The 68,764-nt window shown below is 30.9% G+C and overlaps 10 protein-coding genes and 3 pseudogenes across 18 annotated transcripts in view; 8 read left to right on the top strand and 5 right to left on the bottom strand.

The window, feature by feature from the left end:
* LOC111311301 (protein DETOXIFICATION 27-like) overlaps window positions 1-1,296 on the top strand; it is a 3,552-nt pseudogene extending 2,256 nt beyond the window's left edge. The window contains exons 5-8 of the transcript XR_016345122.1: window positions 246-484; window positions 583-701; window positions 825-914; window positions 1,013-1,296. The product of XR_016345122.1 is annotated as a protein DETOXIFICATION 27-like (transcript). The remainder of the gene's footprint in view (window positions 1-245; window positions 485-582; window positions 702-824; window positions 915-1,012) is intronic.
* Window positions 1,297-4,558: 3,262 nt separating this feature from the next.
* LOC111311300 (putative clathrin assembly protein At4g40080 pseudogene) lies at window positions 4,559-5,819 on the bottom strand (annotated as a pseudogene). The gene has a single exon (XR_016345136.1). The product of XR_016345136.1 is annotated as a putative clathrin assembly protein At4g40080 pseudogene (transcript).
* Window positions 5,820-6,450: 631 nt separating this feature from the next.
* On the bottom strand, window positions 6,451-8,911 carry LOC111310794 (2-oxoglutarate-dependent dioxygenase 19-like). 2 transcript variants are annotated; one of them, XM_022910196.2, is made up of 4 exons: window positions 8,618-8,911; window positions 8,313-8,548; window positions 7,384-7,717; window positions 6,451-6,828 (listed from the first exon to the last, which is right to left on the bottom strand). In XM_022910196.2, the coding sequence occupies exons 1-4, from the start codon at window positions 8,837-8,839 to the stop codon at window positions 6,580-6,582; spliced, it is 1,041 nt and encodes a 346-aa protein (XP_022765931.1). In that variant the 5' UTR covers window positions 8,840-8,911; the 3' UTR covers window positions 6,451-6,579. The 2 variants fall into 2 exon arrangements, with proteins under 2 accessions (XP_022765931.1, XP_089621881.1); XM_089765755.1 differs by having other exon boundaries at window positions 8,313-8,911.
* A 7,227-nt stretch (window positions 8,912-16,138) lies between these two features.
* Window positions 16,139-17,975, bottom strand: LOC111312426 (RING-H2 finger protein ATL11 pseudogene; annotated as a pseudogene). The gene is made up of 2 exons (XR_016345120.1): window positions 17,854-17,975; window positions 16,139-17,681 (listed from the first exon to the last, which is right to left on the bottom strand). The product of XR_016345120.1 is annotated as an RING-H2 finger protein ATL11 pseudogene (transcript).
* A 9,539-nt stretch (window positions 17,976-27,514) lies between these two features.
* LOC111311299 (transcription factor bHLH96-like) lies at window positions 27,515-29,454 on the top strand. The gene is made up of 3 exons (XM_022910676.2): window positions 27,515-28,328; window positions 28,617-29,018; window positions 29,145-29,454. The coding sequence occupies exons 1-3, from the start codon at window positions 27,807-27,809 to the stop codon at window positions 29,235-29,237; spliced, it is 1,017 nt and encodes a 338-aa protein (XP_022766411.1). The 5' UTR covers window positions 27,515-27,806; the 3' UTR covers window positions 29,238-29,454.
* A 5,476-nt stretch (window positions 29,455-34,930) lies between these two features.
* On the bottom strand, window positions 34,931-36,913 carry LOC111311298 (RING-H2 finger protein ATL54-like). Its single transcript, XM_022910675.2, has one exon. It carries the CDS (start codon window positions 36,604-36,606, stop codon window positions 35,410-35,412), a length of 1,197 nt encoding a protein of 398 aa, XP_022766410.1. The 5' UTR covers window positions 36,607-36,913; the 3' UTR covers window positions 34,931-35,409.
* A 1,382-nt stretch (window positions 36,914-38,295) lies between these two features.
* On the top strand, window positions 38,296-40,141 carry LOC111311297 (uncharacterized). 3 transcript variants are annotated; one of them, XM_089765748.1, is made up of 5 exons: window positions 38,296-38,710; window positions 38,822-38,907; window positions 39,071-39,270; window positions 39,695-39,728; window positions 39,803-40,141. In XM_089765748.1, exons 1-4 carry the CDS (start codon window positions 38,445-38,447, stop codon window positions 39,719-39,721), a joined length of 579 nt encoding a protein of 192 aa, XP_089621874.1. In that variant the 5' UTR covers window positions 38,296-38,444; the 3' UTR covers window positions 39,722-39,728; window positions 39,803-40,141. The 3 variants fall into 3 exon arrangements, with proteins under 3 accessions (XP_089621874.1, XP_022766408.2, XP_022766409.2); XM_022910673.2 differs by lacking the exon at window positions 39,695-39,728 and having other exon boundaries at window positions 38,298-38,710; XM_022910674.2 differs by lacking the exon at window positions 39,695-39,728 and having other exon boundaries at window positions 38,299-38,710; window positions 38,825-38,907; window positions 39,803-40,139.
* A 1,544-nt stretch (window positions 40,142-41,685) lies between these two features.
* LOC111311296 (uncharacterized) lies at window positions 41,686-43,782 on the top strand. 3 transcript variants are annotated; one of them, XM_089765591.1, is made up of 6 exons: window positions 41,688-42,015; window positions 42,088-42,167; window positions 42,291-42,371; window positions 42,446-42,528; window positions 42,609-42,811; window positions 43,563-43,782. In XM_089765591.1, the coding sequence occupies exons 1-6, from the start codon at window positions 41,980-41,982 to the stop codon at window positions 43,641-43,643; spliced, it is 564 nt and encodes a 187-aa protein (XP_089621717.1). In that variant the 5' UTR covers window positions 41,688-41,979; the 3' UTR covers window positions 43,644-43,782. The 3 variants fall into 3 exon arrangements, with proteins under 3 accessions (XP_089621748.1, XP_089621717.1, XP_022766406.2); XM_089765622.1 differs by having other exon boundaries at window positions 41,686-42,167; window positions 42,269-42,371; XM_022910671.2 differs by having other exon boundaries at window positions 41,695-42,167.
* A 1,736-nt stretch (window positions 43,783-45,518) lies between these two features.
* LOC111311295 (uncharacterized) lies at window positions 45,519-47,927 on the top strand. Its single transcript, XM_089765747.1, has 6 exons — window positions 45,519-46,007; window positions 46,108-46,380; window positions 46,730-46,887; window positions 47,031-47,136; window positions 47,216-47,341; window positions 47,497-47,927. Exons 1-6 carry the CDS (start codon window positions 45,816-45,818, stop codon window positions 47,629-47,631), a joined length of 990 nt encoding a protein of 329 aa, XP_089621873.1. The 5' UTR covers window positions 45,519-45,815; the 3' UTR covers window positions 47,632-47,927.
* A 1,118-nt stretch (window positions 47,928-49,045) lies between these two features.
* LOC111311294 (28 kDa ribonucleoprotein, chloroplastic-like) lies at window positions 49,046-50,912 on the top strand. The gene is made up of 4 exons (XM_022910669.2): window positions 49,046-49,506; window positions 49,646-49,744; window positions 50,137-50,424; window positions 50,558-50,912. The coding sequence occupies exons 1-4, from the start codon at window positions 49,162-49,164 to the stop codon at window positions 50,693-50,695; spliced, it is 870 nt and encodes a 289-aa protein (XP_022766404.2). The 5' UTR covers window positions 49,046-49,161; the 3' UTR covers window positions 50,696-50,912.
* A 3,061-nt stretch (window positions 50,913-53,973) lies between these two features.
* LOC111311293 (blue copper protein-like) lies at window positions 53,974-55,144 on the top strand. The gene is made up of 2 exons (XM_022910668.2): window positions 53,974-54,375; window positions 54,518-55,144. The coding sequence occupies exons 1-2, from the start codon at window positions 54,210-54,212 to the stop codon at window positions 54,913-54,915; spliced, it is 564 nt and encodes a 187-aa protein (XP_022766403.1). The 5' UTR covers window positions 53,974-54,209; the 3' UTR covers window positions 54,916-55,144.
* Window positions 55,145-56,910: 1,766 nt separating this feature from the next.
* Window positions 56,911-57,635, top strand: LOC111311292 (blue copper protein-like). Its single transcript, XM_022910667.1, has 2 exons — window positions 56,911-57,088; window positions 57,266-57,635. The coding sequence occupies exons 1-2, from the start codon at window positions 56,911-56,913 to the stop codon at window positions 57,532-57,534; spliced, it is 447 nt and encodes a 148-aa protein (XP_022766402.1). The 3' UTR covers window positions 57,535-57,635.
* A 9,047-nt stretch (window positions 57,636-66,682) lies between these two features.
* Window positions 66,683-67,376, bottom strand: LOC149520557 (uncharacterized). The gene has a single exon (XM_089765724.1). The coding sequence runs from the start codon at window positions 67,289-67,291 to the stop codon at window positions 66,875-66,877; it is 417 nt and encodes a 138-aa protein (XP_089621850.1). The 5' UTR covers window positions 67,292-67,376; the 3' UTR covers window positions 66,683-66,874.
* Between the last annotated feature and the right edge of the window lie 1,388 nt (window positions 67,377-68,764).

Genomic DNA, 68,764 nt, shown 5'->3' with positions numbered 1-68,764 from the left:
TTTTGACTAGTTATGTTGTTAGAGATACGTACCAAAAACAAATTTGTCTTCTAAGAGATAGGGTTGCGCATCTCTTTCTGGGACAATATATTCTTCAGACATCATAATTTTTTGCAACTTCGAGTCACCGGCCACCATTTAACGTTTCCCTTCACTTGTTGTTACATTCTGAAATGTGTGAAATTGTCAAAATAGAAAGCATGCCCATAAAATGAAAAACTAATAATTCTGATTGAGATTGACAGAGTAAGGGTAGCAAATGAGCTTGGAGCAGGGAATGGGAAAGGTGCCAAATTTGCGACAAAGGTTTCTGTGGTGCAATCAACAATCATTGGACTTCTTTTCTGCATACTTATCTTTATACTTCGTGACAAGGTGGCCTTCATATTCACTTCCAGTCTTGATGTCCTTAATGAAGTTGATAAGCTTTCATACCTCTTAGGCATCACAATTCTCCTTAACAGTGTTCAGCCAGTTTTATCAGGTACATTATTTTTCAACCTAAAACTAGTCAATTGATTATTCAATTGATTTATCGATATAGTAAAATTTACGTACCGTTTCATTTCTTCACTGTTTCAGGAGTGGCAATTGGATCCGGATGGCAAGCAACTGTGGCGTACATAAACCTTGGTTGCTATTATATTATTGGACTTCCGCTGGGACTTTTGATGGGATGGGTTTTCCACTTGGGTGTTACGGTAAGGCTTAGTCCATCGTTCATTGGACTTGAATTCAAATTTTCACCATTTACAAGTACAAATATGCCTGTTCTGGTATGTCAATTTACATTGCCTGGAAATGTCTTGTGGTAAAATTACCAGGGTATTTGGGGTGGGATGATCTTTGGGGGGACTGCTGTTCAGACAGTGATTTTGGCCATATTCACAATGCGAAGTGACTGGGAAAAGGAGGTCAGAACTTCACGTATTCAACTCTTTTTATGTATTTATTTCATTTAAAGAGTGATATATTGCCTCATTTATTAGATTGTTGGGATTAATTGTCGCAGGCCGAAAAAGCTAAGCAGAGGGTACAGAGGTGGGGAACATGATCAACCCAGAGGACCAACATTTAAGGGAACCATAATTAACTAGCTGGAGTAGTCGGATAATGGCCAGATATGTTAGATGAATTTTGCACAGTTATCACTACACTACAACATTGTTGCAAAATGCTTTTCACTATCTTCCATAATGGATAATTATTCATTAATAACTAGAATGTCACCACCGGCGGACTTTTTTTATTCAATTTAAATCAGATTAAATAATATTTTTTTGTTTTGTGTTTTAATATACATATATTAATATTGAATAATTATATTTTATTAAGTATGAAATTTAAAAATATGAAATTTAAAAACTTTAAATTATATCCTCTTCAGATATTAAAAAAAAACTACGTATTAAACCCAGTTTCAAATAAAAAAGAAGAAAAATAAACATGAAACTATAAAGTATAACTTTTTTTTTTTTTAACTAAGGGATAAATTATTACTTATAAATGACAATAATTGAAGTCTATTATAATATTTTAATAAATGAAAAAAAATCTGGTAATAATTAAAGTCTTTTATAATATTTTAATAATGATATCAAGAGAAAAAATATTTATTAAAAAAATGATGAATTTTGAATTTATAAAAAAAATTATATTTACTATTTTATCTTTAGTTTAGTTAAGATCTCATAAAACTTCATTTTTCTCTACGGTTAAAATAATAAAATTAATTTTTTTTATTAATTTTAATATTTATGGTTTCCTTCTCAATAATAATTTTTTATAATATTAATTAATAAAAATTTTTAATAGAATTTCTTTTTTATAATTCTTCTTAAAATTTTTAGAAAACTAATTTAATGATATTAAAATCTAGTAAGTTATATAACTTATTAGATGTGCATATCCAATAAATTATTTAACTTATTGGATTTTTATATTTGATATAGGAGATTTAAAACAATGAGAAAGATAATTAAATAATTTAATTTAGAGATAATTTTGGAAAAAAAAAAAAAGAAAAAAGAAAAGATGCGGTGAGAAAAACTGGTGTGAAAGTAGAAGCTTTTTTTTTTTTTTTACCTCCAAAAAAACATTTATCTCCTGAGATTTGGTCAAAATTCAACTTGTCCCCCAATAGTTTAGAGAAAACCCTTTTACCCCCTATTCAAGTAACGCAGTTTAATAAACCGTGAGATGAAAGAAAATTTGTGGTATCGTTTATCAACATCAAGATGTGTAGGAGTTGAGCTATTTCTTGACGTGAGTGCAATTCAACAATAAGTTATATTCAAACCCAACATTTAGTTGATATTTCTACTTGTTTTTATCTCATTATATGTTTAGATTTTTGCATGCTTAGCTGTTGGGGGTTTTAGTTTAGCAGATACAAAATTGATGGAAGAAGTGAATATGCCATAGTTCTTCAAAATTTTTTATGTGATCATGTTTCTTATTTACATGAAATATAATAGTACTAAATCCTCCTAATTTCTTTTTGTTAAAGTAGAAATGGTGTTACACAAGCTTGTATTGAATTTCAAAGAAGTAGTATACACCATCCGGATGACACTGTTGAACCAGACACTTTCTCATACCTTGGCCTTCTGAGTATTATCTGTTCTGAACTAAATTCGATATCTATTTCATTGATTATTAAATGAATGATGATGACATTATTAGAATCTTTAGGTCATATGAGGAATTAAAAGTTATACCTATATTTGCAGATCATCACCCAATTCGGAAGACAATAATGTGGTTGAATTAGTTCCCAATAGTGGGGTGGACTTGATGGTGGCTGTGCTCTTGATAATGAGGGTGAAAGGGTTGGTGATGATGGTCAAGGGAAAGGTGATGGTCTGAAGAATGCATTTTCTGTTGATAAATGTGAGCAAGAGAAGTAGAAAGTCATCTGGTGAAAGTAAGGCCGAAGATAAAATGAAGGGAAAAAAAAGTCCAAGTGTAGATGACGCTAATTACAATGAGGGTGTAAGGTTTTCGGATGAGGATGATGATGATGATGATGATGATGATGATGATGATGATGATGAGTGACTATTGAGTGAGAATGACTGAGATGATGATAGTAATGAGAATGAAATGAATGAGCCAGGAGACAATGAGTTAATTGGTTGTGGCTCTGTTGATTCAAATGATTCCTTGGTCGCTGTTGTCTTCATTTTAGTTTTGATTGATTGAAATATAATGGGTCTATATCATTTTAATCAGAAAAAAGAAAAATAAATGGGATAAAATCTGTCAGCCACCAAAAAGAACGTCACTGTGATGCTTTTTTCTGAACATGATTGAGAACAATAACGGGAAAAACACATTAAATAATCCAAACTTCATTCAAATAAAGCAGCCCGAAAATGAAATATCCTTCCAAACTACCGTGACACTCAACAGTAAATTACTAATATTTCTGAAAACTTGAAATCTTGTCTATCCTAATTTGTATATTAGGATTGAAACTGCGCCTTTGATATTTATCACCAAATTTGATTGCTAATGCAATGTCAAATTGGTTCTGATAAGAAGATAGCAGCACCATGCCTGGTGATTTTCCATTCTGGATGCCTGTTTGGGAAGTCGATCAGTGCGGCAATGACCCACATAATGCTCTTGAAACGATACTGGACCCATAATATCAATGTAGTGAAAATCGCACTAATCGTCCTGGACTTCGACGGTTGTCCTTTTTGCTTCTATTATTCAGTACCGTTGTTTCTAATTAGAATTTCACTTGATAGATGTTAGGGATATTTTTTAGCATAAAAGGGTATTTTGATTATTTTTTTATTAAAGATTGTTAGCAAAATAATAATGAGTATTTTAAATTTTTAAATTAATTTCATATATTTAATATCACATCAATTCAATAGTGATTATAACTTATAAATTTTTTATCTTTCATATGTAAATATAAATATTTAGGTATAATTTTTCTATTCCACATTATTCATTTTTATTTATTTTTTTCTTCTCTTTCATATTGATTTTTAATTTAAACATTAAAATATAAATATAAAGAATATTTTTTATTTGTACCTTTAATTACTTTTTTTTTATAATTTTAAAATTTTATCTTTGAAGCTCGACAGTAACAATTTATTGGCTCAAATTAATATAGGCCTTAGGACTGCAAAGAAAAACAATGATATATTCAAGAACGGAAGGCACCCAAATATGCAAAATATTTACAAAAAATGATTAATCAATTTGAAACTGTTAAGAAATGATTAGATACACCATTTAAAGCAGGTAACGTTTATGGTTGAAGCTAAAACATAATTAGATGCTTAATAATCATTATCCAGTGGAATTGATAAACATCAAATATTTATATTACCTTTGTAAAATCCAAATTCGTTAGCAATAATCTTATTTAATGAGCTATTAGAACAGTTGGTCACACGCAAAAGCTGTGGGCCCTACTGTTTAAAATTTTTTATAATAAATATATAATAAAAAAGTAAAAAACTTTGAGGGGAGTAGAAAAAACAAAAGGCTTCAGGAGCCGACGCGTGATCAGTATAGTGTTCACCCTTGCGCAGTATTATATGTTAGATAGATATGTAAGTTCAATGCAAAATTCACAAGGACACGCGGCATACCTGATTTTGAAATACAATAATACCTGACATAAATTTTTTAATTATTAAAGCAAACAACACAAGGAATCCAATGGTGGGAAACCGGGGAAAGGTCTCGGTCAAAATCCCACCGGTCACCTCCCACGAGATGCCAACCCAAACAACTGGCTAAACCCAGTCAACTTGCTCTACTCGTCTCCATTTGTAATCAGTAACACTTTCCCCTCTGTCTTCTCTTTCGTCATTACCACAACCTTTGCCTTGGTCTCCTTAATCAAATCCCACAAATCATCATTTCTATTTCTATTCACCAACAGCCGAGATATTCTCTCCTTGCAATCCTCGAACCTGTTTAAAGAGTTTAGAAACTGAGTGCATTCACTGAAACTCAAACTCATCATTCTCACTCCGAGTTCCGAAACTCGGCGAGAGATTTCACGTTGGACTAATCTATAATCATCGCTAACCGATCTTACAACCTCGTACACCAAACTCTTCCGTTGAAGATAAAGTGATTCGGGTGCGTTACCTACTTGATCAGCGAAATCAACAAGAACATCAATCTCTTTAAGTAAATCTGAGTTCAAGAAACTTAAAATCTCGTCTTTTTTGTTACTGCGATCATTCTTGGCACGTGAAGAATGAAGGTGATAACCTAAAACCTTGGAAACCATCAAATTTTGTTCCAAGATTTCTGTGTACCATCGAACCCATGTTGACATTTCCCATGTTTCCGAATCCGAATCATCTCGAAACATCGATAAATTAAGAAAATTTCGACCCCCAAAATAAGGATAAGTTGAGAGCTGATCTTTCAAGATAAAAGACCCTTTCCCAATAATATTATGGGTTGTGTACAGACATTTCAGGGCAACCGAAGCATTACTCGTGCGATTTAGTCGGTCCATGAGAGCTTGGATACAAGCACATGCAGTGGCGCGTGATTCATGACCAAGGGCAAGAACGGCGGTGATCCGATGATCTGAAGGTGCTGCGGAGGAGTCATGGGTGGTGGCGCGTAGAATCACGCGACGAACAGATGATTTGCGGCGTTTTCTGGATAAGGTCGTTTTGATTAGCGACGCCTTATCTTTCAGAATTCCTAGCACGATTCTTAGCTTTTTACGATACCCCATGGAAATCAGAAAAATGATAAATGGCAAAGCACTAAAAATCTAGAGTGGAAGAAGAAAAACAGTTGGTTTCACAAAAAGGACGTTAATTCATTTCAAACTATAAATACTTCAAATAGACACGGTAAAACCCAAAGTATGATTAATCAAATGAAAAAATTTACACGTACAGGCGTTTATTTCGTCAACGTCCTACGCTTTGCTACTAAACTATTTGGCATTTGGCAGCAAATTATTTGTCAAATTTCGCTAAAAGGAAAGTCACTGGATGGAGCGGTGTCACCGTGTTCCAAGGAATTGACATTCATATAATACATAAAGTCTCTAATCAACACTTTGAAAAAAAAAAAAACGAAAATATGAGGAAAATTCCATTAAAACCTGTGTTTATAGTTATTAGTATAGCAATTAGGGGTAAGTCAATAGTTTAATGACGTAATTGTGGAGAAAATTGTTAGAAAAAAATAGCTGCTTGCGTTTTATTTTTCCTCCTTTGCCTACTACTTTGGATTATATGTATCGATATCATGTTGGGAAAAAAGATGGTAGCATCCATGCCATGATTCTCCTATCTTGTTCGCCGCCGCACAATTGAGTCAGAAATTTCAGTTTTAGACGCATTGTTTCAATCATCCATCCGTACTTCTTGTGTTAGAACAATTACCTATTGTAATTTCTTTCCATCATATATAATTCTTGTAATTTTATTTATCGGAACTATTTGGGAACAATTATCATGATTTTACTTGAGCAATATGGTCTTAACTTTTATTTTTTTATGAATAGAAATAAGGTACTTGAAATTGAGGAAACGATCAATAGGCCATAGCTACTATAGGATGAGATCATATTGAAAGACGGAGGTGATCCAAGCACGATTTTCCATTGAGAGTTTTACTTTGTTGAAGCTCCAAGTACTCCCTGTATTTGATTCCGAGATATGCTTGACCAACGTGATCCGCCACCAGCTCTGGTGCGGGGCTTACGACTGTGTCCAGTGGTGGTCCATGTGCTGTCCCTATGGATATCCTTGTTGCTTTATTATTCACCACAGCTCTATGCACCACACTTTTATACTTCCCGTTGGTCAGTATCTGAAATTGACATCCAAATACTCCATTATTAAACAACACCTAGATAACTATAAAACAACCTCTCAATACAAAAGTTCCCCAAAATTAGCCTATGAAGCCTTATTATTATTATTATAGCGGTAAGAATGTGATATTTGAAATCCCAGACTCAAGCTTCATTACGTGTAAATTTTATCAATTTTATGTTTGATTTATTCAAATATATATTTTTTAATGGGTTGATTTGTCTGTTTAAACGTTGATTTTATATATGGAATATTTACAATTATAATTTGTCCTTGTTCTAGTAACTTTTTCCAAATATTTTTAACAAAATTAGAAAAATATATATACACCTTTAGCATTTCTAGAAACTGTTCACATCGTCAAAATAAAATATAGTATATATAGTTTGTTTGAATTTTCCTTTCCCCAACTTAACTATGTCAGAAAGATTAAAAAAAAAAAAAAACTCAGAAGTTTCTCTGGCAGCAGTATTTACGTAGGGAAGCATATATATATATATATATATATATGTATATATGTATGTATGCATGCATGTATGTATGTATATACCTCCATATGATCTCCGGTGTTGACAAGAAAAGAGTTGGGAAGGGGATTGATAGGAATCCATTTGCCATTGTGCATTACTTGAAGGCCAACAAGCTCATTTTGCATAAGGATGGTGAGGAGTCCATGATCCGAGTGTGGGGGTAGACCCATTGAAAGCTCTGGCTGTGGACAAGGCGGGTACATATTTGCGACAAACAGCTGATGGGAGTACGAAGATTCTACTGCCATCTTCTCATTTATGTAGCTTTGTTCCAGTCCTAGGCTTTCAGATATACCTTTAAGAAGCTCACTGGCCATTTCTCGAGTTTTTTTGCAGTATTCTTGTAGAATCTTGCTGTTAATTACAACCAAGCAAAATCATCCCGTTTATTAAGAGTTACAACACAAAATATCTATCCGTTTAAAAGTTACACGGTTTATTAGTATTTCAAACTCTTTGAACCTGCCGATTAAACTGGTTGAACCGAAAATAGTAACCTCACGGGTTCAACCTCTGGTAGTGCTAGTACGAACTAGTGAATATTGTAGGATGTTCAATAAGCCAATAAGAGACGTACAATTCATGGGGAGTATGGCCGACAGTCCTCGGAAATTCAGAATCTAATTGTGAACTAGTATGATGGGTTTCACAAACGAAGGCTGGTGGATGCCAGTTAAAATTTACTAAATAACGCTTGCCAACAGTCTATTGATTTGATGTTGGTAAATTTCTGAATTCTTAATTTTAATAACGAGAATTTAAACTTTAAAAGCCTCAAATACCAAAATATAAATAATAATTCTATAATTTTTCAATAATTATAAAAAAAAAAAGGTTTATCACCAGTACTTATTTAAAGAGTTATGGTCATCCATGATCCATTTATGATTGGAGAATGGAAAGTAATTATTAATTAAGCATGCTCCAGACTTGTGAGTCTGTACTGTACCTGAAGCCTGAAGGCTTGTTAGGAGCATTGAAATGGGGATGAACGTGAACCTTGAGGTAATCCCTCCAAAGCAGTGCCTTATCCACCATAGGGTTGAAGCTGGTTCCACACCTTATCGGATCAAACAGCTTCTTTCCAGTGTACTGTCGCTTTTCCTCCCCTCTTAAATCAAAGAAACTTTCAGTTTCCCTTATCATTTCATCTCTCAATGTCTTTGGCACTTCATGATTTATTACCTGCAAATTAGTAATTAGATACCCCATATAGACTAAGACCTTTACTCGACAATAATAGAAAGGAATTACCATGAAGAATCCCCATTCCAGACATGCATTACCGAGTTCAGTAACGATTTTGGACCGTTGATGAGGATCAGGAGATGTGAGAAGGGAGAAGTCTATGGTGGGGATTGGTTCTGGTTCTTTGACCAATATGCAATGATCATCAGAGTCAGTATTTTTTAAGATATACTTGGAAGGAACAGAAGTGAGGCAACCTGATTCAACCAGTTCTTTCACAAAAAACATCTTTGAGAGTCTAAGTTAATATAGAAGCCTGAGAAGCTTATGCGTTTTGAGTTTCTTATTCGCTCCATTCGCCTTTCTTATATAGAGGAGGAATGGGAAAGAAGACTGGTAACTATACATGTGATTGATACGTACATAGAGTAGTGTGAGGGGCATTTCATGATTCAAACAGCAAAATAGATATTTCGTCTCAAAGTGTGAGTTTTCGATCAAACGAGGATAATTTTATTTTTTTCATCGAGCTGATGTGGGTCTTTGATAATTTGATTTGATATGACAATTCGATCATTTTAACTCGTCATATAAAAATATATGAAAATATTAATATATCACCTCTTAATTAAGTTATAGATTATTATATCAGATCGAACCATCAACATTAATCTTAATCTTACCACTTAAAGCTTGGATCACCTAAATCCGATATTTTCATCTCATAAATATAAAAAATTGAACCTTAATTTAAGTGTTGAAATACAAATATAAAAAAAAACTCTCACTTTTGCTATTAACTAACCTCTTACCTTTTGATTTCAAATTTTTGTTCATGTCAAAACAGCTCGTCACTAACAAGGAGTACCTCGTGGGGGTTACGGTTTTCCGTACAAATACATAGCCAAGATTTTAACTGAATTAATTGGATTAGTCACATTGAATTCTTTAGAACCCAAAAAAAGAAAAGAAAAGTGATCCTTAAGTATTTAATGTTCATGTTAAAGCAATTCTAGTAAGTTAGTAATATGGATGATATACATATATACTTTTTCGACAGTTTCTTTGTTTTAAGATCATCTATCAACTCAAATGTCATGGAGTTACTACATCTCTATCTCTTCCCCTTTTTCTTTGAATTTTTGCCGACTCTTAAATAATCCAACTCTTTAACTTTTGGTTTGCTAGAGAGTAAGAATGTAGAACTAGAAAATTTTCAAATAATTATAACGTGAGATATGTCTTAATTTTGATTTTTTTAAATTATTTTAGTGATTAATTAAAATTTTTAAATATTATTAAATTAATTAATTAAAAATTTATCAAATCACTTTACAAATCAAGATAAATACATATAATTTGATCAATCAAAATTCAAAGATATCCAAAATGCAATGAAATTCAGATGGATCCTAAAAAAAGTTAATATTATGAATTTTTTAATTATGATAAAATATTAAAAAAATTAATTTTACAAATAATTATCCTAAGCATAAATGTTAGTATTTCGTGTTTAGATAAGGTTTGGCTTGATAAATATTTTTACTTTTCACCTTTTTAACAAAAGAAAATGAATAAAAAAAAATTAAAGATAAATAAGAAAAAAAAAACATTTAACAAATGAAATTTAAGCTTAAACAATTTTTGTTTCAGATAAAAAAAATTATTAACGTTTTATATAAGTAATATCTAAGATGGAATATTATAAGTTTTATATGAAAATTATGTATTGCAACGTTTTATGCATGCAAATCATTGCATATTTACACGTCATTTTCATTTTCCAACATTAAGTGCAATTATTTTCTTCAGCCCCTGACGAAGATAAGAATAGTACAAGATAGTCTATTACCATTGGTCAATTTCTCCTATGGCAGTTAAGGGGGTACGGCGAAAAAAGAGGAACAAACAAAAAGCACCAACCACTGACCAGTGTCCAGTGACCACCAGTCGACCACTCAAAACGTTTGTTATTTATTCCAATAAAAAACAACGTGTATCACGAGACATGTTTTATTGCGAAGAAATTTTCATGAATTATGTGGTCACACCTATATGATAACCTTGCCTTAATATGAACTTAATCAAAATTATTAAAAAGAACTCAAACGTATACACGTCTATATAGTTAAAAATAACGAAAAAAATTTAAAATTTAATTAAACTAATTCATAATTTATATAATTACTTTTAAAAATTAATGTTCAACTAATTAAAAATTCACATTTCAACATTTATTATATTTTTTATCTTTAAATTATATTTTTTATAAAAAATTTTGAACAAAAAAAATTATCATTGAAAAAAGAAATTATTTTGATATTAATATTGAAATAAGAAATTATTCATAATATTCAATATTTTTTAAATTATAAATATAAATTATAATTATAATCAAATATTAAATTATAAAATAATCAAACAAATAAACTAACCATTAAATTATAATATAACAACATAAATTCAACATCTTTTTTTGATTTAAAATGCTCCCTAAATATCTATCGATTAAAACTCAAGAATAAGGAAAATCACCTAAATCATGGAATTATAAAAAATCACAAAAGCGTGATTTTTGTAAGAGATTTTTATGTGTGAAAATTTATTCAAATTTTATCAAAATGTTAAAAAAATTTTACACCGATGATTTATATTTATTCCTACGTGTAAAAACTAATAATAATGATAAATGTTATAAAATTTTCAATAAATCAAAATAAATAAGAACAATCATAGGATTCTAAAAAAAATTATAAACGAGTAATTTTTTAAAAAATAAAATAAAAATATTTTAATCTAAATTATTCCTGAATGATGAATAATTTATGATTTAAACTATTTTTTACAATAATAAATAATCTTCATGAAATTCTAAAGATTACAAACTAGTAATCATACGAAGAAATTTTTAAAAAATAAAATATTTTTAAATTTTACTAGAATGATAAAAAATTTAAAATAATTAAAAAAAGTTTAAAAAGCTTTTATCAATCCGATGAATGAACCTTTTCAATGAAATGAACGAGTTTCTTTAATACTTTTGAGGTGACAAAAATTTTTTAAGATTTTACCACAATAATTGAAAAGTCTTACAGAATTTTTAGATATTTAAATAATTAAATTAAATAAAAAAAACAAAAGACAATTTGATTAAAGATCAATTTAGTGCAACACAAAATTATTTGGTATTATTTTCGAATTGACATTATTGGAGTACTAATCTTTTCTCACATATAATCGTATTTTCGAACTTAACTCTTCAATGTAGACCCAAAATTATTTTTTTTAGGAAATCTTAACTGAATTTAAAATTTCTTTAAAAATAATAATTTTAACTTGGTGACCAATTATACCTCAACAAAAAAATATTAATGACAGCTCTTAATATATTACGTCTAGCGATCAAATTCTCAAATCGATATATTATAACAGAAAGAATAAAGAAGAAATAATAAAATATTTAAAAATATTAAATTACAAAAGTGTGAGACAAAAGGAGTTGATTTTACGCAAATTTTTTTCATTTCGTCTTACAATTTTTAAAAGCAAGTTTTAAGCTAATTATGAATTGATTTTTTTATTTAAAATATTTAACTTATGAATTTATTATAATTTTTTTATGATTTAATTAATAAATAAAATTTTGCAAATATTTAGATTTATGCATATTTTAATTTTAAAAGAAAAAAAAAAGAACGAAATGTTAAATTGAGTTTGTGATTAATTTTAATTATTTTTCATCAACCAAAATATATTTTATTAATAGATACAAAGAACATGTTTGCTCATCTCTTAATACAAAGTCTAAAGAGGGCCGGTCAAGAGATCCAACTAACAATACATATACAACCAAGCAAGGAAAAGAAAAGAACTTTTTATTCCCATTTTCGCTAAATGACTGAAAAAAAAAAAATTCAATTCTAAACATGAACAAACTCCATCATTCCTGTTACTCTCGTGAAGTTATCAATTTCAACTCTCGAGTTATGACCACTAATGTTGAATCTCGACGAGCCAAAAGAGTACCACCACTCAGCATCGCTTATCAAAGACTTTACAATAGCAATTTCTTCCACCCAAAATAGCGATCTCAATTTAATTAGAAAAAATATCTCCTCACCATCTCATTCCTACCATTCAATGACCGATTCATTCCTAGATAGCCATAAAGCCCGTAAGATTTAGCCACTCACTACTTGCCATCTTTCTTCACTATTCCACAAGACGGAGCCGTCTTTCTCACCTCGACGTATCAAATCAGCCACAGAACAACTCAACATCCATGTCAATCCTCCACCAACTTTAACACACAGCACCAAATCTTCCAAGAGAAGTAGCAAGTTACTGCTAAATGGCTAGTCCTTTACACCTATTACAAAAGCTTTTTCCACTTTCAAAGGCCAATCCTTTGTTTGCCCGGTGTTAAATTCTGACAGTCCAGTAAATTCACAGGCTTCTCGACAGGGACCATCTCTCTATTGTCTCATTCCCATGTTAGTTTGTCCCTTACATTTGTCCCCAACAAGACTCCACTAATTGTTGCTTCCTACAAGTTTGTGTCAATTCCGCTTCGTGTTCAAAAAGCTATATTCTGAATTGAATATTTCATGCACCAAAACTGCGATTGGCCATGTTGGCAACCTTGCACTCCTATATACCCCCAAAATTTGGTTAGTGGGAATACTTTCAACAACTCTACATACATTACCATGCAATACACCTGAAATTTTTTCTTATTAAATGAATAAAAAATTATTATTAAAAAATAAAGATTAAATTAATATCTAATAAATTATTAAAATACATATTTATTTATAAAATATACTTTTATCACTCAATTTACATATATTAGAATAAAAAATAAGTATTCTTAAATAAGATAAAACTTCCGTCATAAAGCGTCGGACAAGCTCTAGTGTAATATAATATTAAATTTGATTATTTGTTTTTTGTACAAGAAGGAGCATTTACGACTCAAATTAATCTTTTTTTTTTTAAATAAAACAAATTTTCATTGATTAAGAAATAGTAGATTTGACAATTTATTTATTCATGTCATATAAAAAAATTGTATTTGTATTATATTTTATATAAAAATTATATATCATAATTAATGTTGATATAAAAATATAATTTTTTATTTTAATTTTGTTAAAATTATTTATAAATTTTGTTAAAATTTTAAATCATGTTATTTTTATATATTTTATTTCGTATTATTTTTGTGTCATATCATAAATTAGATTATTAGATTTAAGAAATAGGACAATCAGAGTATTTCATACTCTTTTTTCTGAAATAAAACAAACTTTCATTGGTTAAGAAATAGGACAAATAAGTAGCAATTCCATCCTTGATGCATTCCTCAATCCAAGTTAATTCTTCTCGACCACTTCATAACTCCTTTGCCAACCTTTGAGCAGCCTCCTTTGCAGTCCTAATATGTGCTAGCATGCTTCAGCCTGAAAAGCCCTCCATTATTATCCTCTTAATATCCACCATGAGATTGCCTATCACTGAAAGATCTTGAGCTGCTGCCACCTTCAGATGATTAATAATCCCCAAAGCATCCCCTTCAAGGAAAATGTAATCAAAGCCCTTGCCCCTAGCAAATTCAACCACATTGGACAAAGCTCCCAGAACAACACCATCCTCAGCTCTGATCACAATACCAACTCCACCTAATGCGTCTTGGACCCCTATAGAGCTCCATCAAAATTTATCTTAACATTTGTGAAATTGATCTGGGCATGCATGTAGCTGAATAATAAGTCATATTTTATGATCATAACTTTGAATGAATGCAGTTAAATTGGACAATTCTTGTTATAGGTTTGTCTATAATGTATAGATTAATCATGTTTTTTACTCTAACGAAAACAAGGCATGTTTTCTTTTTATGAGCTAATATAGTTGGAGAATGTGATAAATTATCCATGGTTGAGCTTTGGCTAAGGTCCCTTCATGATTGCCTTCCTCGATTTTCTTTTTTTTTTTAAGTAAAAAAAATTCAAAGAAGATAGATTATTCAATTTTCAAATTAAAATAAGATGTGTTGTACACCACAATCTAACACAAGTTATTAGAAATAATGCATTTCAGATAATTCCAACAAATGGCCATGGCCAAAACTCAATTTTCATTCTACACAGAGATTTTAAATAATTTACATGCTAAACTTGCTAGAATCAAATGAAAAAAAAAAAAATCGGCTAATATCCAAAAATCTCTTGTTGCCCAACAACCAAAAAACTTTCTATATAAAAGCCCATTTAGGTTACAAGGAGTAGCCCATATATTTAGAACAGATCCCATCAAATTAGTTGGACTCAGGCTCAAACATGTACCGGGAGCTTTGGAGTTTCAAGTTTCAACAAATCTTTACTCCATACAAAATATTTTTTTTTTTTACTCTATCTATTTATTAATGAAAAGGGTTAGGAATATGGTGCATTAATAAAATAGAAAAAATAATGTTGTAAAAACCCTAAATCATAGATCTAATTTAATAAGTTATTTTCTTAAGAATTAAATTACAAAACACTAATAATATTATCTTTTATTATAAGCCTAACATGGAAAGTCCAAAAATAAGTTTTCAAGCTGGTAAATGATTAAAAATAATTTAGGTATTTATTCATTACACACAATTAAAGAAGTTAATTATTTAGATGGTCCCGTTTTAACCAAAAGAATAAGAGCAATTGAAAAAGTCGTATAGTTTTGGAAAATGTCATTCTCAACTCTCAATTATTTTATATAAGATTTCACATATGTTCAACTTATTTTAATGATTTAATAAGTGGCATGTTTTTATAAAAAGAAAAATCTCAATTATTTTTTACTTATGTATTTCCCATCAAATCAAGTAACTATAAAAAAATATTTAATATTTGAAATTATCAAATATTAAACTTTAATTAGTAAAATTAAAAATATGACATTCTACCTGCCAACATAAAAGTAAACATTAATCATGCACATCTTTCACCCCATTTTACTTATATGCTTTAAAATTATAAGCAAAAACTAGAAAGTGATTTTGTCCCCAAATTCCCTATCCACTTTCGGTGTATAAACTTTCACCTTTATCAAATCATTTAATCTACATATTTCAAATAAATAAATCACTTTTTCAAATCCTTTTAAACCTTTTTGGTGCTTACAGAAAACAAGCTGAATTTGTTGAGTTGTGTTATTATTTCCTCCGTCTCAAGATGTTGTCGTATATTAATTTTTATGAAATTTTTTAAAATTTTTTTTAAATTGATGTATTTAATATTAAATTTTAAAATTTTTTTATAAAATTAAAATTTCATGATTTTTAATATCAAAAAAAAAAAAAATTTTAAAATATAAAAAATAAGAATTTTAAATATTCAAAAAAATTATAATTTTGAGACATTTCAAAATAAAAATAAAAAATAAAATAGAGGAAGTATTAAACATATTGGTATAAAAAATCAGCACAAAATCACGCTGCAACAAGTCTAGCAACGATAGAGGTTTTTTTTTTTTTTTTTGAGTTGAAATTGAAAGGATTCTCTTTTGAACAAGAAAATCATACATCAACTTTAGCTAAATGTTCAGATGCAACAAAAAAAAATATTTATATACATAAATTTTGGAAATTTCTTTAACCATTTGCCGTCCAAGTATAGGTATTTGGTATTTTTCGTATGATAAAGTAGCCATTCATAAACCCTTTTTTTTTTAACCTTCAAGCTATACGTAAGAAAAATCAAAATAAATAAAACAAATGAACAAAAATAAAAATAAAACCAATGTACAGGTAAATTCAGTTGGTCAAACCTCAAAACCACTTAAAAAAAAAAAAAACAGTGAACCACAAATTACTAAACTTGGCATTCAGGGCGGAGCCTCTCCGATGATTGTTCTCCTACATTATCCTCCCCTCCAATAAACGAACCCTTCGGCGGAGTACCCAATTCCTCATCACCACCACCAATCACCGGTTTTGGTGATCTAACCGATCCGGTCCTAGAAAAAAATGGAGGAATCATAGTGAACCCCCACCGATCCGACCGGTCGAACCTCTCGTAGTTAAAATTATTCCTCCCTAAACTCCTACTCCTGTAACCCCTCCTCAAACTCGTCGCTCTTGGGAACGCCACGCAGCTCTTCGAACGGCTCAAGCTTGACTTAATCAACTGGCTCCTTACATCATCCGGCAACCTTAGTGTAAACCGTTCGCAATTCTCACCTGGCTGTACCAGCGAGTGACCCGTCGAGTGAGAGCGCGGAAAGAACCGGGTCAACCTCCACCCCGTCGATCGTGATCTAGGCTGCCTATTCTGATAAATCGCCGTGTTTGAATTTATTAAATTCACACCCCGCGATTCTATGTCTCTCGTCTGATTAACAACCTCAATAACGCTCGTTTCATCGTCAGAATTGTTGTCGGGTCGGTTTTCGGGCTCAGAGTTCGAATCGTTTACTTGGACAGTGGCGCAGGAGATGTTCTCACCGGGCTTTGGAGCCAAATTTGCGCGGCAAACGGGACACGTGGAATGAGAAGAGAGCCAAGTGTCGATGCAATCAGGATGAAACACGTGGTTACATTTAGGAATCAGACGCAGTGTTTCGTCGTCTTCAAACTCGTTTAAGCAAACGGCGCACTCGAGCGTGCCTTTTCCGATCTTGAGTCCTTTGACCGTCGAGTAAAGAAACGTCGGGAAAGACTCGATCACCGACCCGTCAAGCCCACGGGTCAATCTCATCGACCGCCTCCCGACATTAATGGAGGCATCCCGGATCCCGCCACGCCTCCTTCTATCTGCGCATTGTCTGATGTAAACGGAAAAAAATCCCATGAAAAAAAACGCCGCCACCAAAACCACCATTACAACCGCCATTAAAGGGTTGAAACTGGGTCCACTCGACTCGTTGAAATTGGATGGTGGCGGCGGAGCTGGGATCGTTTGGGTTTGCGCGGTTGACAACGAGACGACGAAACAGAGAAAGAAAAGAAGTAAGTATGCCTTTCCCTTTGCCACGCATGGAAGTCCATGGTTCTGCCTGAAAAATCGAAGGAATGAGCAGCTACGATCTTTTTGATTCATCAGGTGTCGAATTGAAGAAGACAGCAGCAGGTGGAGCGTTGTTTTTGCTGCATGAAACAGTAGTGAGATTTTAGCTGTGTTTTAATGATATTCTTGTTGCTCAAAAGCAAAGCAAAGCAAAGCATAAAGCCACAAAATAACAAGGGAAAATTAAGTAAAATAAATAAATAAGGTTCGCCCTAATACAGGAAAAGGAGGGGAAAAAGGGAGAAAAAGTACGGTATCTTAAGTTTTGAGATGGATATAAAACGGAGAAGAAAGATGTTTTCCACGCGTCCACGCGCCATATAGTGCGCGTGGGGTGGAAATTTGAAGGATTCGTCGGCCTTAAGACAAAACCAAAAGAGATGCATTGTTTGATGGAAGGTTTTGGGTTTTGACTTTAAAGAAGGAAAAAGAGGACCGCAGGGAACAAAATCTCTGCGGAGATGAATAGAGCCGGTGAAAATGTGAGCCAATAAGTGAATGACACGTAATCACAAAAAGGGTGCCGGTTGATTGATGAATGTTTTGGTTAGGAACGAGGAAATTTGCTAAATTTGTCTAATTGTGCTAAGTTAAAGGTTTTTGCGATTGTATCAAGAATTTCAATCTTCTGTGGTGCGATTTCACCTATAAAGGGGACTTGTTTGAAAAGAGACTTAAGGAATTACCAAGTAAGAACTAAAAGCCAAAAGCAATTTCTCACCCACAAAAAAAAAAAAAAGCCAATTGATTGTTATTTTTTCTCAATTCAATTGCAAATGTCATGCAGCATTGTTACAAACAAATACAAATGTCTTTTATATATTATATATATCTTCAAACTCGGATTATTTCAAATACGCAAGGTTTAATATACTTCCTAGGCGTTTACTAACAATTATTTATTGATTTAGGAACTTTCTTTCATCACAGAATTGATGGCAAATCACGAATAGCTATTCCATTAATGGATAGTTTACTAAGTTCTTACTAGTTCCTCTAATGGATATAAGTGTTATTTTTTTATTTTTTTTTAATTTTGAAATAAAAAATCAAAATCACTTTAACCAAAGAATACGTACACTTATCATCTAGCCAATGATCAAAAACGCATTTGATTTTTTTAGATTATGTACTAAACAATTATTAATTATTTTCTCTCACACCATAACGTGATAATCTTAGAGCAATAATGCGCATATCCAATCTACATCAAGACAAAATGAAAAAGACCATTAGGGGAATATATATATATATATATATATATATATATTCAGCTAGCTATTTATTATACTTTGCAATAATAATTAAACGATGAAATTGGTTGACTGACTAATTCGTCCATTAATGATTTTTAATTAGCAATGCTAATTAATTTTTTGAATTGACTGGTAACCCTAAATATTATTAAAACAGGTTTTGGAACAGTTTGTAAAGCATAAAATTTTAGATGTTCTTTAACTGTTTTTTTTTTTTTTTCTCTCAAAATAGATATAGAAGTCCATCAAACTTTGGATTATACAAGAAGATAATATATTGATTTTTTTTTTCTAAATTTCTCTCATGCTGATTGAAATTTGGATTTTATAGTTTAAACTATTGAATTCCCTTCAGGCACTATGTCCTTCAATATATATTGACTTATCTTTTAAATGAAAAAATAAATAACAAGAATGGTCAAAATCTAAGATATAATAAAAAATTACAAGTGTTTAAATTTAATCTTAAATTTATTATATACTATGTTTTAATGATAAATACATAAATTAATTAAATTTAAATTTAAATTTATTAAAAAAAATATTGTGTGTTATATAAATAGTATAGCCTTTTGCATCATTAAAAGAACTGCTATTTTTTGCATGTCCAAGGAGAGTGTATATGATTAAGACGAGTGACTAATAAAAAAAATCAGTAAAGAAAATTTTTCAAAGTTAATCTTGTCCTTACTGACAACAAAAGAAACAGTAGATAATGTTAGTACTGTCATATATATTTATTATTTTTTTTCCTGAATCCAACCAAATTTAACACTCAATAATTTGACAAAGTCTTACCAGCTGATTGTCTCATCTTAACTTGGATATCATCATTAGTTGACTATTTCATGTTGCGCCATGGCGAGTTTCCGTGGGCCAGAAGCATGCTCGGCGTGGATGCCTAAGTAAACAGAAACAAAATGTGGAAACTTTGAAAATGAAAACCTTAGGCTTAACGTGGCATCCTTATCTCCTTGTTTTAAGTCGCACTGATGATCAGGCTTGAATGATCAAATGGTTCTTTCTTCCCTTTTTGGGATATAATAATTGTGTGAAAGGATCCTGTTAATGTAAACAAGCTCTTCCCGTTACTTGGCAGAGTTAAAATTGATATATTTAACTCCATTAATTCATATAACTATTTTTAAATATAATTTTTAATAAATTTAAATTTCAGAGTAATCTCATATTTGTCTGGTCTTTGATAAAATTTCCAGTCGTGAAAATTGCTTTACTCATCTTCCAAAATATTTGAACCCACCTTTTAGCCCAAATCTAACAGCCTAAAAGATGTTAACCCAGAAAAAATTTGAGCTCGTAAGCAACACCAAATTGGGCTTATCTATCTAATTGGACTCATTCATTTAGGCTACGGTTCAGGCCTCTTATTCTTCATCATTGATTGTGGTCCCTTTTCTTAGTCCTGGCTCTTTCAGAGGCTGAAGAGATGACAGTGATGCAATGAATTAAAAATTATATTGATAGTGTATTAAAATATTAATTTGTGTATAAACTATTTAGATATTAAACTTCTATTAATAATTAGGTAAGGCTCAAAAGAATTAATGGAATATTCTTTTATTTAATGATATTATTAATGTTTGTTTTTTTTCAAAATTAATCAGTTACTCAGTGAATCAACTCTTTTGAATAAGACCAAAAAATAAGTTGAGACACTTACAACATGTCCCGCCCTATTTTGAATCCATACACGAATAAGTATATCCGGAAATTATCCAAAAAATAATTAAGAAAAAAATTCATAGAAAAATTAAGTAGAAATATAAAAGGAATAAGTAATTTTTTTTTAGTACTAAGAAATTAAAGACTCCTTGTATATCTCTCTTTTTCTCTAAATTTTTAAAATGTAAACTCATTTTTATATAATATAAAAGTTCTAAGTAGAATAAGATTTAAAATTTATAAATTGGAGATTGTATGTTATGAATATACCGAAGTAATGTAGATTTTTTTTTATAAAAGTATATAACTTATATAAAATTTTTTTTTGAAAATGATAAAATTATAATTAAAATAAATAATGATGATATGCGTTTATATATAAAAATGTAATGATAACAATGAAATTGGATATTAAGCGACAATCCATTGTTTTATTAAAAGCAATCGGCAATCGTAATTAAAGAAAAAAAACGTTTATTTTTATTTTTACATTAAAGTAGTGAACTAATCCCCGTATGAATCTCGATTACACTAAAATTGAATGGGCCGCTGCACAATGAGATTCTATTCAAATATACTGTACAATGTAATTGGTCCAAAAAGAAAAACTTAAATTCTGATGCAAAAGAATCCAAACTAACAAGGACTGAGGGGGAAGCCCATGGTTTTTGGTAGGGCCCGTGGTTTTCCTGCGCCCTGACAAGAATTGTGTGGATGGGCTTTTAACCACGTGTACGGCTCCCATTAACCCAATTTGTTCATTGTAGACGAATCAGGATTTCATCATCCTCATTTATATCTTTTTTTCTGTTTTCTAAGTACAAAATTGAACACTATTTCCACGTAATCCTCTTTGGCTTTTTCCTTTTTTCCCCTCAAGATTTATTTATTTATTCAGTTTCCGAGTGGCTGATTGTTTCTTCGGTAATGTTTAGTTCTGTTTGTTTAGTGGCAAAGACAATTAAAACTCTCAAGTTGGGGAGCATCAAAACCTAAATCCGATTGCCCCAAAAACAATTCTCATAATTAAAGGAATTAGTGGGTTAGTTAACTAGGACAACTGCAAACAAATTAAGACCAAAGTGTGGCAGGAAAATTTTCGTTTCTTTTAAATTTTCATTTGGGCACCCCAAATTCCTTTCGAAAGGTTCGGTCTCAATAGCAGGGCCGAACTATTTATTTGTATGGTTCTAACATGGCATCTAAATAATGCATGTAAACCGTCCACTTGCATTAATAATTGTCCTTTCTTTCTTTCTTTTCATTATTGTACGAACAAACTTTTTATTGAGAAATGGAAAGGAACTAGATGAATTAGAATATTAGCAACTTTGTATTATAAAAAAATTATATAAATATATATAATATCACGATTAATGTATAAAAATGAACTCTTTAATTATTGGATGATCTTAATTAAATAAAGCACTAGCGAACAAAGAATACCTAATCAATCTTGAGAACTTGTTCGCAAATAACAAATTAAGTAGGGGGCATAAATAGATCATTAAAATGAGCTATCGATTTAATAATTTTGATAGGATATGACAAGGGAATTAATTAAATTTGAGGATTTTCAACAAAATTTTCTGCTCAAACGCACAATTTAAAGTTGAAAGGGTTTTTGGAATGAAGTGCATAAAATATTCCAGCTTTTAGACGACGATGAATGCGTCCCATCAGGAGAAATCTTCAAGCAAAATAATATATTAATAATAATAATAATAATGAAAATTTAGATTTTATGCTCTATCTTATATTTGATATATCAATTAAGTTTAATTGTAATCTTTTTTTCATGCATGGACAGGATTAATATTTTTAAAAAATTGTAATTTAAAGATAAAAATAAAGATTATAAATATTAAAATTTAAATCTTAAAATTACTAAATTTGTTAAAAAAAAATACTCTTTTTGTTTTTAATTTTTTGGATTGTATTGATTTTCATGAAGTTTAAGAAAAATTTTTTGATTTTAATATATTTATATTAAAATTAAATTTTTTTTATAAAATTAAAGTTCCATTATTTTTAATGTTAAAAAGTAAAAAAAATTATTAAAATAATATTAAAATATAAAAAATATATTTTTGAAAAATCTCATAAAAAAATGAATAATAATAATAATAATATAAAAAAAAAAGGACCGAGGGAGTATATTGTTTCATTGCATGTGCCCCTACCACATGTTTCTACAAGACTACAACAACGACAACCACCTTTTTAGGGTTCCAAAATCTGTTTCTTCTATTTGCCTCTTTGCAGCCAGGGTTGATATCCTGGTTCTGTCTTTAATAATTGGTTAACGTTTTCGATTCTTTTTTTTTTTTTAAGTGTATATATTTGAGACGTATGTCATGAATATAAATATAAAAATGTAATTATCTTTAAATATTGAAAAAAAATTAAAAATATTAAATATACCCATGTCAAATACGCATTTGTATCCTGACTTACAGACTCTCACCCCAAATCCTCATAATAAAGCATCAATGTACAGTTACGGAACATTAAATCAGACTTTAAATACGAAGTTTTAGTTTTTTCTCTAAAAATTTTAAGCTGTCTGTAATTATTAGAGATGCGCACTTTCCCTTGTTCCTGGGTGCATCAAGGTGCATATTTTCCAAAGGACAATAAGTCATCTTGAATCTTGACAAAAGTCACAGCAGGGACCTTCATTTTTCGGAGTTTGAACCGAGTCTGATGAAATGTATCTTCTTCTTCTTCTTCTTCGTCTTCTTCGTCTTCTGCCTATAGCTACAGTGGGCTAAAATTGTTCAATGCTTGAGCTGAGGCCTTTACAATATCAAACCCAAAAAGCCCAAAAAGAAAGGAACAAAAGTTGTTGAACAATAGGACTGACTGAGCCTCTGGGGCTAAGCCTAAGTACTCCCAACAACACGGACGAAAATAATTGGTGACAGCAGGTCTAATCCTTAGGCTGGTTGCCATAGGAGCAAAACTCAGCATGGGAGAATCTGGATTGCCAGTAGCAACAAAATCGACAAAAATCAGGTTCCCAGAATTTTAGGTCCGTGGTTCCTTGAACTTAAGAAAAAAACGCAGTACTATCCACCTCTCTAATAACAATATTTTAATTAAAATAAATTGAGATTCTGATCAAAGATTAACTTGTTAAATATTATAATTAATCCAGTTGGATTAATGTTGGAAGCTGGGTTCAGTATGTAATGCTCACATGCGTCATGTTTAGAATTTTTGGAAGCGAGCTTTGCGCTTGAAACACATGCATATGACGAAACACAAAAAAAAAAAAAAAAAGTTAATTAAAGAAGCTAAGTCTATTCTAATTTTGGTGTTTTCTTAGGTAATGAGTTGTAGTTATAATAAGGGGATCTTCGTACGGTTTGATTACTTTCGCTGATAAAAAAGGATTACTTAATTTTTAGAGTATGTTAAATTGGATTTATTTCATATCGGCGAAATTTTAACTTTTATGATTTTATAATAAAAAATTTTTATTTATTATTAATTAATTTTAAATTAAATACTTATCATAATATCATACTCTAAATTTTATTATATAATTCTCCCTTACATCTTTTTTAAATTTGTTATATAATAATTACACCACACTTGATGAGTGAATATTAAAATTATATTATTTTTTATTTATTAAATTTAAATTAGAATTTTTCATTAATTGTCAATTAATTTAGATTTAACGGCATTGGGGTCATTGTTGTGTTGGTACTACTTTTGTTCGTGGGAATTGGGTAACAAACTCTGTAGTTTGGATCTTGAAACACGTTAATCTTCATTTGTTTTTTCATTGTTTGTAGCGTAAGGCAAATGTAATCAGAAATAAATAATAATAATAATATTCTGGTTGATTTGATGGTGTACGATCAAATTTGCACCTCACATTTGTTCCTCACAGGGACTCTCAAGTCTCCAGTCAAACCAATGATCTTATAAAAACAAAAAATGCTCGGTAGATCCTATCAACAAAATCAACAAACAAATCAAAGACTAGCTAGTTGCAGCATAAAATATTATTGCAAACCCAATTAAAGTCCTCTCAATTATATGTTTATGCTACCGGAATATGACTACAAACCTATGCATTTATACATTTTATTAGCAGTTATTATATAAAGATATTACTGTATTTCAAGTTATCATATGTGAAGTTTCGTATATTCGTTATTTTGTTGAAAAGTTTTCTAAACTTAATTTAAGTAGTAAAGATGAGATAAGATCATTTCGATAAAAATTTTAAATACTAACTATAATATTTTTACTATATATAAAGTTATTTAATTTATTTAACTTTTTTAATATTTAAAATTATTAATAATTAAATTTAGATCATTGAAATTAATTATTTTAATTTCAGACTGTATTTTTTTTTCTTTTCAATACCCACAAATGCTCAACATATTATACGTAAATTATATATCATGTGTCAATTAACATAAAGTTTTTAGTACTTTTAACGTCAATGTAAAATTAAAAATAAAAAAAAAACTTTAATTCATGTTTATTTATCAAATAAATTTTTTTTTTTTAAATGTATAGCTCTTACTTATAAATTGGGTATATATTATTAACATAAAAATGTATAATAGTTTTCACGTATATTGTGCGAATATAACTTTATCATAATTATTAATTCTTATACTATTTTTTATAATTTGTTTTGTCTTTTTTTAAATAATCCAAAGTCAAGTTTTTTTTTGGCCCAAAAATCCAAAGAAAAGTTTATGTGTACCTATAAATTGAGTTGATGACTTAACGCATTCAACGCTCCTACCCTATTTTTAGGTAACAAATAAATTATTAATTTTACATAAACGCGTTTTCCTTCATCTATTCCAATCATAGTTGTTTCCTCGCATAAAAACAAAATTTAGCATATAGTATTAAATTTGAGGTGATATACTTTAAAAAAAAAAAAAAAAGATGAATGCACTATGAATTATGGTTTTGTCGTATTAATTATTTTAAACGAATTATTAAATCATATTACTATCAATTTCTACAACTTGAAAATTTGCACTAGAAACAGAGAAAATGACACCTAAAGTAAGAAGATTGACCGTGAAACGATGCCTTCTTTTTTAAATAATAATTTGTAATTCAATTATTAAGATTCTATTTTATCGGTATTTTATTTTTTTATTTTTTATTTATCTTTTGTTTTCTGTTTTTTTTTTTTCACTTTTTAATGATATATTAAAAACATACAAAAAAAAGTAAAAACAAAAACAAAGTTAGAGTCCTTGGTAACTTGGTTTTATTGAATTCAAAGGGAGATCTCGAAAGCTATAAAATCATTGCATAGTAAGGAAATAACAATTAGCCAATTTGTATTTTCTTAATTACCCTATTGGTCAAGGAATCTCATAAATAACAGTTTTTTGTGATACATTCAAAACAATGCCAGTTGGGTTTGTTTGTTTATTTAATATATTTTCTATCTTTTTAAGTACAAATTTCATGGGGAATATATACTTGAAAGAAGTGTAAAAAAAAAAAAAAAAAACTTAAATTCTGACATTAGAAGAATTGAATATTGTTATGGTGTTAACAATATTCCATGGAAGGAGAAGCCAAAGCATTGGGGGAGGAACCCCAAGAGAATTAATGTCTTATTGAAATTGATGGGGTTAGGTAATTAACTAGCTTCAAATTCAAATTGTAATTAAAAGTTCTAAAGATGACCCATAAAGCGAAGGAGATTTTTATTTTAATCAGGATTAGACTTTTATATGAAAAGTAATGTCTCGGTGAATATATCAAATCAATATAAAAAAATATGTTTTAAAATCGTCCTAACTAAAAATAAATTCAAGCAGACTTTAAAAATATCATGATTGTGTTACAAAGAAAATTAAAAAGTAATGATTAGATTTATGGAAAAATAAAATTATAAAGTAGTAGTACTATAAAAAAAAAAAGAAAGAGTAAAGAATTCTTGAAAATTAATCTGATTTTGAGTCAAAATCCTTTTTTTTTATATAACAATTATGTCATCTCTAAAATTAAAAAATAAATAAGTAATTTGGTTCAATTGATTAAGAGTTATTTTTCTTAATAAAGAGATTTTAGATTTAAATTTCATTAGTGATTATTTTTTGATATTATTTTAAAACATGATTTGTAATTATTTATCTTAAATTATGACATATGATATATTATATCTTAATTTAAGTGATTGGATAATTTATTTATTTTAAAATTTTTATAATAATATTAAAAAAGGATTTCTTGGGAAGGACAAAGAGGTGGGGGAGAGACACAGAGTCTTCGGAGTAGATGATTAGAAGAGTGGCTCTTTGTATGGTCACATGGATTCCTCAGGACATTTACCAGACACCTGAAAAAAACTAAGCTGTTTTTCCTTGTTGTTTCTCAGGCTTTTCTCTTCTTTTCTTTTTCTTTCTTTAACTTTCTTAATAGATCTTTGATCGAATCTCTGTTTCATTATCAGCTTTTCGTCATCTTTCTCAGTTCAACATCCCAGCATCCGACCACATTATTACCAAATGAAAACCATAGTCACGCATTCCTGTTTTGCTTGGATAATTTAGGAAAGTTAATTAAAGGAAATCAGAAATTAGTCCAAAGACAAAAAAAGCCTTTCTCTTATTATTGTTCTAATATTGTTAACAGCGATATGTCTGTCCCTTCAATTAAAATAAACGGTACCCTTTTCACGAAATTAGATACGCCCCTTAATTTGGAGTTTGGACCCATTATTTTCCCTTTAATTTTTCTATGTTGTTATGTTTTTTAGGACTATCCTGAAACAATATTGATCTCTCTCTCTCCCCAAATGCCATAGCGAATCTCTCTCTCTCTGGTCCAGCGACTGGTCTCCAACACGTGCAGCATGCTGTAGCTTTTGTCCCTTTTTTTTTTAGGATTAAACATCTTTAAAAGTCGATCAACTTTCATTCATGGGGGAGGAAGATAAAAGGGGGAGTTTGTTTGGTCTTTTGGATGTGTAGTGCTTGTGCTTATTCCATTTTCTCTTTTGCTTTGATTTGGGTTTCTTTGTAGGTAACAGTTATCTCTCAACTCTCAGCTTCATCAGTTCTTCCCTTTAAACTTCAAGAGACTCCCTTTTACTCTAGTAGGTCTATGCCCTATCAACCCCATCTCCCTTCGCTTTTATGTAATTTACCTCCACATCTGTCTTTCCCTTTAGAAAAGAGAGAATAAACAACACAAACGTGTGAGAAACAACAGGACAAAAGAAAAAAGAGTGTAATAAGGATCCGAATTCTGATAAGCATGGCATTAGAGGCAGTAGTTTACTCTCAAGTCCCATTTTCTTATGCTTGCAAGGACATCTACCCTGTGGGAGGAGCTGGAGGAGGAGGAACTTGGGGCTATGACTCTTTCTGCTTCCAAGAAGAAGATAAAGCTCTTATTGGAATTCTTGACAACAACATAGAACAAAAACAAGGGAGTCATCTCCATGCATATTGGGACTCCTCATCTACTTCGTTCATCCAACATGCAAAGGAATGGGACCTATATTCTTCACCTGAAGCTTGCACTGTTGATCAGTCTCTCCCTGCAGCTGGATTCCAATGTCCAACGGAACCTTCTGCAGCGGCCACGGCAACAACAACGACGACGACGACGAACAGTACTAGACGAAAACGTCGACGCACCAGGAGCAGCAAGAACAAAGAAGAGCTAGAGAACCAGAGAATAACTCATATTACTGTTGAACGCAATCGCCGGAAACAAATGAATGAGTACCTCGGGGTGCTCAGATCTTTGATGCCACCTTCTTATGTTCAAAGGGTACTCTTTTATTTGTGTTTAATAATTACGACTAATAAAGTAATAATTGACTTTTAGAACAAGTTTATTCACCTCGATAACTAAGTTTTCTACAACCCCAATTAATCAATTTTTTTTTTAGATTTTCAAATGGTTGAAGAATGGTAAAAGGCATTGGCCTGAAAAAGTTTAGGGATTCCTTACTTTCATGAAAACCATTTTAGACTAATACCTAGGTCAGCTATCTACATAACTTTTACAACGCATTAAATTTTTTTATCTGACAACTAAATGAATTAACCTTTTCAGGGTGATCAAGCATCGATAATTGGTGGAGCGATTAATTTTGTTAAGGAATTAGAGCAGCTCTTGCAGTCCACGGAGGCTCATAAGAGGACTAGTCAACAGCCAGAACATAATAGCAACCCTTCACCGTTTGCTGAGTTTTTCACCTTTCCACAGTTCTCAACTCGTGCAACTCAGTGCAATAATTCGCACTCCATGGCAGCTGAGCCCATGGCCGCCGCCGAAAGCGTGGCGGACATAGAAGTGACCATGGTGGAGACCCATGCCAACCTCAAGATACTCTCAAAGAAACGACCCAGACAGCTCTTGAAACTGGTCGCTGGATTGCAAAGCCTAAGGCTCACCATTCTCCACCTCAATGTCACAACCGTAGAAGAAATGGCTTTGTATTCAATTAGCGTCAAGGTTGGAATAAAATAAGCCAATTATTTATCAATTCTTTCTCTAATTTCAATACCCTTTTTTTATCATTCCATCGAAACTATCATTTTACATTACGGTTGTTTTTTGGATATATGTTAATTTTGACAGGTTGAGGAAGGATGCCATCTGAACACTGTGGATGAAATTGCTGCTGCTGCTAACCAAATGCTGCGCAGAATCCAAGAAGAAGCTGCCTTTTAGTTAACACATATGTGAAGCCCTGATTATGTTTTTTGTTCTGCTGTAATTGGGGTTAATTATCTGGCTCCAAAAATGGATGGATCAAAGGGGATTCCATTGTTCTTTGCTCTCTAATTTCTTGCAAGTTGAACTTGTCTTTTTCCCTCGTATTTTTGAGATATACAATGTAGTGCGTACAATGTTTTTCCTAATGTTGGGCATATTTTCCTTTCCTGCTAATAGAGGCATGCACCAATCAAATTCTATTTCTTATTTTTAGTACAGAAAAAAAATTGCCATAAAACTGTGCTCTCCACAGGTAGGCACGTACAGTACATAAGAATACTAGACAGGATCCTGTTACAATTGCTTCTTTCTTAAATTTTTATGATCAAATAATTGACAATTAAGACAGCGATGCCCGGATCTTCCGGCTGGCTTCTTTTGACAATATAACTTATTAACAGTTTAAAGTACAATACAAATTGCTACACGCCTTAAAATTGTGAGAGAACTGAGAAATAGCCTCCTTCTATGTCTGGTATACGTAAAAGTTTTTTCTTTTTTCTTTTACTGCTATGTAGGTTGAGATCTTTTCTAATTAATAAATAGCAGTTACATACACTAAAATAGTTGGTTTAATAGATTAAAGTAATCTTCATCGATGAAAATGTTTTGAGTTTGAATCTTATTGGTAATTGCTTATTAGGGTTATTTCGTGCATTGTTAGAATTATTTCAAATACACGATCTGCAGTTATTTGTTTTAAACTGTTAGATATGATATATTTTGTCATGATTTAAGAGATTGAGCAACTTATTTTTTTTTTTAAAAAAAAATAGTAGTTACATAAGAAGAAGAAAGATTTGAACTTTGAATACTTTTTTAGAAGGTAAGGCCTTCATTAACTTATAGTATTGGCTTTGTGATTGTATGCTAATTATATTTGTGTATATATATATATATTTGATATTGAAATTCATACAGTAATTTTTTTCTTTACAAAATTGGTCGTTAATTTAAAATAAAAAAATTATAAGTATTAAGATTTGAAATCAGATTTGTTAAATATTATTTTTTTTAAATGTGATTGTATAAATTAACTAAACTCAATCTTACCATACGGTAATTTTTGCATTAATTTAGAGGCAGACAGACAGAGGATCCTTCAATATATTCCCGGATGATCACTGTTAGCATTGCCCTGCTCCTTCCAGGAAAGAACAGAAAGAATAAATGTTTCCTTTTTCCAACAATATCTTGCTGTTTCCTTGACAACCCCATTGCAATTCCATTTTTTTATGATACCTCCGGGCCAGTTCAATACTCACTCACTTTCTGAATTTAAACTAGCTTTACAAACTTTTAATTATTTGTGGGTGCCACACGTTCCTTATCAAACAGTGAACTCCAGATTTGATGGTGTAACTTTTTTTAATCTTTTAGAGTTTTTGATGATTATCTTCCGCCATTATATTCTATCATTGATTATAAAATTCTTGATTCTTATGCCCTTTTCTCTCCCTTTGTGGCAACATATTGTTAAAAAAAACTATGAATTGTTTGGTGGAATTGAAAATCAGCAAAAGGGATTGGTATTGCTGCCCATAGAATGTTGCAATTGGTTTTTCTTTTTCTTTTCTTGAAATATATATTTTATATACACTGAATTCCTCTGTTTTTCCGATATAACACGCAATAAATTATTTTAATCATTGTAAATTATGATCTGGAAACCATACCTAAAGTAACATATACAATTGACAGAACGTGGAACTTGGTTTCTAAAACTTGCATGATGAAAACAAATTGATACTACTATTTATCTTAAATTAAAACATCACAGGCCTACTATAAAGATCCATTAGATTTTTGTTGTCTCTTTAGGGGAAAAGCAAAGCCAGAAAAGTCAGGTAGGGCAGGAGAGAGAAGGGGCCTAAATGTAGCTAGCCATGAGCAACTTTAGAAAGAGCCAAGTTTATAACTATCATTTGATTGATGATATATTTTCAGATTTGAAATATGTTTTGGCCCACATTTTTTTGTACATCTTTAAACTTTTGTACACTAACAAATCAGATTCTTATAATTCAAAATTTAATTCAATTATTCATGCAAATATTTTAAAAAATGATATTTAAATTTCAAATTTGAGCTGCTTTAAATCTTATTTTTCATCTCCAAATTATGATTCTTTTGTAAAAAAAAAATTATAAATATAAATGGTAAATAATGAGTATACATTAGATAAGTTATTATTGATTAAAAAATAATGAAAAAGACAGGCCATGTCCTGCGAAGTGCGTTGTTTTATCATGTATTTGAGATTGATACTACCATGTATTATATAATGAAGGTCCAATTGCTTTAACTGTAGAAAGAAGTAGACAAAGGCAGGCAGATTCAAGGAAAAGGGGTGTGTCAAGCTTGGAATGACAGGAGATTCTTTTACCTGTTAAAAATGGAGAGTTTCACGTAGTATCGACGAAGTTTCTTCAAAGAAATGATTGCAAATAGAAATCATTGTGATTTTGAAGACAATAATAACCGCATGAATGGGCGGATGGGCATCGTTTCTTTTCTACCCATATAATAATTAAGAATATGTACTAAAATGCCAGCAGTTGTGATGATACACCAACTTATATATTTGATCTAAAGGTGACAATTATAGTGAATTCATCCGTATAATTTATCTAAATTTCATAATTTAAAACATAATACAATTATATGAGATAAAAATTATATGAATAAAGAATATGAAAATAATATAATTTAAAATTTTTTAAAAAATCTTAAATATATTTGATAAAATAAAAAAAATTATATTTTATATTTTTATATCACTAAAAATTATAATATAATTTTTATATAAAATACGATACAAATATAATATTTTATACGATATAAATAACACAAATTATCTACCCTCAATCAAACCTACCCATGACTTACTTTTGCTTTACATGAAAATAAACAAAGGAACTTTGTTTTTATTAGAATTTCTTAGTGTTTTTTTGGAATTTTACTTATAACTTTTAAAACCAAAATACAATGAACTAAGTTTTATAAATACATTAAATTGGATGAGATTCAAATCACTCTACAAAACAACAGTGATCTCACCATTTCAATAATCTAAAATTATTACCATGTAAAAATTTCAAATAACTATCAATCATCATCTATAGCTTAAAATGCGTTGACACTAACATCACGATTTACTTTTTGCAATCCAATTAAAAATAAGGGGCACTTGACTGCACCGGTGTGCCAAAGGACACCATAATTAATGTCTAACAATTGAGTTGGCCTCGTGAACATAAGAATGCACTTGCATTAAAAAATTAAATCATCAGTGTCTCCGTGCATATTGGAGGATATTAAGTTCAATCACTCCTTTTTGAGTAATACAAACAAGATCTGACGAGATCTTTCGATCATGGAAGATTTAATTTAGTTTTAAAATAGCTGTGGAACATACAATCTACTACAATTGTATAGTTGTTAAAAGTACATATTTACAATTTAGTCAACAAACTTGAATGCAGGTACAATGTTGAAGTCAGAAGGCAAGAAGAACTGCATGAATCGTGAGTCGATTTGTTTATGGAGTTTCAGTAACGCCTCCCCCCTACAAAAGGGGAGGACGAATAGATAATTCTGTGCTACCAACTATCATAAATATGGAGATAATTGAGGCTCTATGCCACCAACTATCATAAATATGGAGATAATACGGTTTGACAATGGTTTTCTCTCTCCATTGGCACTCGTTTTATTAATGGCATTTCCGTCGGAATGCGTCAAGTTGGCTAATTTTAATGTGTTTGTCCCGACTTAACAGAGATCAGGTAAGCACTAGAAAATGGGAGATTTGAAGTTGACGAAAATCCCCTGTGAATTTGAAGAGAAATCATGTGAAGATAAAAGATGCCCAAAGTAATAGGAGTTTTGGACTACTCTAGGTATATATATATTTGTATGTATATATATTATTAATTACTTGTTCAAAAGAAGTTATAATAATTATTAAAAAATTATTAATTTAAATCATATAAACAAACTAATCAATGAATTAGCATATAAATGATCAAAGTTAACGCAAAATTAAATCACATTCACATATGATAAAATTTGAATATGAAATCTCAAAATTTAAAGAGTTCTTCCACCAGACCGTTGGCAATACTCTTGCTGATTAAGCAGCAAGATTTAAGTTATAGAAGCAATCAGTTTTCTTTAACAGCACCATCTGGCTTAAAAAACAAATAGTAGGATCGGACGGGTGGTTTGTTTAGAGGAAGGTCAAACTTCGATTACATGCATTGGGCCTTTAAAAAATTCTACCAATTGCCAGACTTAAGCCTGGCTGTTCTTTTTGGGCCCAGGGATGTAAGTTGGTGGCGCCGAGCCTCAAATAGATAATTCTAGGCCTTAATTACAGTCAAATAGAGTTTTTCTCCGATATCCGCTTGGTAGTTTGGCTGGGCTCAGTTTGTGCCACTCTTCTGGCTTTAAAGACTAGGCTTAGGGCAAGGCTGCAAGCACAAGAGCACAATACCGAAAAGGCTTTCGATCGATGACTGATGTCAGTATCAGTTCATAATTGGAGAAGCAACCATTCAGATTTGTTGAGAAATGAAATCGTATTCACAAGAACCCTGCAATGTTAGACATACACACAAATAGAGAAGATATGAGCTTAGATCATCATCTTTAGAGTAAAGAGATGTGGATCAACTAGATTGCAATTAGGCCATGATGGGGAAGCTCAAAAGGGAAGAAAAACCCAATTCACCAGAATTAGGTAAGTTTTGACTGCACAGGAAGTTGACTGTTTCGGCAGCCTATATTGGTAACCAAGAAAGTGGCTGTAACCAGGTTTCAAGCAACCTGTAAATTATGATTTCTTCTTGTTGTTAACTTGAAAAAAAGAGTAAAAAGACTGCTTGATTTTCCTCCATTACTCCATATGTTTCTAAACAGTATTACTATCAAAATATAAAACTTTAACAAATGGTTAGGTTAATAGAGCTTTCAAGAATATAAACAGGCTTGATTTAGATAGCATAACAACCATGACATAGTTTAAATTCTCCCTAGGCTTAAGCTATTTCCAGTTTCTCCGAAGAATTCAACAGGTTTTGCTTTTAGAAGCGCACATAATTACATTTACATACCTAACTATAGCGAAAAGATGTTACAACAAGAACTGATTTAAACTTCTGACACATTTTAGTAATTAGAATATTCATTGAATGTAATAATTAGATTTTTAATTGTTCGTTGCATGTTTATTTTTCTTAAGATAATAATTGCCTATAATAATAAAAGTTTACCATAATCGTCAAATGACAGTTCACTCTTCAAAAGATATTTGGAGGAAGGTATTGGAGAAACTTCTTACATTCAGAGCTTCTGGGGATGGCGGGTTGAGTTTCAATAGATTATTCAGAAATCTAAATGCAGAGACCTCGTAGCTGTATTATTAACAGCCATCCGGCTAGTATATCTCTATCACATTCGGTGAGCAAAGAACCTAAAGAAGCGTGGTGGTGCTGTTCTTACCGCTAATAGAATCCTACAGGCTATTTCTGTTGATATACAATTTAAATTGTAACGTTGTTAGCAGCTTTGTTAATAGCTTAATATGTAATAAATGGAATATTAGGTTAGAAGCTCTCACTAACCTCAATGGTTCCAAAAACATGTTCTTTTGTAGCAGATGTTTATCCTGCTTCCTTAGATAATGAATAAATTTCAATTATCAAAAAAGACAGTTCACCTAGTGAAAAGCAAAAATCAAAGCTGAAATCAGTTGGTTTCTGCAGAAAATTTTCTTCTCTCGATCACTTTCTCTTTACTGAATAACAACATAATGAGTTCTTGCACACAGGTATCACTTAGTATATTTAAGTTGAGCTTGAAGCTTCAATCAAGTTCTTGTTCAGGACTTGAAACCTAGGCAATTAGGCAAATACATGAAATTTATTCTTCTGAACAGAACTTCGTCTTTAAAATTCCTCTAATACGTCGTAGCTAAGCATCGTTAAGGGTTGAGATTTCATGCTTTGGTGCGAGAAGCAGAAAAAAGCAACCCCCAACTTATGGTGCGTACTGCATATGCTCTCTCTGTTTAGCAAATATCGCCCTCTTAAAGCCAAAACTATATCTAAAAGAGTAAAAAACTTTACAGGGGAAGAATTGAATTCATGCTGCAGCACCGTTTGGATGACAAAAACCTTCCACCACAGGAGAATGATCTTTTCATGGGAACAGGACTCAAATGAAGATGCTGAGCGCTGGAAGAATTACCCATTAGCCTAAACTCGCTTGAGTTCGCCTCACCTTGCTTTGTAATGATGCTTGAATATGGGTTCTCAACATCTTCATGTTGATTAAAAGAAGTTCCTTCTGATTTAACGAGACATAAATTTGCCAAACCGGGAAACAAACTTGCAGCTGAAGAAGAGTCCATGGAAACGCACCTCTTGATTATTTGTATCTCTTTAGCCACAACCTGGCCACTGTCAATGCAATCACTGACTACCAAAGCGGCATTTTCATCAGAATAGACACCTTCCTTTAAAATTCTTTGGTCATTAGTCTCTGGTAATTCACTTGCAGCATCTGCTCTGGTCCTGTTTTCACAAGGCTCACCGTTTCTCCCCTGATTTTGACTAGTAAATTCAGCTCCAATCTCAGAATTTTCTATGCTGTTATCGACAGCTAGATCCATATTTTCAGAATTTTGATCCGTAGAAGTTGGAGTGGCACAAACAGCATCAAAGACAATATGCGCTCGACACAAGGGACAATTAGTGTGAGACCTTAGCCAAGTATCAATACAGGAAATATGAAAAGCATGGTTGCATTTAGGCAATAACCTGACTCTCTCCTCTTCTTGAAACTCATTCAAGCATACTGAACATTCTGTCCCTTCAATCAATCCCTCACCCTTCTTGTACTTACAAACCGTAATCGAATTTATGATTGATTGCTGCAAACCCACAGTGGTGATGAACCAAATAGGATGATCAACTCGGTTCTCATCAAGGAACTCTTCATCCGAAGCATCAGTTTGAGTTTGTGGTTGCCTGTTATTTCTTGAACAGCAGCAACCAAAACATGACTTGACTATAATGACATAGTAGCCAACAAGAAGGAAGAAACTGGCTAGAACAGAAACTAAGATGATCACATAAGGTGAGATGTAATGGTTTTGGTCAGAGAGGGGAGGAGGTGGAGGAGGCGGCGGCGGTGGAGATAGGTAATAAAAGTCAGGGAAAGGGTAGCAGTTGTAAGGGCAGGCAGGGTCACAGAAGTTAGGGCAGTCTATAGTTTGGTTTGTTTCTGTAAAAGCCGGGAAAAGCTTTCTGTTTTTCATTGCCACGAAGAGAGAATTCAAGAAAAGATGAAACAAAGAAAGACTTAATGAGCTGTGAACTTAAACTTTTGTTTAAATTGGAAGAGAAGAAATGAAGAAAATTAAGAAACATGTCTCTTTCAGGGTTTAGTAAAGAATAAAGAGTGAAGTGTGTGCAGTATGTGTTTGGTTGTGTTTACCAATTGGTATTAGGACAGGAATTTCAGAACTCAGTTAGTCTTTGAACAATTAGTCTTTGCAAGTTTTTGGTAGCTAGTCCTAATCATGACGATCATATTGTATCTTAGGTTTGGATTTAACAGTATCTCTGATCAGTTTGCCTTGGGGTCAGGGCTAGGGAATTTTATGTACTTGTCAAACGAAATGGACCTCATATCTGCTACAAATATATTCTCAAATCTTATTTACCGTCTTTAATTATTCTTATTGACCTCAAACCCGGCCTTCTGTGATGAAACAGGGTGCTTTCTCCTTGGGTTCTTGGATGGAAAAAATCAAATATGAGAACTGTAAATGATATCAAGCTGTGAATCAGCTGCAAAAGAGTTTACCATCTGGTTGGGATTTCGGCCTTGAAATCTAATTCAAATAATCTTTTGATACAGGTAACCTTTAATCCTGGACTACTAAAATCCCAAACAATTTGAGAATCTAGTTCAATGATGTGATAATAACCATCAACCAGGACCTTCTTCTGGAAACTCAGGTCCCGTTGCATATAAAGCCGGCTAGTGTCTTTCATGGTTTTTGTCCCTATGAATGTATGAGAGGCTGACCAAATGACAAACTTGCAGCGAATGAAAAACAGTTTGGTTTTTCTTCATCCCCAGTTCGACTTGGCCCAAAAAGAGGAAAAATTGACAGCCCAAAAAAAGAAAACAGATCTATTGAAATTGTTTGGGCTTGGAGTATAGGAAAGGTCGTTAACAAAGACAATAGTGCTAAACCCATGATTTGATGCCCAATGACTAACGCATATTTTGGTTAGACGAGCGGCCTGCCTTTTAAGAACAAACGTCATTGAAAGATTTTTTAATCAGATAAACCATTGATTAAATAAAAGCCAAAAATTTGAGTGTCAAATCACAAAGTTTTAAAGGATAATTAGGTCACTATACAATTCTTTATATTAGTTTTAAGACTCTTATTATATTGTAATCATATAGCAATTAGATTGTCTCGATTGTTTAGGATAAACCCATTTCAGCCTCTTTATTTCTTTGGTTACAAGATTCACAGCTTAGCTCAACCAGTCAAAGAAAAACAGCGCTGGTCATATATTAAATGGATTATGGAAATAAAGAAGGAGAAACTATCATATGCACTCAACTTGAAGTAATAATCATTTCAAAAAAAAAATTTATTGATGAATAAGTATATAAAAATTTAAAATTTAATTTAGTTGATTTATATAATTATTTTAAAAAAATATTATTCAATGATATTTAAATCTTAACATCTCTTAACTCATTTTTCAATTTTTAAGTTACAATTTTGTTTTTTTGAAAAAAGAATATGCACCTCAAATTAATTATGATGCAATAACTAAGAAATTTGAAGATTATAATAAAATTGAACATACATATGGAAAACTAGGATCAGGATTCATTGACTTAGGATAGATTATAATATTTGTCCTTCTTCCTAATCCACGTCAACAGCCATTGCCTATAAAACATTTGGTTCGACCATTTCTAATCACCTGTCATTCCACACGCAATAATTTCTTCAAGAAAAGCCTGCAATTCATCAAAACTCTTTCAAAGCTTTTTCTTCATTGTGAATTTTCTCGTGTTTCTGTTATTGCATAAACGTAAAGATCGTTTCACAGACAAGTTATGTCGAGTGCTGCAGGATCCATCCTTCCATTCAAAGTTCGAGTGGAGTCCTGCAAATTTCAGCCATCCATTCTTTGTTTAAATAATTTCCTGGAGATATCAAAACACAATGGAAAATATCAGGTTCTAAGAAATCACAAGTTGCAGTCTCTGGGCTCCGATCTTAGAGTACAAAATACTGACAGATACAGGAACATGGTCGTCTGCAGCAGTGTTGGATCAGGACCTCCAATCCCTTCTAATCCTACTCCTGGGCCTGGTTCCTGGTTAGTCTTATGACCTGCTTTTCCCTACTATTAAAAAAAGAAAGAAATCTTCTATTTCATCACTCTTATCTCTAGTGTTACAATGAGGTTTGTCACATTCATTTCTTTCAGCAGGAAATCTTGGATTCTGGGAATACTATTGAGTATAATCCTACCCTTTTGGAGGGGCAAATGGAGGCCATTATTAAAACTGAAAGGTGGAGACTAACTAAAAGTTAATCACATTTCATGTCATATCCCCATGATAAATCTGCTATATCATCAACATTTTTAGTTTGTGGAATCATATTTGTCAATCAACGTAATTTATTGTTTTATTAGTCCTCAAGCCTGACTTTAAGATATGTCATATCTGTATAGAGGAAGTTGAAACTGTAATAGACACGGCTGAAGCTGTAACGGATATTGTAGAAAAGGTGGCGGAGCAAGTTGAGAAAGTCGCAGATAAGGTTGGTGATCATCTACCGGAAGGCAGACTTAAAGATGCCCTTGAATTTGTTGAAGAGATGGCTGAAGACACCGCTGATGGTGCACGCGTTGCTGGAGAATTCATTGACAAGGTTTTTTTTTTTATTGTTTCTTGCTATACTATTACCTAATCCCTTGTTGACTTGTTGTTTAAGCATATTTAATTAATTATTAACAATAGGATTAGATAGTTGATATTTTATTACTATATGAATCCTATTTAGCTTTAGCACATGATTAATAGTGCTGCTTTTCAAACAAATTAAAAAACTTGAAGAAGCAACTATAGAACCTAAGAATTTAACCTAGACGGTTCATCCAGCCATTTAGAGTGCAGATTAATTACTTGCAAAGCAAGAGTTCAAGTCCGTTGAATCCTCTTTCCATAAAAAAAAAAGGTAACTGACTTGGTCTTCATTTAATAGTCTAATTGGAATAACTATTTTATGTCAATTTGACAATATTACATGTAGAATGAAGTACTCACCGGCACATGTTTGTTGTCTACTTTTGCAGACATCTAGATGGACAAAACTGCATTAATTTCCTGGTAATTTCCAATTGATGATTATATTTTATTAGCTTAGGCTACTAATTCAACTATATATGTATATATCTATGCAGGTAGAAGATATGGTAGACGAAGTGGAAGAAAAGGTGGAATCTTTGATCAAACCAAACAGTACTGATGAAAAAGCCAAAGAGGCAAAGGAAGAAGCCGAGGATCATGCTTAGGCAAACATGCAGCTTTCTTCATTTGCAATAATTAGGATGAATAGAGTTACAATGAATCCTTTTAATTGCTTCTCTCTTATTTAATTACATTTTTTATTAACCTTAATTTATCCCAATCATTAATTTTACCCTAAACATTCTGTAGTACTACTTGAGCACAAAAACCCAATCAGATTCTCTGTAAGATCGGTTCTATCACTTTTGAATAAAAGAATATGTGAAAAAAAGTTAAACTCTTTTTAACAAGATTTGATATGATTGCTCAAATAATTAAATGAAGATCAAAATGAAACCATTTAAAAGGTTTGAGGACTCCAATAAAACAATGTAGTGAAAAATGAATTATTCATGTGTTATGTGTAGTGATTTTCATGCCAGCGGATTGGGGGAGAGTGACCTCATCCATTAATTCCAGCTGACTGCCACAGCCCACAGATTATACATGCACTTTCCATTTTCCATATTAATTTGCCATCTATAGTTGGTACTCTTATCGACCAGAAATTAGAATTCTGGGTTGACAGCAATTATGTCAACAACAAAGTCACATGTATATAATCATTACGTTCCAGATTGATATAGACATAGAGACAGAATATTTTACTCTATATTGGCATTGGATGCGAGAGCTTGATTTCCTACATTTTTTTTTTCTTTTTATTCCACCTTTTATAATAGCTATTGGTTAAATGATCAGTTAAATTATTTATATTTAATGCTTTATTTTCACTAAATTTAAATGAATACATTAATTACATGTTTTTCTTCAAATATTAACTTAATTAATATTGAATATTTTTAATTTTTAAACTACAATTAAAGTTTAAATTAAAAACTTTCAATTTTACACTCAATTCCAATACACAGATTTTCCTACTTACTACCATTTCCATGAAAAAAAAAACGAAAATGTGGGCTGCAATCCTATTTCCAGGTTCGGATTCAAAAGAATAACACATGTTTCACATTTTTAAAGGATGTTCATATATATCCTTTCTTTTTGTCCTTTATGTTCATAGTCTGATTTCAAATTATATAATTCAACGTAGCCTAAATCAACAAATGGCACATGGCACATGCTAATAGATGGGAGGCAGGCTATGCATAATTCTTGGTTTCAAGACTTTTTGTTATCTTTGGTTTAGTTTGGTTGGTGAAACATACAACAAAATTCAATTCATTAAAAATGCTATATTAATAGAACCAAGCATATATATATATATATATATATAATTCTTTGTTAATATATAATGTATTTATTGCATATTTCTTAGTCTAATTAACCAAACAATCATTTGTTAATACATACAGGAACTAATTAACTAACGGTCATACATATTAAAGTTAATTTTACAAGTAAAAAAATTCGGAGTTATACATGAACATCCTTTAAAATAAATTCTGAACCTTAATTTGTTTTATTATCGCTAAAAATATATTAATATATGTTTAATAAAATTTTTCCTTTGGAAAATTAAGTTTTATATTGAACCCATTTCTTTAATCATAAGATAGTGGAGTTAAATTAGTCCAAAAATTATGAAATGTGAGTTTTTTTATCACTAAAAAATACTAATATATGTTTAATAAAGTTTTTGAAGCTGCGTATGCTCAATTAATTGTAAGGATACATTAGGATTCATCAACTTTATGAATTAATTTAATGTTATTTATATTATTTTTGTGCATATCTAAAATATACAATCCATTATACAAATCAATTAAACGAAATCTGGTATTTCATTATACATATTTCAATTACAAGCACGAATCTCACCGGTTGAATCGCTATGAAATAAGATGGTTACTCTAATTTGCCCTTCTCTGCAATCTCGAAAGCAACTGCTCGCTATTAAATATTTGGTCCAATCAATTCTGGGCACTCATTAATTCATGGTCCCAACCACACCCCATATATTTTTTTTTCTCTTAAAGGAAATTAAGGAGCCTATAATTTATCATCCTATCACAGTGCTCCTTCTTGATTCAAAGTTTCAGCTAGCTGGTAGTTGGTTGCATTCACGTAAATTAGGCGATTCAAGGTTTCAGAATTAATATCATTCAGTATGTTGTCGGCCGGATCAACAGTTTTTCCTTGCAAAGTTAAGTGCCTTCATCAGGAGTCCTTGTTCAGATTTCAGCCTGCTGCCATCTCAAAGCAAAAGCATGAACAGCTTTTTCAGAGAAATCAAACCTTGCCATTATCAGTCAGCACTGGCGGCCTTGGATTGCAGACTAATGGAAACAGGAAGATGTAATAATCTCGTTTCTATTTCCCAAGATTGTTCAATTTGTTGTTCTTTTCCCACTTTTGAATCTCCATACGCCAGCTATTTTTGCTTGTTTCCCTAATAGATAATATTGAGGGGATGCGCAGGAACAATATGGCCGTCTGCTGCAGTTTAGAATCGGGGGAACCACCATTTCCTTTTAATCTTATTCCTGGTTCCAGCAACTGGTAATTAGTCAAATATAGAAATCTATTGGGTCAGTAATACTTCCCATGTTTGCTTAAAATTATACCATCTTCAGGCAACTGTGGGCTCTGGGAACGGTAATATCAATATTCCTACCCTTCACGACCAGCAAATGGGGGCCATTACTAAAACTGAAAAGTGAGGATCTTCTTCTTCTTCAAGTAATAATTTGTCATTTGATTAACATATCTTTATGGGGTCCATATCTGTAAAAGCAGATGATGCCGACAACATACTAGAGGCAGCTGAACATATTTCGGATGTTGTAGAAGAAGTAGCAGAGAAAGTGGAAAAGATAGCAGATGAGGTTGGTGATCAGCTGCCGGATGGTGGAAAACTTAAAGCTAGTCTTGAATTGGTTGAAGATTTAGCCGAAGAAACAGCAAAGGACGCCCATCTTGCAGGAGATCTCATTGACAAGGTTTGTTTTTCACCTATGCAAATCTTAATTTCTTAGCACATATACCTGTAGGTTGCAGTGGAGATCCTTCCATATTATTTTCCGCAAAAATTCTAAGTCAAAGTTGGATTTCTCATATTTTAAGCAAAAAAAATTAAAAAAGTAGCATAGTAACATGAACATGATAAGAATCAAGTCCAAGTAGATCAGATGATCCTTAATCCCTATTAACAAATTCAACTTGCAACTATTAGACTCATATATAGTACCATCATGATTTAAATTATATAATTTATAAATAATTATTTTTATTTCATTATTAGAACCATCATACTAACAACATAAAATTATATTGATATTAAAATATATTAAGATATAAAGAATATATATATATATATAAATATTTTATAAAAAATTATCCTGCAACAAGGCATGATCAACTCTTCTCATAATTGTTTAAAGTAATATTATATATAAAAGGTTAACTTTCCTTTTTTCCCTGAACCCCATCCCAAATTCCTAATATGACTACCAAAAAGTTTTATTAGTAAAATTAATTATTGATACCTTTATGATTGAGTTGGTAGCCTAACTTTTATTTATTTATTTTTTATATATGTACATATGCCTCAGTAATAAATAAATAAATAAATAAATCTAGCTTATCTCCCTTGGTCAAATTGAATTAGTTGGCTCGTTTGACATAAGTGTATTTATTTATTTTTTAATCTGTACATTGATATTTTAACCATTATTTTCCACTAAAATGCAGGTGCAAGAAATTGAAGACAAGATGGAATCGTTCATGGAATCAGTCGACGCTAAAGGCAATGAGAAACACAAGGAAGCCTAGCTACCTAGGATATCTCTTTACAACATTATTATTAGAAGTTAATATGCATGTTTGTAGTTTTATAATTTTTTTTTAGAAATTATGAAAGATATTAAGAGTGAACTTTTTTAATTTTATAAATAAAATTAAGATGATAACATATATTTTTTATGATAATTTTAAAAATAAAATATATATTATTTTATTAATTTGGTTTATAAAATTAAAATTTTTTATTAATAATATATCAAATAATTTATCTAATTTTAATAAATAATGTCGTCATCATTAGATTTTTTATACATTGGATTATCCGTCATGCTCGATCTAGAATGAACCTTAAATAAAAATTTTTGAGTTTGGCTCACTCCATAAATATATTTTATTATTAAATAATTAATTATTTTAATTTTAATTTAAAAACTTAAATATTAATACAAAATCATTTTTAATATTTAATAACATATTTAAATTAAATGAGCCTAAATAAACTTTAATAAATGGGCTGGGACAGACCTTAAACAAGCATTTAAAATGTGAATCAGGTTGGTCTAACATGATCCATATACACTGTATAGCCCTCATGTAGAATTTCTTGCCTCTTCATTCGCCTTTTTTCCTCATTTTAAATTGTTATAAACTTTAAATGTACTCCTTTCGTGGGTCCAAAATGTTAAGAAATGTTTGTATGATTTGAGTTCTCACTTTAAGCAGTTGAATATGATTCTCTTTAATATAAATACTATAAATAACTAAAATTATGATTGAACAAAAAATAATAAAATCACGCTAGTAATAAAACGATTTATGAAAAAATTAAAGAAATTCGATGACAATAATATTAAAACTAATTATAAAACCCCTAATTAAAATGGTATATTTAGTCAAGTGACACGAATTCAATTGAAAAGTTGAAAATAAAAAAACTCATCAATACTACATAAAAAAATCCTTAACTCTTGACACCAAAACTAATGAATTGAAAAAAAAAAAAATAATAATTTTAAAAAATTTAAACCTAGACATACATATGTTTCTTCGATTAAAATAAATTACCTACTTAAAAAGTTACCCTCCTTTGTTACACAATATTTTTTATTTTTTTTAAATACAGTTTTTTTTAAACATTATTTCATTTCGTTCACATGATATGCGTGTCAAATTTTAATGATTTAATAATAAAAACATATCAAATTATACCAATTCAATTTAAAAAATTACTAAGGAAACTCATTGTTTAATTATGAAACATAGATTAAAAAAATATTTTAATCTTTTGGGATTTAAATCCAATTCTTTTTAAACTTACATTTCTTTTTTGTTTGTTTCTCTTTTTCAAAATTATACGTGAGATACATTCCTATTTTTCTTTATTTTACATTTTCAAATAACTGTTTGATATAATTTTTTTTTTTATTGTTTCACCCACTGAGTGGGTGTGCTAAAGACTTGTATGCTTAAGTGCATTTATAATTGTCTTTTATTAGCATATTTTTTGAAATCAAGTTGGTCATAATATTTTTTTAAAAATAACTGTACGTGTTCACGAACATTTGATTCAAGTAATTCATGTATAATTTTCATATCTAAATAATAAATTTTGAATTATTTTTCCTCAAATAATAAAAAAAAATATTTTTAATATATTAATCAAAAATTTGATTCAAAAATAAATACGTCTATCCTCGTACTTAAAGAATTGGGTTTATATTTATATATTCTTAGCAATGTAATTGGTCTTGGGCTGGCTTTACTTGGGCTAATAATAAAACTCAGGGCAAAGCTAATATCGCCCAAACACCCCAAATTAAAAAGAGGAAAAGAAAAGATCTTGCCACGTCAGCAGTGGGGACCATATTAGAAATTTTTATTTGGGCGTCTAAGCCGCACTCTAACGGCTAGTCACATCTTCTTTTCTTCAATTTGAAACCCAACCCAGCAAAAGTGAGAACAACAAAAGTAAAGTGAAAGATAAAATAAGGAAGAAAAAAAAAAATCTTTCCAAAACCTCCAAAAGGTCCTAGTTTCTCTGTTATTCCTTTCGAAACCCTAACTCTAATTTTTCAGTATCTCTAATTTCTCCTTTTTTTTTTTTTTTTCTCTTTTTAACCTACAGTTTTCTTCAAAAGAAAAAGTAATTTTTTTGAGAGATCTAGGGTTCTTCAAGAATCTAATTTTTAAGTAATTGAAAACATGGATATTCCTCAAGAAATCGATGATTACATAAAAGAAACAATCGAAGATTCCTTAGGTCTTCAAATCTCCACTCAGTCTTTGCAATTGAAACTCCGTTCCGCCGAAGAAGCCCAGCGTCGCCTCCGTCACCAGTGCCTGTTCCTCCTCTCAAAATTGAAAGAGAAAGATCAAATAATCGAACGATCAAAGGTCGGTCAACTCAAAATTAAAAAAAAAAAAGGTAATGTTTTGAATATATTTACATTCAGAATGTGAAATTATTGACATTTTTATTGATTTTTTTTTTAAGGCGGAAGCGAATATGAATGCGGTGGCGTTGAAGAGATTCGTGGAGGAAAATCAGAAGCTTGCTGCGGAGTGTGCAAATTTGTTGACTCAGTGTAACAAATGGGAAAGAGAGTGTTCGCTTTATGATCATGATAGGGAAGCGTTGATGGATTTTGGGAATGAGGCTGATGAGAGGGCAAAGGAAGCTGAGATTAGGGTTCATGAATTGGAAGAAGAGTTGGGGAAGTTAACTGAAGAATTAAGGTTCTACAAACACCGTTATGATAGCCAAGGGGTAATGAAATGTTTTTCTTCTTCTTTTTTTTACTTTGCTTTGAGGTTTAGTTACATTTTATTTTCTCGTAGTAAATAATGTGATTTTGTTGGATTTAATTGCTGATTTTTTTGTGGATCCTAGCTTAGAAAGGATGGGTTAAACATTTAAACTTAGTTGAGCATACATGATAAAACTATTCTTCCTTGTTGCTGATAGAGGTGACATAAGTTGAACATGATGCAACCGCTTACAGGAGATAAGTTTTGGTTTTTGATAGTCTATGATTGATTAGAAAATCTGCCATCATGTATAGTTTTGTCTACTACTGTGATATCTACAGACTGATAAGCATGTATCTTCCTTGAAGATTGATTCATCTTCTAAGGGCACAACAGTGGAAGAGAATTTGCTTGAGTCGGTTCTAGCAACATTGATTTGTAAAGATGAAGTTATGTCTGGACGTGCATTCTTGGAGGCAAATAGTTCACTTGAATCATGTCAAAGGTTGCTTAAAATGTGGAATAGGTGAGGGTTTTCATCTCTTATTTCTATGTTGCATCTGCATCTTTGTTGGTTAATGGAGATGTTTGATGCGTATCATTTCTTCACTGCTAAAGGACTACTTACATATTTCTGAATCAATCCTTATGGTCTGTTGCGCTTTACAGGTTGAGGCCTTCAACTCAAAAAGTTTTGTCATTAGCTGCTGAGTTAAAGACCCTTCAGAAAGACAAGGAACATCTCAAGGTGAACCTTAGTAAAGCTGAAGAAGAGGTGAGAACCAAGGACAATGGGTGCTTGTTGAAATTTGCATTTACCTTGTAGAACTTAACAAGATATTTTATCTATATAGGTCAAAGTTCTGTTTGAAGAAAACAACTTATTGGATGAGGAGAACCAAAGATTATTGAGGCAATGCCAAAAAGAAAAGAACCTCCATAGTTCTGGGGGGAAGCATACTGGTAGTGCATCTGCGAAGGTGAGGAAGGAATTATGTTGGATTCTCTGTATTTGTTGATCCGCACATGAGTTCTTGTTTTTGACATGTAAAAACAAGTGCACTTCCTGCATGTGCCTAGTCAGTAGTCACAAGTTCATTGATTTAATGTTATAATTTGCTTGATTCTCTCACAGACAAACAAGCGAAAATCAAGTCCCAAGATATGCAGCCCGATTGAGAAGAAGATTGACTTTACTGATCCAGATTCAGCAAGGAAGCCTCTCTCACCCTTGCGATATAACTCCCCTGACTTAAAAATGCACAAGTGAAGATATGATCTCATGCATGATAGGATCTAACTTCTTGTCCATTGGTTATTCTTTTGAATCGATGAGTGTTAGAAGTGGATTTACAGATAGCTTTTCTGAAGCTACGGTGTTTGTATGTAGTTTGTGAGTAATATCTGAGTTCCAACTTCCAAGTACACAAAAGGAAAAAGCCTTTTTTCATCTTTTGCTTTTCTTTAGCGTTGTCCTAACTAATCTGATGTAGTGGAATAGATAATTGCTCAAACTAATGCAGTAATGGGAAATTTTAGCAATTTTAAAATTGATTGTTAGATTCATATTGTCTTTGCAATCTATTAGTATCTGTGGTTCAAAACAACTCTGCAGCTCCTGCTATCTTATCTTCCTAAAAGGCTCCTTTCTTATTGATGATTCATTTCTATTGTTATATATCCTTATAATAATCAGATATGTTACAGGATTAACATACGAATACAAGACATGGATATATTTTATTCCGTAAGTTTCTCCTTATATTTGGAGGCTCATATTCATTTTGAGGAGTTAAATATGTGCCTGAAATGAGTAGTTTTAGAAAAATATAAAGATTATCTTAGATAATTATTATCCAATAAGAGCAAATAAATCTGTTCAATTCTCATTTTTTAATTTGATTGAGATATTATTCTTCTTGTTAAAACTTGAAAGTAAAACTAAAAATTCAACGCTGGATCACGCGGCTTGTTTTGACACTCATTTTCATTTTCAATGAAATAACTTACGCAACATTTGGACATGCTTTTAGGGCCCAATTAGTAAGCCTACCCATTGAATTTAAAGCACGTGGTTTTGTTGTCTATATCCCTTAAACGGCCTCGTTCTGCTCCTGTTCATAAACAATTTGAGATGTGAATCAATATGGTACGAAGGGAGTAAAATACTCGCTATCCCTATCTTTATTTTCAAGTTTTTATGTTATAATTATATTCATATTCACTTTTAACGTATATTTAAAATTTATTTTCATTCACATTTTCGTAAATATTTAATATGTATAAATATTTTCATACCTATAACCGTTTTAGAAAAAATAAAAAAATTTATTTTTTAGTTTTTTTATTTTTAATTTATATATTTAAATAATTATTTTATAAATATCTATAAATATATATTTTTTAATAAAAATATATTTATTTTAATTAATTTAAAATAATAATTTATATTATCTAATAAAAATTTTATTTATTAATTATATATAAACATTTAATAAAAATTTAAAATTATATCTATTTTAATTTTTATATTTATAATATAATATTCATCACTATTCTTTAGATGAATAATCGAATCCCGTAAAATTGACATCCTACGGTAAATTAGTCATTGTCTGATATACTGTTTTTTTTTTTTTTTAATTTTGTTCCTCAGTCAAAAGATTGTTTTTGTGTCTTTCTCCGACTCCTTATCCGATACACCCTTCACTCACTCTCTAATCCTCAAAGAAACCACTGTTTCAAAACTCCAAGAAAACCTGAACACCAAACTCAAACTGAACTAATTTGGTTTCTCCTCATGGCTCTGCTTCGCCTTCCCCACCAATCTTCTCTCTTCTCTCTCCAACATAAACCTCAAACTCAGTGTAATAACTTTAACTCCATCCAAAACATTTCTTCAATTTGTTTTCTCCCTCCATTGTCTCCTCTCACTAATACTCTTCGCTTGAAAGCTACACGATTTAGCAGTTTCATCCTCCATTTTTCTACCGCTACTCAAGACACAGCTCTAAATGTAAAAGAACAACAACAACAAGAGGAGTTCTCGAAAACTAGATTGATTGCCCAGAACGTGCCTTGGAATTGTACCACTGAAGACATTCGTTCTTTGTTCGAGAAACACGGCACAGTCGTAGATGTTGAGGTTTTTGTCAACAGTTTTCTCTTGGGATTCTCTTTGTTTTACGAATTGAATTTTTTTTTTTTTTGGTTAAATTTGGGTTTTGGTTTGTGGTTGATAAATTGATGTGATTGTGCTTTTTATTTTACTGTGTTTGGTTTAGCTCTCTATGCATAACAAGATCAGAAATAGGGGATTGGCATTTGTTTCTATGGCTTCGCCTGAAGAGGCTGTTGCGGCTCTCAATAATCTCGAATCATATGTAAGCATATTGCCTTTGATTATTTCCTGGAATTTCTCTGCTATTAGTTTCTGTTTTAAATTGCCAGCTTTGCTTTTGAGATATCGTGTACTCCTTAAGATCACTATTTAAGTAATTATTTTTATTCAATGCCTTGGTAATCATCTGAATGTGATGATTTTCAATACATTTAATAAAGATATTTCCTTCAATACTAATTTAACAAGTGCTTTTAAGGCACTTGCTGGCAAAACCTTGATGGATTCATTGTGTACTTAAGGTAATTTCCCTTGTCCAAGTAATGATTGAGAGTACACTTAGACATAAATTCCAAAGGACTTTTGTAAATTATCTTGGTTATTTTTGTAGAGAAGTGATTTTTTTTTTTTTTTTTGTCTTTTTAACTGATGTAGGAATTAGAGGGTCGTACTTTAAGGCTCAATTATGCTAAACCTAGGAAGAAGAAAGCTGCTCCGCCTGAGAAGCCCAAGCCAGTGCCAGCATTCAACTTGTTTGTGGCAAATCTTTCATATGAAGCAAGAGCTAAACATCTTAAAGAGTTTTTCAGTTCTGAGGGTGCTAATGTTGTTTCTGCTGAAGTTATATTTCATGAGAATCCTAGAAAGTCTTCTGGGTATGGCTTTGTCTCATTCAAATCCAAGAAAGAGGCTGATGCAGCCATGTCTGCTTTCCAAGGGAAGGTAGTTCCTTATTTAGTAATTTTTCTAGATTATTTGAGTTTTTGACTTTTTGAATAGGGTGTGTTGCCATGTTGATAGTATTAATCTGCGTTTGGTTTTTTAATCAAGAAACTGAGAAGTTGTTATTCTGCAGATGTTTATGGGAAGACCAATTCGGGTGCAACGTAGTAGACAATTTGTTAAAGTTCAATCAGAAGACAGTTCACAGTCTGATGATAAATCAACTGAGCTGAACTATAAGTTGGAACAAGCAACCGGTAACGAAAATTGAATTGATAATGCACAGAGCAATGAGATTTTATTGGTTGTTATTCTGTAAGTAAGGTTCTTAAATTCTGTGATGACATTAGGAATATAGCTGTACACCAATACATGAATGTTTCAGTCATTTGAGCTCTGTGTTATTTTTTATGGTCCTTTGAGTAAATTGAGTATTCTGCGGCAATATAAACGCTATTGTTCAATCAAAACAAGTACTAGTTGGGTAATTGGCTCTTTTATAGGCTCAATTCTGATCCTGTCTATTCTCATATTATCAACTGCTGTTATGTCGATTCATAATGACTGCTGTTTGGGCCTTCTAAGAAATCTTAGATTTAACAATGGACTCAAAAAATGCAGTGAAGGTGCAAGGACTGTCCAGGCCTTTTAAAAAACCTTTCCACTATCATGCATTATGAAATTTGGGTGAACCAAGTGCTGGCAGTTGCTTTATTGTTGTGTTCATATTGTAAAGGAAATACAGCCTGTCAAGGCTGATATCACTCGTAACAGATTACAAGTTCAGGACCCATGCCAAGGCTGCAATTATGTAAGTAAATTGTTGACTTTGTATATTTCCACAGTTGAGAAGAGAATGATATGCTTCAAGTCCAAAACCAGTTTTCTGTCTTTTTACATATTTCAGGCATTATAATTTATGTTCTTCATTTGTTTTGCGTACTTATCTGAAGCAATGATTCAAAGTTATCTAGAAACACAATAGATTTTTAAGTTGGAAATCATTCCTAGCTCCCAAGAACCGGGCAGCCAATGATGTATTGCTGAGGTCTCTCTGCCTTTTTCCTTCTCCTCAGCCGAGAGAAAGAGAGAGAATGTAAAAACCTTGGGCAGTGGGAGATGGAATTCAGCTCTGGCATATTTCGTGGATAATTGAGTATGGAAAGATGGTGGGGGCAAGTTATAAAATATCTTGGTCTTTCAGATATGGACACTAAGTTTTGATTAATGTGAGGTGCATGTGCAGTTGAATGTTTCTTTGGCTTTGGGCTTTCTAGTTGTTTTCATTTCATTTGTCCATTCCTTTCTGCTCTCTGTTACGCCCTACGGTTTGCTTTTGATTCTCTTGGAATAGAAAATTTTCATTGCAAAAAAGTCCAAATGTTTTTAATTATTTCGAAGATAATGGAAGTGATTTAAAAGCATCATGATAAAGAAAAAGAAAGTCATCCAGAAATCATTAAGAACTCACTTTCTCTGAATAATTGTCCCCCATTATGATTAATTATGTTCTGAAATGTCGTCATCTCCATCAAAATTTATCTATTCTAAATTTCTTGTGTAGAAATGTCTTTAATTAAAATCTTAATATTTGCAAAATTAAAATCTTAATATTTGCAAAAATTGCAGATGCTAATTCAATTAAAGAAGAGAAAAACAAAATGTTCCTCTGTTTTGTGCAAGTTCAATTAAAAATTTTGGAGTTGAGAGTAAGCAAAAATATTTGGGTTAATGGAAATTTTCTATTTCGAACAATTACAGCATTGTCTAGAGACAATGGTGATGGGAAAATGGAACTGTCAGCTAAGGGCTGAGGCAGCTAACTCTACATTGGGTTGTCTTATGATTCATGACTTTACACCTTTTGCTTAGAAAGAAGTAAATTAGCTTCTATCACATCTGTTGAGAATGAATGCCCTCAGATCTCAAAACTGTGAACAACGAGAACAGGGGGAATATAGCCACGGGAAATCCAATTGATTTTGGAAAGTCCAAATTATTACGTAGACATGGTATTTTCTTTTTCCTTAATTAATAGCAGGCAGCTTCTATATCTACTCAATTTTGTCAAATCTTTTATTTACTGGACTGCGAGGATGAAGTTACCTAACCAGGAAAATATGGCTTCTATACCTAGCCAAAATGAAGTTTTGATTTTAAAATTAAATCATCCACACTTAATATATTTGTCTTTCATCCAATTCATGATTTAAATTTTGGTTGTTTTAATGAAATAGAATTATGTTTTATACTACTAAACAATTACTAAACAAGTAATTACCTCATTATTACATGTAGCATGCGTAAATTTTTTTTTTTTTTTGCATTTTCTATGAAACATGTATGATTTTTTGGTTCTTTACTGGCGGTGGTTGGCCGCCTTGGGGAGGCTCAGACCCCATTAGGCAGAAAGAGGGAAGACGAGGATTGCACCAGATGAAGAGCAAAGGAATATTTTGCTTATGAAAAAAGTTGGGATGGGGGATCCACAAAAGGGGGCGGTTGATGAAAAGGATGATAATTCACATGAACAGAACAGCTGACCAGGCTAGGCTAGCTAGAGCCGGATACTAAGGGCAGGTGGCCAAAACCAACTGGATCCCAACGGCTCAAACTCAATCAACCAAAACCCGTTAACCGAACCCACCTCCTTTTTTACATAACAAAACTATTTGCTTTTTGGGTGATTTTGGCTGCATCTTTACTCTGGGTAAACAGGCGAACGATCTTTCCTTCATCACTTGAGTTAAATCATGCCCATGAAGACTTCTAGTCTATGGTTAGGTGAAAGGTTGGGATCAAATATCTGGACGCTACATCATTCCCCCTTTTTTGGACAAAATCAAAGGCGCTCTCTCTCGCCCCTATTCATTCCTTAGCCCATAAGCTCACAGCCTATGCCCTTGAGTCTATGAACTTGCACTTGTATGTGTAAATTCAACATTTTTCCCCCCTACATCGTTACACAAATGCATTTAAGCCCTTTTTTATTCCCAGTTCCTCACAAGCTAATTTGATGAAAATTTTAAACTATTAAGCCTAACGAAAAGGAAAACTGAGATACTTTTCTTCCTATTTTTGAGGTTTCTTTCTCTTTCAGCTTCTTGTTTGTTGAAAGTCCAAGTCATCGTATCTTTCTTTGGCACGTACGCAATGAAAATTGCCCTTCTAGGGGGTTGTTGGATGTCAGATGTGTTTCAAAGAGTTAGTCTCCTTAATATCGATCACATTTTATTAGAGTAGGTTTCAAGCATGTTATTACCTGTTCCACCTTGTTTGCACTGCCGCATCTCTCCCTTTCCTTTCATGGTGATTATGACCTTCTTCATCTGTTTGACCTTCTTCATGCTTTTCTTCATTCACAATCCATCATTACAAGAGGTATAAAGATCACTTAAATGTACATTACAAATATATCAATGGAGTTCCTTTATATTTGATTGCAACTGTAGCAAAAACATCATAATCACCATTAAGGTAACCCTACTTAACAACCATTATTTCAATCAAGGGCAATAAAAGAGAAAGATAGGATTACCCACGATTCCTTCGCATTAGGTGTAGGATCTGCCCCCAAGTCATCCTTTTGGAATGAATTCGTTTAACAAATATTAGTTTGTACGGTATAAAGTCGACCAAACTTTACTCCTTCCATCCCCCCTTTCATGGTATTATATAAGGAACTCCATTTCAGAAAATTGTTTTCACAAAAAAGCTCCTCCTCTTTTCTTTATTTTACAGTGTTACTTTGACTCTGTCTAGTTTTACACAAAAAAAAAAAAAAAATGGCAAGTTCAAGTATGGGAATGGCCTGTCTTTTGCTAGTGTTGTGCATGGCTGCGCCAAGCTTGGCCACAGTTTACACAGTTGGTGACACCTCTGGCTGGACAACTGGTGTTGATTATAGCACATGGGCTAACGGCAAGACCTTCAAAGCTGGCGATAGCCTTGGTGAGTTCTTAAACCCCAATCTTAAGACAATTTCATATTTAGACATAAACGTAATTATCTATCTAGATCTTTCATATTCATGTACTTTCTAGTCAAATAATGTTTGATCCATAAACGAACATTTTGAATTTTGGTTCCGTAGTTTTCAATTACCCAACTAGTCATACAGTGGATGAAGTAAGTTCAAGTGACTACAGCACATGCACTGTGGGCAATGCAATCACAACAGATAACAGTGGAGCCACCACCGTTGCTCTCAAGACTACAGGAACTCATTACTTCATTTGTGGTGTGGTTGGCCATTGTGGGAATGGCATGAAGCTGGCAGTCAAAGTGGAGTCAGGCTCATCCACAGCACCGTCCAAGTCACCAACCTCTTCTTCTTCCTCGCCGCCTTCCAGTGATAAACCATCAACCACCACGCCATCTACAACAACTACAACAACTAATGTCCCGTATTCCTCATCTTCATGGAGTCTTTCCCCATTTCTGGCTTTTGTGACAGCTTGGGTTGCATTAATTGTGATGTTCATTTCATAAGCTTTTGGCAGGAGTGTTGGCCGTGGTCAGGATAGAGGCAGTGCTGATCTCCCTTTTTTCTTTTCTTTTTATCTTGTTTGTATTCAGGATCATTGCTTATCGTTATGAATGAGCAAGTTACCTTCTCATGGCGTTAGGTACGTCATATATGTAAGTTATTGTTCATTCTCGTATCATGTTCTATGTGAACATTGGTTGAAATTTTCAATAATCCTGTTACCCTTGATAACACCAGCAACTTAGAGCAAGAGTATTTATGACTAATGGCAACTTTTTTAATTTCCTGGGATGAAAGATTAATGGTAACTTGAAAAGTTGCTAAAAGAAAACAGAGGAATAACAGGACAAGTAGAAGGTAACCCCAAAAGGGTTCGTCTTTGAGGAGTAGATTCTAATTTTGATATGATGATCAATGGTTGAAACCAAGACAACGGGGATAGCACTCTTCTTTCCATAATCCCTTTAATCCAGGAGGCAGGATGAACTTGACATTTGATCAAAAATACCGATGCAACTACTAAAGACTAGCAACTATTCTAATTGACAATCTTTTAGGATTAGTTTGAATATTCTATTCTAAGATTTTGCACTTTCTTCAATTTTATATAGTTTCATGGAATTCTCAGATATTAGCTGTTTGGAAGACCATACAGGGAGGTTCAATTGAAATTAAATTGGTAGCCCTTGTACAAAACTTGCGTTTGCAAGTGACACGGAAAACTAACTCCAATAACAAAAAAAAAAAAATCAGTTCAACTCAAACTTAAAAAAGATTTGAATTGGAAATTATCTAAATCTGATCCTAAAAATTAATTTAATTAAATTGATTTTATTTTCAAATTTAGTAATCTAAATTCAAAATATCCAAATTTAAATAATTTAAGTATCAAATCTGAAAATTTTAAATCTTAATTAATTTAAATTCAAAATGATTTAAAATTAAAATAACGATCCAAATTTGATTCGATTTATTTTTTTAATAAAAAATCCAATAAAAAATAATCCAACTGAAACCCAATCCATCTCGCATATTGCAACCTATAGTGGCAAGAAGCAGGGTAAATTGATTTGCATACGAACTCTTTGGATTGATATGGTCACTCACTGGGGCTTAATCGAGTTATAAAAGTTTTAACTGTTTAAGAAACTTTGGGCTTAGTTATACCTGTCGAAGTCTAATAAGGCCATTTTTAATTTCCTTCTTGGCCCAATTTATTTTTGAATTCTAAATTTCTATTCTATACATTATTATGCAGGGAGGTATAAATTTTTCTTATTTAGCAAAATTCATTAATGTACTTATTCAAATACACTAATAAACACATAGTTCAGGTGTCTTAGTAGCAATCAATTTTATAATTCATCCCAAAGATAGTTACAATACCATAAGAAAATATTACTATAATTTAGGAATATTCATTTATGACATTTATTTCTTTCATAAATGAAAATTTTTCGATATTATTAGGAAATTACTTTTTTTTATAAACGAAATCGTAATTTAAGAATAAAAAAAATATTATACATGTTGATATTTAAATTTTAAACTTATTAAATATCATTTCTTAAAAATTATATATAGCATAAGATAGCCTATTTAATTAAAAGTAACAAAAGGACTGCTTACTCGCAATTAAAAATAGTTAAATATATTTCATAAAAAAATAGCTAAAAATAATTAAATAGTTTCTTTATATGCCTACACACATTAAATATAGGTTCCCTTTTTTTTAACCTTTCATGCATTTTTAAGGTATTGTGAACTGGCTTTCCAAAAGACAAAAAAATACCAAATAAAAGAGAGAAAAAGAGAATGGCAATAAGTGGACTAAACTTAGTTTTTCCTTAGTTTCATTCACCCCATCCCACTTTAATTATTAGTACTAGTCTTATATAAAGAACTTCATCCACTTCAGAAATTGTTATTTAAAAAAAAAAGGCTGATTTTTCCCTTTTTAATATTCTTAGTTTTATTCTGTCTGGTTTTATCACAAAATGTCAAGCTCAGGATCAGGGGTGGCAATGGCTTGTCTCGTGCTAGTGATCTCGTGTATGGTCATGCCGACCCTGCAGCATGCAGTTTTCACCGTCGGTGAGAGCATCGGCTGGATTCCTGGTTTTGATTACAATGCATGGGCCGAAACCAAGCACTTTAAAGTTGGTGATAGCCTTGGTCAGTGTTCAATTCTTATATTATATTTTACCAAATTTATTATCTGACAAGACAAATCACTTCCTCTTCTAATTACTCCCTCCCAATCCTTAGAAAAACTATTATTAATTGTTGACTTATATGAAGTTAAAATATTTATGATCCATGAATTTACACGCTGAAAATGTTGTTCCCTAGTGTTCGATTATCCTAGTGGCCTTACTGTGGATGAAGTATTCGAAAATGACTACAATACATGCACTGTGGGTAATCCAATAACCTCAGACAACAGTGGCTCTACCACCATTCCTCTTCTCACTGCTGGCCCTCATTACTTCATTTGTGGTGTGGTTGGCTATTGTTCCCGAGGCATGAAGCTTCTTGTTAATGTCATGGCTGAATCAACCCCACTGCTATCTGGCCGGACACCATCTCTTGCCACCAACACTACTGCTTCCTCGCCGTAATTTATGAAGACACCTTTGGCCTTTCCATCGTTAAGGGGGCTCTCTGATTTTACAAGCTTTGGCTGGCAAGGCTGCCCATCCCTGCTCATTGATAGGCCAATAGAGACACTGCTTATCTCGTTTTCAGTCTTTTATTGTATTGGGGAATATTGCTCGTCTTTATGAATAAGAAGAGAAGTTTACGTTTCATGGAATACATCTTTGCTGATGCTAACTGTAGGGACTGATGGAAAATCACAAAAACCCCGTTCACAATCGTCTGTAGAATAGCCGCAAATCAGAGTAAAAGGAATTAATGATTAGCTACTAGCAACATAAAAGCTGTGAAAATTAAAGCACAAATCTGTCCATGATGCGCATACAGCTCATGTTCCTTGATTACAACCACATAACAAATTAAACTATATATCATATAATTTCGGAATTCATTGTATGAAAAACTAAAAAAAAAAATCATGTTAGATCATGACTTTGATTTTTTTTTCGCCATTCATTTTTATTAACAACAATTAACTTTTCATCTATTTCTTTAACCTTCATATCATATTTTACTACTTATATCCACATTTTTCGTGATCTATCTTTAGAAGTTTTGATTTCTCCTATATCTAGAAGCTTATTTCTCTTAGTGCATAAATAGGTCTACGTTTCACATGTTCAAATTATCTCAAATAATCTTTTCTCATCTTGTTCTTAATTCGAACTATCTCTAATTTTTCTTGAATCTCTTTATTTCTAATTGTCTCTTTTAGTCTTATCACATATTCATCTTAGCTATGTAGACTCCAAATTTGTTCAGGTTCTCCGAATTGAACCTCAATTTTAAATTCGTAAAATTTTTATCAAGTTCTTAGGCTAAGAGCCAATTTCATCTTTTCAAGCCTGAAGCCAATGTTCTTATTTTCATTTTCATTTTATTTTTATTTCATCATTTATATAATAATTAAATAATAAATTAATTAAAAAAAAAAAAAAACAAAAGAAAGCTACGGTACCAATGGTAGTAGGTGCCATGCACAACGCCTCTGACCACTCACTCCCCTAAAACCTTAAGGCCCTGTAACCTACTCCCCTAAACCACACTTACCTTGAACCACCCCTTTAAGTCATACTTACCCCCTTTAGGCCGGCTCTATAAAACCTAGCCAAAAAATAGACCAAAAGGGAAGAGTGATACCCTACCAAAAAAATAAAAAATGACCAAATGAAAATGTTGACATAAAAAGAAATTACTAAAAAAAAAAAAAAACCACCATTAAAAAAAATCCCTTGCTTACTGAAAAACCAAACACAAAATAAAATTAAAAAAAAACACAGTCCCCTAGAACGAAAACCTAGTGTCATCAAATCCAAAAAAAAAAAACACACAACAGAAAACAAACAAAAAAAAAAGCTTTGAACAAAAGTTAAAAGGTCGATTTAGGGAAATTGGGGTTGTATTTGAAGAAAAAAAAGGTTGGATCTAGAGAAGAGGGAGTAAGAGATTTTTGGTTTTTTTTTTTCAATGATCAGCATGATAGTTGACAACCACCGACAGTGGTCGATACAACAAACGGTGATCGATTTCTGGAAACGATTGACCCTTAGTTTTTTTTTTTATTGAGAGATTTTTTAAATGTGTTTTTTTTTTAAGAAATGGGAGGAAATGAAGTAAAAAAAAAGTGCCATTTATAGTAAATAGAAAAGCCAAAACAACGCCATTTAGGGAAGCCAGAATCTGTTCGTGAACCTGCGACCTGACCCTAGGTCTATGCATCCAACCCAACCTGGCTCCTCTTTCTGCCCCCAACCAGTTCGACTGAACCATCCCTAATCAGTTCAATCGAACTAGTGTTGATCGAACCATTGATTGGTCCAGTTCAAGTACTTTTTCTTTTGAATTTTTTGAATTAATTTTTTAATATTATTTTTATCATTTTGAGTTTATTATTATTATTATTATTATTATTATTATTATTATTATTGTTGTTGTTGTTGTTGTTGTTGTTGTTGTTGTTGTTGTTGTTGTTGTTTATGCATGTTTAAAATTTTAAATTTCCTAGAATATTTTTTAATAATAATAGCAATAAAAATGAAAAAAAAGTAAAGATAAATAATGAATAATAAAGTTTAAATTTTTTATAATTTTATTAAAAAGTAAAAATAAACCTTGTAAAATAATATAATAAATAATACCTAAATAAAATTATACTAACAATAATAAAAAAGGAAAATGGTTTCTATGCTTTTGATATTTTTAAATTTAAAAAAAAAAGAAAAAAAAAGAAAAAATAATAAAAATAATGCAAAAATGTAAGAAGAAAAATTTTTATCCGATGATGAGATTCTAAGGCACTCCAAGTAATGATGCATATGAAATCTCTAGGTAAAAAGATTTTTTTTTAAATACTATCAATATATTTGAGTATTTATAAAATGTTTTCAATACAGTAAAATTTTTTAAATAAAATAAAATAAAAATTAACTAAAAATTATTAAATAAAATAAAAATTAACTAAATTGTTAATAAAAAAATGAAGGAAAAGAAAATTTTGCTTGTTAATGGGATTTTAAGTTATTTTGAGTAATGATGTCTTAAAAATCTCAAGTTGAGAAGATTTTTTTAAAAATACTATAAGTGTATTGGATTATTTATAAAAAGTTTTTAATATGATAAAAAAAATTTTCTTCCAAAAAAATAAATGTTAAATAAAATAAAATGTGTATATCGATATAATGTCATTCACATTTCATGCATACCTTTATGAAAAATAAATATGAGTCTTCGAAAATTAGATTCTAAAATATTCTAAGTAGCGATACCTAAGAAATTTTTAAGTGAAGAAACGTTCTTTTAATGTTATCAATGTATTGAAACATTTTAAGAATTATTTCAATAAAAGGGATCTAATTTATTTTTCTTGAATAAAAAGGAATAACAAAAAATAAATAAATAAAAAGAAGAACAAAAAACCAAAATTTTGATAAAAAAAAGTTAAGGAAATTATTTCCAAACACCGAAACAAATACCATTCTTGTCAAGATTAAAGGAAAACATGTAATTAATTAATGTCGTTTTAAACGGGCACTATAGGGATATTAATTATTTTTCACGCGTAACTGACTCTCGGACTAAAATTGTTCCACATAACCTAAATTTTTTTAATTAATTTTAAGATTTTATGAAAAAAAATATGTTTTAATATGTAACAAATCGCACTTAACCAAAAAAGATTGGTGGCAACTCTGATTTTTTTCTTTTTATTTTTAAATTTGTTGGGCAACTCCAAAATTGTTATAACAGCTTGATGATTTCATTGAGAACGTTATTTTTTTTAAAAAAAGCTAAGCTAAAAAATTAATTGTGTTACCCTCAATTTTGATTTAATGAGCTTAATTAATATTTAACTTTAATTTTTTTAATAACAATAGTAATAAAAAATTTTACATGCATTTCATTTTAATTATGTTTATAAATCATTTATTATTTATGTTTTTGATAGATTGTAAGGCATTTAAGATTAGGTTTTCAATGTTCCATTTCCTTATTCACACACGACACATTCATCTCATGCATAAGCTTTATACCTAGGCTCCGTCCCTTTTAAGAGGGAGTAGAATACTTATGCTCTCATGAGGTGATAACCTCTGTAATGGCAAGCGAAGTACTCTTATTCAAATTGAACACTTTTCATTCATAATTTATAACAGGTGAAGATCAATATGCCTTATAGTTTTGTGTGGACGCTAGTGAAGAACAATTTGAAAACCTTTAGACATATAAATTCTCATTCAACATATTGGGAACCTTAATAGACCAACCTAAGGTGGTGCAATGCCAACTTTTTTTTAGAAATAACACAAATTAAGACACTCTAATACTATATGCATTTGGGGATAATAATGGTAGGTAAAATTAAGATTTTGGAAAAAAAAAGAAATAGAAATAAAAAAGTATTTAAAAAAAAGAGAAAAGAAAATTTTCTTTTAACATATAGTTCATTCATTTAGTGGTTATCCAAAATTTGCATTTTTAAAAAATATTTTTAAAATAAAATGAAAAAAAATGTTAGCATTATCCAACAAACATAAAATAAAAAACAAAAAAAATTTCAAGCAAAATTAAAAGTCTTTATAAAATTCTTTTTTATTAGCCAAATAAAATTAATAAAAAAAAGAGAAAAATCTTTGAATCCTAGTTATTTGATGTGATAAAAAAATGTGTGTTCTTGAAATTTTCCTCTTTCTAAAAAAAAAGATTTTTAAATTTAAATGTTGTTTCATCTTTTATTTTTTCATTTGATCTTTTGCATATATTTTTATTATTTTTTTAAATAAAAATAATAAGATAATACATGTACCTTATCTCTTGCATCTTAATAGATAATACATATATTTTATCTCATCCACATCAGTAGATAGTATATGCATTTCATTTCATACACATGTTGATAAATAATACATGCATCTTATGCACATCTTAATAGATAATGCATGCACTCCATCTCATTACATATCTTAAAGCATTGTCAACATCATTAAGTGAGCATAACACATGCATTACATTTCGTGTAGACCTATCTCATGCATACGATAGGTTTGTGCATTTCATACAAATATATTGCATTAGTCATATGTATATATCTCATCACTCATGTAAATGTAGACACCCATTTTCATTTGGGATATATTTGATTTGTCAATTCGGGTCTCTTTAGGATCATCGAACCTTAAAGGGGTTCATTTCTTGTTTGGGCTTTGGGCTTGGTAATTGTTGATCAAATACAGGCTTTGGGCCCAATCTTTATTATTATTATTATTACTATTTATTTCATTCACAAAAGGAAACTAGATTGGCAAAAGTTTGTTGAAATCCCATAGGTGAATCGGGCAAAAAAGATTGGTTTTATTGAAAACCAAAGTCAATGAAATCATTAACCATAATAAAATTCTAAAATTCAGGCACAAATTGATGCTATTAAATCCCTAAATTTGTGTTTAATGAACCCTATAAATAAATCTTTAAATTACATAGAGCAAACAAGAAAAATATGAGGGAGAGTATAGGTTCTGGGTTGCTACTATTTGGACAAATTTGTTTTAAGATTAGTTGACAGTTGGGTCTTTAAGTTTTAGGAAAAAAAAAAAGCTGTTTGGAATCCCTAAAAATCTGAAAAAAAAAATTTTAAAAAAAAATTTAAAAAATTTTGATTCTCAATAATGCACAAAAAAGAGTAGTTGTAAACACCAAATTTATTTGGATTCTCCTAATTAGACCCCAATTTTAAATTTGTCATATTTTTATTGAGTTATTAGACTAAGGCCCAATTTCGTTTTTTCAGGCTTGAACTCACTTTTCTTATTTTCATTTTACTTTTACTTTTACTTTTAATTTTAACAAAAAAAAAGTCTTAGGGACTGGTGGCAATGGGTTTTATTTAAAAAAAACTTTTTTTTTATAATTTTTTATATTATTTTTATCATTTTGAGTTTTTTATTGTTATTATTTATACATGTTTAAAATTTTAAATTTGCTAGAATATTTTTTAATAATAATAACAATAAAAAATGAAAACAAAAAAATAAATAAAGATAAACAATGAACAATAAAGTTTATTTTTTTTTTATAATTTTATTAAAAAATAAAAATAAACCTTGTAAAATAATGTAATAAATAATATCTAAAGAAAATAATACTAACAATAAAAAAAAATGGTTTCTAAACTTTTGATATTTTTAAATTTGAAAAAAAAAAGAAAAATAACCAAAAATAAATAAAAATAATGAAAAAATGTAAGAAAGAAAACTTTTATATGATAATAAGATTCTAAAGCACAAGTAGCAATGTGTACAAAATCTGTAAGTGAAAAGATTTTTTTTAAATACTACCAACGTATTGGAGTATTTATAAAAATTTTCAATAAAATAAAAAAATTTAATAAAATAAAATAAAAATTAACTGAAAATTATTAAATAAAATAATAATTAACAAATTGTCAATAAAAAATGAAAGAAAATAAAATTTTGTTTGATGATGGGATTTTAAGGTATTCTGAATAATGAAGCTTTAAAAATCTCTTAGTGAGAAAATTTTTTTTAATACTACCAATGTATTAAAGTATTATAAAAAAATTTTCAATATGATAAAAATTTATCTTTTTTTTTCAAAAAAATAAATTTAAAATAAAATAAAATAAAATATGTGCATCAATATAATGTCATTCACATTGCATGCATACTTTTATAAAAAATAAATACGAATATCCAAGAATAAGATTTTAAAGTATTTTGAGTAACAATGCCTAAAAAATCTCTAGGTAAAAAAATTTATTTTATACAATTTCGTCTTTAACTTTAAAGATATGTTGCGATCACACAACACACCGAACACACTTTGCTCTCTCATCTATCCTACTTAAATTCTATGATTTACATCCCTTTCTTTTTTAGTCTCATTCTAAATAATTAATTTCAAATATTGAAAATGACTATTCTTTAGTACTATCTCATCATCTAACTTAATCACACTAGCACTCACGTTCCAATAGTTACTAAATTTACATTTCATATATTAAATTTTAGATTCACTCAATTTAAAGTCTCGAAACTCTAATATATACCTCCATAATTTTAATTTCACATTAAAATCATCACTAGTTTTAACAACTAAGATTATATCATTAATCAATAACATACATTATGACATCTTATCTTGAATATATCTAATGACATCATCCATAATTAATGCAAAAAAAAAAAAATTTAATGTTAAACCTTGATGCAATTCTAAAATAATGAGAAGACTATCAATCATGTCCCCAACAATTCCAATATTCGTTACTAACTCTTTCGTACATACCTTTAATTATATTAATATATTTAAAAAAAAAAACTTTTCTCTTTGTTAAAGCACACCAAAACATCTTTAATGTTCCCTAGTAAAAATAAAATATACATAGGCTTTTCTTTCTTTAATCTTGATAATCTCAAGACCTCAACTTAAGATGAAATTACCCAAAGAATATGTTTAAAATTAAGCCTTTATGCTTTTCTTGTGACAACGCGAAATATTGTACTAACATTTTAGCTGTTATATAAAAAAAAAGTTAAAAATGCTTATAAATAGACAATGAAAAAATATATTAAAATTAAAATTTAATTTAATTAATTTATAAAATTATTCTTAAAAAATAATATTTAATAAATCTAAAGTTAAAATCTTATCAAAACTATTAATTCATTCTCTTATCCAAATCTGAGCCTATTTTTTTATATAAAAAGAATAAAACAATTGGCTCGCATTCAAATTTAAATTGGCGGCTTTTGTATAATGTTGGTGATATGACATGTAACAGTGCTACAATTGAAGGACGGTGTTGTATACAGGCGCATTGATGACACCATGCAAATGAGCAGAGTAACTAAAATTCTTTTCTTCTTTGAGATTTATTCTGCCGGTCTGCTTGCATACAAAGCACAAAAGCAGCACTGATATGAACATTTGCCGAAAGGCAATCCAAGCTTGTAATGTGGTAAATGCGAATTCGTAGTACATAGACCCTTTTTCAAATTCTGAATTTCGAAGTGTTTTTTTTTCCCAAAAATTTGTAAATCTCTAAACTCGCATCCATTGTCCCTCTTGGGCCCAGTCTGGCATCAATCTCATGTCTTGGGTTCGAGTTGTTCATACGATGAATGGCAGTTCAATTCTAAAGAGTCGGCTCTGTTTCAACAACATTCTCCAGTTTCCTCGAACAGTTTGCATACTCCAAAACTTTCTAAATTTGCCAGTTTTCAACTTTTGCCTTGCATTTTGCAATTATACATTGTATATATATTTGTATTTGATTAAAGGAAGGGCGTCCCTTTCTCAGGTTACATTGTCTTTCTCAAAAGCGATAAAGGTTGGCTTCTATTTTCAATTTATTCATAAAAAAAATGAAAAGTTGACTAGCCTAGAGGTATCTTGGTTGAGGGTTTTGGCTAATAAATCAAACTTTTCCAAAAGGAAATGCTGTCAACCCAGGTCATCACTGACAACTACTTGCCATACATCAAGCATATTATTAACCAAAAATATTTATTGTTCAACCAAAAAAAAAAGATATATTAATGGGAAATGTACTATTTTTTCTTTTCTTTCTCTCTAACATTTTATTATTCAATATTCATAATTTGATTTAAATGTCCATATACATTTTAATTTTCATAGATTTTTCTTTCCTTTTTTTTTTTAACATTCTAAATTTATTGAAACTTGAGGTACACAACAAAAACTTAATTTTGAGAAAGATCTTAGAAGGTCAACTTTTGATTTCTATAATTTTTCAATAGAGAGAGATGTTATTGAAGTAGAGAAATTATAAAAATTTCACAGATATAATAATCCAAATCGTAATAAGAATACAACACAAAATTTTTATTTCCTTACTCATTATTTCTGCGTCCTCTTTGGGATTTCGAAACATGGATCATGCTTAATGTGGTATAGCATGTTATGATGAATTTAAAGATGACCATATGCACATGGTGTGTAGCATGTCCTTATTCCACTGATCACAGCTGTTACCACGTGACACTTCTTTATCCCCCGCCCATCCACCCAAGCTAACAAAAGAGAACAACCCCCCCATAAGAAAAAAAAAAGAAGAAAAAGAAAATAACAGCACTAGTCTCTCAGTCTTTCCAGCTGTCCCTCGACATCTCAACACAAAATCGCTGAGATAAAGACAAGACACCGGTCCACTCTCCACGTTTCCACATTCACTTAATCACTTTCCCTCCCACTCGCACGTTTGCGACCTCTTCCACAATAACAACGTTTGACTCACGCGCACCCACTAATCATCACTCACACTGGTCTTTAATTTTTTTTTAAACTTTAATCCACCCTTGGCTCCCAAGTTTATTTACTTAATTGAATTAATCCGAAAAGATAATAAATCCCAAATTTTTATCTGCTTAATGATACTTACTTCTCCATTCACTTGAAAAATTATCTGCTTAATTATACATATCTACTTAATTCATTAAAAAAAAAATCAAACAATTACTCTGCTTAACTCCAAAAATAATAGCGTAAATCCACTGAAGAGGAATTTAACTGAGAAAAACAGAGATACATAAACATATAAATAATGATAATAATAATAATAATAATAACCGAGAATAAGCAATCATCAAATCTCAACCGTCAAAATAACAACAGGCTATCGCAATATAAAATCATCATCACCGTCAAAATATAAGTAAAAATAAAAAACAGAAATGCACTACTAAAAATTCCTACTAAAAAGAAGAGTTTAACAATGGCCTAAAATAAAAATCAACAATCCATGTCCTCGCCTCCCCAAAGTCAGATCTACATCAACAAAGCAGCAGCTGCCAAAACGACTGTAAAGGCAGATCCAGCAACAGTGACTCTATTCAAAGCAGCGTCACTCGGAGGAGAAGTTGGAGACGAGCCTGGTGTCTGGCTTATGGAGGATGGGGGAATAACAGAGCTGGCGGGAGAAACAGTAGGAGCCACAGGAGGAGCAGGAGGAGAGCTGGTAGGAGAGGAAGTTGGAGAAGATTTAGGGGTTGAAGATGGAGGAGTGGTGGTTGACGGCGGGGAAGCGGTTGGGGTAGCTGTGGGTGCCTTGGTTGGAGAGGTCTTGGGAGCTGGAGTTGGAGAAGAAGACGGTGGTGACTTGGTTGGGGCAGAGCTGGGAGCTTGGCCGAGAGCGCAGCCGGCTATAAGAGCTAAGAGAACAAAGCAAGCGAAGGATTTGGCCATTGTAAAATTTTAAAAGAGAGAAAGCGAGAGAGAAACCGGAGAGACTAAAAGCAGAAGTGTTCAGTAGCGTAAAGGGCGATGAGAGAGGAAGGGAGATATATATAGAAGGTTTAAGGCCTTGGGGGGTATTGACAGACTTTTTTTTTCCCCCTTCCTTCCATGCCAGCATGCCTTCTAAAGTTTGGATTTTTCTGAGTTTTTTGTTATGGCCCAATAGTTTATGCTTAATATCAATTTAGTCCATATTACTCAATAATTCATTGTTAGGTATTCGACCACTTTTTCTTATTTGAATAGTCTATATCTATTCTTTTTTATTTTGGACTTTTAAACCAAGCAAAAGTGTTTTTACTAGATTAGTTTTGTCGAATTATGTCCATAAATTTTTATTTTTCTGAAATTATAATTTATTAGCTTTGGAATTTAACTTGTTTGCAATGATTTAGGTGTTGTTTTATAAAGTCAACAAATTCAATATTAAAAATTTAATTATTGAATTTTTAATTTTAAAAAATTAAGTAATGAATTTATAATATAAAATTATTTGATATGTTACTAAAAATAAAATGCTTAGTAGATTTTTTATTAAATAAAAATGTGATTCTATAATTTTTTTTTAAATTGGTGAAAGTTAAAAAGAAACTAATAAATAATTAAAAATATAAATTTAATGGAATTAAAAATTTTCTTAATCAAAATTGACGAATACATTAAGTAGCTAAAAAGTACTTAGAATTCAATATTTTTATTGAAAATTTTTTATTAAGTGATTTTTAAAAATAATTTATTAAATTCATTAAAAAAAACAAACTATGGAAAATTTTAATTTTTATTGGTTAATCAAACACAATTTTAGTCAAAATTATAAGCAAATGCAAATAAATGAATTATATCTCCTCACCTTTGTTTGTGCTAAAAGGTAAGAAATATAATCTTAATAGTTGAAGAAGAAAAATAACATGGCAAAATGTTTTTGAAACTTAGATATTATCTTAAAATTTAATGAAAAAGTTATGTTACTTAATTAATTGTATATTAATTACATGCATACAGTCTCACATTTTTATTTGAAATAAAATATTGGCAAAATTTTGTCTCAAAAGCCATAACAATATGTTCTTATTTGACATTGTAAAAAAAAGGGATTATTATTATTAATCAAGTCAATGCCAAAAAAATTACAGGGGGCATTTTGCAATTTATAAAAAGTATAAGGAAACAAGTGAAATCAATCTCCAGAAACAGAGACTTTTTTGTAATTTACAAGGTAAAAACCAAACGCATCATTAACTTACACGTGTCCCAGGGGATCCCAATAGAGAATCTCAACCGTCCAACTTATCCTTTTGACAACTCCAAAACGCGTTGGTTTTACGCATTCTAGATGAACGGCCAGTGATCGTTGGTGAAAACTTTTCCTTAAATTTTCTTGATTTCAGAAAAAAAAAAAAATTAATAATTTGATGATGAGCA

Source organism: Durio zibethinus, chromosome 1 (assembly GCF_047325235.1).
Source record: "Durio zibethinus cultivar Kanyao isolate XHJ-2024 chromosome 1, ASM4732523v1, whole genome shotgun sequence".
Classification (NCBI taxonomy): Eukaryota; Viridiplantae; Streptophyta; class Magnoliopsida; order Malvales; family Malvaceae; genus Durio; species Durio zibethinus.
The sequence above is the reverse complement of the archived record's forward strand: the minus strand, read 5'-3'. Positions and strand labels throughout refer to the sequence as shown.

What these genes read in the sequence shown, in the direction of transcription:
- LOC111310794 (XM_089765755.1), bottom strand. Translation starts at nt 8,839, where the DNA reads ATGTTTTTTGTGAAAGAACTGGTTGAATCAGGTTGCCTCACTTCTGTT. An exon ending in AACAAGCCTTCAGGCTTCAG is followed by an intron (nt 7,718 to 8,312) that starts GTACAGTACAGA and finishes TGTAATTAACAG; the next exon opens with CAAGATTCTACAAGAATACT. An exon ending in ACACCGGAGATCATATGGAG is followed by an intron (nt 6,829 to 7,383) that starts GTATATACATAC and finishes TGTCAATTTCAG; the next exon opens with ATACTGACCAACGGGAAGTA.
- LOC111311299 (XM_022910676.2), top strand. Translation starts at nt 27,807, where the DNA reads ATGGCATTAGAGGCAGTAGTTTACTCTCAAGTCCCATTTTCTTATGCT. An exon ending in CACCTTCTTATGTTCAAAGG is followed by an intron (nt 28,329 to 28,616) that starts GTACTCTTTTAT and finishes TAACCTTTTCAG; the next exon opens with GGTGATCAAGCATCGATAAT. An exon ending in TGTATTCAATTAGCGTCAAG is followed by an intron (nt 29,019 to 29,144) that starts GTTGGAATAAAA and finishes TAATTTTGACAG; the next exon opens with GTTGAGGAAGGATGCCATCT.
- LOC111311298 (XM_022910675.2), bottom strand. Translation starts at nt 36,606, where the DNA reads ATGAAAAACAGAAAGCTTTTCCCGGCTTTTACAGAAACAAACCAAACT.
- LOC111311297 (XM_022910673.2), top strand. Translation starts at nt 38,445, where the DNA reads ATGTCGAGTGCTGCAGGATCCATCCTTCCATTCAAAGTTCGAGTGGAG. An exon ending in ACTCCTGGGCCTGGTTCCTG is followed by an intron (nt 38,711 to 38,821) that starts GTTAGTCTTATG and finishes CATTTCTTTCAG; the next exon opens with CAGGAAATCTTGGATTCTGG. An exon ending in CTGGAGAATTCATTGACAAG is followed by an intron (nt 39,271 to 39,802) that starts GTTTTTTTTTTT and finishes ATATCTATGCAG; the next exon opens with GTAGAAGATATGGTAGACGA.
- LOC111311296 (XM_022910671.2), top strand. Translation starts at nt 41,980, where the DNA reads ATGTTGTCGGCCGGATCAACAGTTTTTCCTTGCAAAGTTAAGTGCCTT. An exon ending in ACTAATGGAAACAGGAAGAT is followed by an intron (nt 42,168 to 42,290) that starts GTAATAATCTCG and finishes GGGGATGCGCAG; the next exon opens with GAACAATATGGCCGTCTGCT. An exon ending in GCCATTACTAAAACTGAAAA is followed by an intron (nt 42,529 to 42,608) that starts GTGAGGATCTTC and finishes CTGTAAAAGCAG; the next exon opens with ATGATGCCGACAACATACTA.
- LOC111311295 (XM_089765747.1), top strand. Translation starts at nt 45,816, where the DNA reads ATGGATATTCCTCAAGAAATCGATGATTACATAAAAGAAACAATCGAA. An exon ending in ACCGTTATGATAGCCAAGGG is followed by an intron (nt 46,381 to 46,729) that starts GTAATGAAATGT and finishes TCTTCCTTGAAG; the next exon opens with ATTGATTCATCTTCTAAGGG. An exon ending in TTGCTTAAAATGTGGAATAG is followed by an intron (nt 46,888 to 47,030) that starts GTGAGGGTTTTC and finishes TGCGCTTTACAG; the next exon opens with GTTGAGGCCTTCAACTCAAA.
- LOC111311294 (XM_022910669.2), top strand. Translation starts at nt 49,162, where the DNA reads ATGGCTCTGCTTCGCCTTCCCCACCAATCTTCTCTCTTCTCTCTCCAA. An exon ending in GCACAGTCGTAGATGTTGAG is followed by an intron (nt 49,507 to 49,645) that starts GTTTTTGTCAAC and finishes TGTTTGGTTTAG; the next exon opens with CTCTCTATGCATAACAAGAT. An exon ending in TGTCTGCTTTCCAAGGGAAG is followed by an intron (nt 50,425 to 50,557) that starts GTAGTTCCTTAT and finishes GTTATTCTGCAG; the next exon opens with ATGTTTATGGGAAGACCAAT.
- LOC111311293 (XM_022910668.2), top strand. Translation starts at nt 54,210, where the DNA reads ATGGCAAGTTCAAGTATGGGAATGGCCTGTCTTTTGCTAGTGTTGTGC. An exon ending in CAAAGCTGGCGATAGCCTTG is followed by an intron (nt 54,376 to 54,517) that starts GTGAGTTCTTAA and finishes TTGGTTCCGTAG; the next exon opens with TTTTCAATTACCCAACTAGT.
- LOC111311292 (XM_022910667.1), top strand. Translation starts at nt 56,911, where the DNA reads ATGTCAAGCTCAGGATCAGGGGTGGCAATGGCTTGTCTCGTGCTAGTG. An exon ending in TAAAGTTGGTGATAGCCTTG is followed by an intron (nt 57,089 to 57,265) that starts GTCAGTGTTCAA and finishes GTTGTTCCCTAG; the next exon opens with TGTTCGATTATCCTAGTGGC.
- LOC149520557 (XM_089765724.1), bottom strand. Translation starts at nt 67,291, where the DNA reads ATGGCCAAATCCTTCGCTTGCTTTGTTCTCTTAGCTCTTATAGCCGGC.